The sequence below is a fragment of the Peromyscus californicus genome, unplaced genomic scaffold (genome assembly GCF_007827085.1).
Source record: "Peromyscus californicus insignis strain IS unplaced genomic scaffold, ASM782708v3 Scaffold_6__1_contigs__length_162567912, whole genome shotgun sequence".
NCBI classification, from domain to species: Eukaryota; Metazoa; Chordata; class Mammalia; order Rodentia; family Cricetidae; genus Peromyscus; species Peromyscus californicus.
In genome coordinates, this window is record NW_026294584.1 from 142604207 (window position 1) to 142676295 (window position 72089).

Sequence of the window (72089 nt, forward strand, 5' to 3'; positions counted from 1 at the left end):
TTGTTTGGCTCAGATACATTTAATAGATAATGGTCCTCAAACCTGTCAAAGATCTGTTAAATATGGCATTTACATTATTTGATAAAAAGCTTACTATAGCAAACAGAGACTCCAAGCTCCCCAGCAGCCAAGACTGATGCTGTCCTGACACCTGTCCTGCCAACACTATGAAGACTATAGAAGCCTGGGATGATGACAGTCTGGGTTATGGATAGTCTATGTTGTTTTTTTTTTTTTTTTAAATAGATTTAAAAGTCTGCACTCAGGTAAAGTTTATCCTTCTCAGATCTTTGATGACATTGATGACTGGACTAGCTATAGCTTTCTCAGCTTAGTAATTGATTGATCAATGGATTAATTAATTAAAGCTAATAAGTCTTTTTTAAAAAAAGATAAACAGGTTCTAAATATAGACTTACAGATGCTTTTCATTGGGCCAAGGAAATTTCAGTCCAGTCTATACTTGGCTCTCTGGATGGAAAGGACACTATGGATTTCAGGGCAAATTGATAATACTACAATTACTAAGACTATGGGTCTAAAAGTTCCAAATAAGTTTGTAAGTTTAAATCCTGTTCCTAGTTTATATGTATCTCAACAGGTTTCCACTTGGCTGACAGATACATCCTAGCATCATTTGCTGGTGACAACCTACTGCAAATGACTGTGAGCCCTGAACTTGCTGAAAGCTGATATGGACCAATTCAGCCGATATACATACCATCTCTTCAGCTGGTCAATAGAACGTTCCCTCTTGTCTTTGACTAACATTCTGGCTTTCCAGGGCCTTGACAACAACGTCCCAATGTCAGCAGGAAGTAATTACAGAAGAGAAAACATCGCCCTTGTTTCCCGCCCCCCCTGGAATGTTAGATCAAAGGAGAATTTCTTGTCATAGGAAACCTGAGATAAGTTCCAAGTTCCTTGAGGATAAGGAACTCTGTCAGCCATCATAAGGTTTTTGGCCCTTGTGCTTCTGCTAATTATTGTTGGCTCTTATATCACTGATGTCTTAACTAAATGATGATTCATGTCTGGGTACCACTAAACTGAGGATGCTAGAATTCCAATATCCACCTCTGAACCCATGACACACTTGCAGATGGCAAAAACTGAATAAGGGGAAGCTCACTTTGCCATTGATAATGGGAAAACTCTTATGTTCTGGTCCAATTAGTCTCCGATATGGAATTCTTTGAGCAGAGAGGCAGATACACTCGAGAACCTGTGTCTATGACTATTGCCCTATTGTTAGGTATTGGGGGCATCACTGCAGGAATTGGTACAGGAACTACTGCCCTCGTGCAGAGCAACCACCTTATGCAGTTACAAATGGCTATGACTACTGACCTAGAGGCCATAGAAAGATCCATTTCTGCTCTGGAGAAATCTTTAACCTCGCTCTCTGAGGTTGTGTTACAAAACATAAGAGGTCTGGATTTACTATTTTCAAAGGAGGGGGGATTAAGTGCAGCCTTAAAGAAAAAAATGCTGTTTTTATGCCGACCCTACTGGTATTGTCAGGGAATCGATGGAAAAATTAAGGGAAAGGCTAGCCCAAAGAAAAAGGGAGTTTGAAAATCAGCATGGGTGGTTTGAAGATTGGCTGCAAGGGTCCCCCTGGATCTCCACCTTGCTGCCTACCATTCTAGGCCCCTTAATTGTTTTTCTTCTTCTCATTACCTTTGGTCCCTGGGCCAGATTCCGAGGAGGCCGGCCAGGAGCCCCATCAAGGACTCAGATTCAGTGTCCTAAGGCCCTAGCGTCCCCATGGTCCTGCTAGAGGGTACCCAATGACGGGAATAGTACAGGGCCCACACCGGAGACAACAGCATACAGAGGTCGTCGAGACTGGCTCAACATGGCACACTGCCGAGCGTGGGAAGCCCCCTGTGTAGCCTAAGACAGGGACTCTCTCGGACCCTAGCCAACCCGATCACAATGGACTTGGTCCATTTTTGAGAAAAGGGGGGGAACTGTTGGAGACCGACTCCAGACAGCTGTGTCTTGAACTTTGTGTGACCTTCCTTGCCTTACCAAACCTTACGAAAGCAGGAAGTTCCTGGCCTAACCTTGGGCTGTACAACTTCCTGTAGTACGTGCTAATCAGTTAGCTGCAGGGGCCTGGGACCAAAGCGACCTCACCCTTCCTCAGGAATTTTTCATTCTTCTCTCTCTGCTTCCCCTGCTCCCCCCCCCCTGCCTGAAGCCCTGCTTATAAACCTCAATACCCAGTCAATAAACGAGACCTTGATGTGACTCAGACTGACTCTGTCTTCCCTTATGTGCCTGGTCTCCTTTCTCTCTCGCCCCCATTGATCTTTCAGAAGGTGCCTCCTCAGGTCTCCCCAATAACCTGGCCCGCGGGACGGGTCAGCCTAAGATTTCTCCTTCTAGGAATAGGCCAATAGTTACCAAAACAAGTCAGTCCAGATTCCAGAAACCAGGAAGTGTAAAAGTACAGAGTCACAAGGTAGTCACGAGGTAATGCCTGCCAGACTATGGAATGTCCTCTCTCTGGTTTCCAGGGTAACTGACCATAAAAATGCCCCCACCTGAGGGCAGCCAATGAAAAATGGTGGCGGGCAACCACTCCCTTAGAAGTAAGATTAAGCTATGATTTCTAGAAATCCCCTAGAAGTGAGTCAATCAGAATTGTACCCGTATTAGCACTCCTAAATGATGTAACCTTGTGATTTTTCCCTTTAAAAACTGGGCTTGCAGACAGGCAGGCACTTCCTCCAGCCTCCACTGCATTGGATGTATTGGACGAAGTCCCTGCCTAGGCTTGTATTGCTTTTGGATATCCAGAATTAAACCTTGCTTTTGCATTCCGGCATGCTCTTCTTTAGTGGTCTCTTTGGGGGTCACAATCTGGGCACAACATGGGTTTGCAATTTTATTCCATTGATTAATGTGTCCATTTTTTTTTTGAGGCAGGCTTTTTTTGTATAGCTTTGGCTGTCCTGGAACTCGCTCTATAGAACAGGCTGGCCTTGAACTCACAGAAATCCACCTGCCCCTGCCTCCAGAGGGCTGGAATTAAAGGCGTGAGCCACCACATCCAGTCATATGTCCATTTTTATGCTATCACCACGCTGTCTGAATTACTTCAGCTCTGTAGTATAACTTGAAATCTAGAATGGTGGAATCTTCATCAGCTTTGTTGTTCAGGGTTGTTTAGACTATCCTGGGCTTTTGTGCTTCCATATTAAATTTAAGATTTAAAAAAATTTCTGTGAAGAGTTGTGTTGGAATTTTGATGGGGATTGCATTTAATCTGTAGGTTGCTTTTGGTGGGACGGCCATTTTCACAATATTGATTCTACTGATCTGTGATCATGGGAGGCCTTTCTTTCTTCTGATATTTTCTTCAATTACTTTTTGCATTGTGTTGTATGACATACTTTTGGGGAGACACAACATACACATATCTCCTCATTCCAGAAAGGAGCCTGTGATAGACCAAAGTAATGAGTGCAGCAATGTCCAATGATGTCTTAGTCACTCTTCTATTGCTGTGAAGGGACAATGTGGGGGGCCCCAAAACAGCTTGACCACACAGCTGCTATGACAGGCTTAGAGGCCCAGACACAGCTTCTAGCAGGCAACATCTGGACCCAGGAAGAGCCTTAAACTGACCCCACCCAGTGGGGGCCTGCATCTAAGGGGAAATACCTGACATTCCAAACATTCCTTATACCAGACAAATGTCAGTTCAAGAGTCCTGAACCCTGGAAATCTCCTCATTCCAACCTCTACTATGAAAAAACCCCATCCCACCTGAGCTCAGGGCTCTCTGTGTCAGACAGAGAGACCAAGCTCAGAGCTTGAAAAATAAAGGCTCTTTGCTTTTACATATGGGATTCAGTCTCCATGGTAGTCTTTTGGGGGTCTCTGTGATCTGGGCATGACATCACCACAATCAAGGTAACTCTTACAAAAGTAAGCATTTAATTGGGGACTTGCTTATGGTTTCAGAAGGTTAGTCCATTATCATGGCAGGAAACATGGCAGCAGCCATGGCAGGTAGGGTGCTGTAGAAGTAATTGAGAGCTACAACATGATCTGTAGGCAGAGACATAGACTTGGCCTACCATGGCCTTTTGATACCTCAAAGTCCACACCCAGTGACACACTTCCTCCAACAAGGCCACATCTCCTAATCCTTCTAATCTTATCAAAGAGTTTCACTCCCTGGTGACTAAGCATTCAAATATATGATCTTGTGGGGGCCACTCGTATCCAAGTTACCATATTCTACTCCCTGGCCCCTGTAGGTTTGTAGCCATATAATTAATGCAAAAGTACATTCATTCCAATTTCAAAAGTCCCCATCATCTATCACAGTCTCAACACTGTTTAAAAGTCCAAAGTTCATAGTCTCTGAGATTCATGGCATTCTCTTAACTGTAACCCTCTGTAAAATCAAATAAAAAAGCAGATCACATACTTCTAACATACAATGGCACAGGGTATATATTACCATTCCAAAAGGGAGAAAAGAGAACCTAGTGAGGAAACATTGGGCCAAGGCTAGACCTAAAACCAGTAGAACAAACTCCAAATTCTGCATCTCCATGTCTGGTGTCAAAGCGCTCTTCAGATCTCCAACTCCTTTCAGCTTTGTTGACTGCAACACACTTCTCGATCTTGGGCTGGTTCCACACCGTGTAACTCCTCTTGGCAGGTATCATATAGCACTGGTATCTCCAACATCTTGGAGTCTTCAACGAAATCCAGGCTTCATCTTCACAGCTTCACAAAATGTTCTCTCTGGGGCTTCATACTGGGATAGCCCTGACACACGCCTGACCTCAGTGGCTTTCCTTAGCTGAGGAGGGAGATTCCATAATCCCTTCCTTGTATCACTGACTCTAAAGCCAAACCACTTTGGTCAAACTCAGTAGCCCAAACTACCAAGTGCAGCTGCTTGCTGGGGCTGGAACATGGTCCCCTCCTTTAATTACATTTGCACCAGGTCTTGATGGTGATGGCTGTGCTGACTAGTTTTATGTCAACTTGACAGAAGCTAGAGTTATCTGAAAGGAGGGAACATCAATTGAGCAAATGCCTCCATAAGATATTGCTACAGGGCATTTTCTTAGTTAGTGATTGATAGGGGAGGGCCCAGTCCATTTCGGGTGGTGCCATCCTTGGGCTGATGATCCTGAGTTCTATAAGAAAGCAGGCTGAACAAGCCAGGATGAGCAAGCCAGTAAGCAGCACCCCTCCATTGCTTCTGCATCAGCTCCTGCCTCTAGGTTCCTGTCCTGTTTGAGTTCCTGTCCTGACTTCCTTCAATGAGAAACAGTGATGTGGAAGTGTAAGCCAAATAAACTCTTTCCTCCCTAAGTTGCTTTGGTCATGGTGTTTCATCACAGCAGTAGTAACCCAAAGACAGTGGTTTCCTTCATTGTTCAAGTCTTTCTTTAGTTTGCTTTCACAAGTTGGAAGCTTAGCTTGGTCTTGCCTGGAGGTCACCACTCCCTTTATTTCATTTAGAATCAGGTTTTTCTTGAAAATTTTCATCTTCTTGAGCACTGGACTTAGCTTTATTGCACTTCCTGGTGCTCCTTTTCTTCTCAAATTGTACAGCTTGTCTTTCTTTTTGTCCAATTTGCTCCTTTTCATTATTATAGATCAGCATGAAAGGGATCACTAATAACCAACCACATGACACAGTCAATATCTGGTTTTCCTGAAGTCTCCTTTGCCGTATCACTAATCTAAAACTCTTCAATTTAACCTCAGGCAGATTTTTTTGGGCAGGGGCAGAAAACAGTCATATTTCACGAAAATATCACAAGAACAATCTCTAGGTCACTTATTAATATTCTTTCCCCGTGAAACCTCTTGAGCTGGGCCTGCACAGTTCAAATTACCCTCTGCACTGTCTCCCATGCTCTTGCGAGGAAGGCCCATTAAGCCCCACTTAAGGCTTCCAACCACTTTTCTAGTCCACTAGTCCCACAGTCTTCCACATTCCTCCATCAAACAGCAGGAGCAGGTCTGTCACAGCAATACCCCAGTCCCTGGTTCCAAACTATTAGTCACTAGTTTATTTCTTATAAAAGAAAGCATTTAACTTGGGGGCTTGCTTACAGTTTCAGAGGTTTAGTTCATTATCATCATGGCAGGGAGCGTGTCAGCACATATGACACTGAAGAAGTAGTTGACAGCTACATCCTAACCCACAAGCAGAGAGAGAGAGAGAGAGAGAGAGAGAGAGAGAGAGAGAGAGAGAGAGAGAGAGAGAAAGAGAGAGAGAAGAGGAGAGGAGAGAGAGAGAGAGAGGAGAGATTGATTGAGGTGGGTGGGGGCCACTCCTGTGACACACTTCCTTCAACAAAGGCCATACATCTTAATCCTTTTAATTCTATCAAAGAGTTCCACTCCCTGGTGATGGAAGCTTTTTATAATGAGCCTGTAGGGGGGTATTCTTATTTAAATCACCACAAATGAGTTTTTTATTGGGGTTACTAACAGGAATATAGGTGAGGGGTTGCTTCCAGGGAGAGGGATAATTCAAAAGTAGCTGTCTCTCTAGAAAGGCCACCCTCATGGTGACAGCTCCTAAAAACTGTATCCCTGGAGCTCTTTACACACCCGCAGGCACAGGGCTTAACATCTTTTGTAGCACAAATCTTAATCAGTCCTAATAAAAACCCAGGGCCTGATATCAGGGTAAATGCTGAAAGATCAGAGAGACAAAGGAACAAGCCACAGCCACCTCTCACCTCACCAAGTCCTCAGCCAAAAAGAGACTGAGCTCCTGTCTCCTCCCTGCTTACATTCCTTTTCTCCACTCAGCCTCATCACTTCCTGTCTCAACCTCCTTAGTGATGGGATTAAAGGCATGTGTGCCTTCCTAGAACTGGGAGCAAAGGTATGGGATCCTTAGTGCTAGGATTAAAGGTGTGAGCCACCACTGCCTGGCTCTGTTTCTCTTTTAGACTGGATCAATCTTGTGTAGTTCAGAGTGGCCTTGAACTCCTCATATTTCTGCCTCTTCCTCTCAAGTGCTGGGATTAAAGGTGTGTGCCACCACAGCCTGGCCTCTATGCCTAACTAGTGGCTAGCTTTGCCCTCTGATCTTCAGGCAAGCTCTATTTATTAGAGCATTCACAAAATACCACCACAATCTTTTCTTTCCACAGCTGGTGGAGTTTCCACGCCCCAGAAATTTTTTTATTCATTTTGCACTGCTGGGTAGGGGCCTCAAAAATCTTTTAAGTTTTTGCTTTCTTGGAGATGTGAACTTTTGTTTCCCTTCCGAGGCTCATGAGCCTTCCTTTCTATACTGGAAGGACTGTTTCAATTTGGAGAAGGAAAATACCGTGTAATACAGCCTTAAAGTTTCCATTGCACATGTCTTTCATACTCTTTAGATGTGTTCATATATATACATATAGATGTATATATGTATCTATTGAATACATTCACACACACACACACACACACACACACACACACTACACACTACACACACAATGTGTAAGTAATATTCCCTCCAAATTGTTGTGATTCTACAGGTTGTCCTCAATAACTGTGGTGAGGTGATCATATTAGACCAACCAGTCAGGTACCTCTTCTCTCTAAAACCCTGCAATGAGTTACAGCTTTTTACAGAGAGAAAGCTAGAGTCTTAGCGATGACCCTCAGTCCCCTAAGTGGTCTGGCATCTGGTGCCCATCCTTGATTTCTTCTGTTGCTCTGTTCACACTTAGTTGCTCTTCCTTGGCCACAGAGCACATCTCTACCTTGTGAGTCTGTTTCTTTTCCTGGAATCTTATAACCAGGAATAATCTTTCCTGAGATATCTAGGTCTTGAGGTCCCTTTCCTACTCCAGGCCCTTGCTTGAATGTCGTTGCTGCATGAGATTATCCCTAAAGTCGCATCTCAAATGTTTATCCCTAAATTCTAGTCTTTCCTGTCCCCAGCTCCCTGTTCTGGATCCTCTGACTTTACATCTCCCACAACATTTATCACTTTCTCATATCTCTATTATGTTTATCCATTATGTCTGTGTGCATTGTTTGATTACATTATAAACATACTGTTTATCTTTCCCATCAGAAGGTAAGACTACAGGGGTGGCTGTTCCTATGCTTTCATTGACAGTCACACATCAAGGTGACAGAGCTGGGCAGAAAGAGGAAGTGATGTAGCTGAGCAGAGAGAGGAAATGAGATGGCAGAATAGAAAGGCATATAGGCATGGGTGTACAGGAAGTAGGTCTCTTTGGAGACTGAGGGCTGGTAAGGTGAGGTTGGCATGGCTTTTCCTATTCCTCTGATCTCTCAGGTTTTAACCCCAATATCTGGCTCTGGTTTTTTTTTTTATTAATAAGACCTTTTAGCAATTCATGTTACATCAAGGGAGTGTTCATCCACTGTCAACACTCAAGACTAGGACTCTGTAACTAGGTCAGCATGACATGGTCAACAGAAGCAAAGAGCCCTCCATCAGCCTTCAGGAGGCGGATCAACAATTGGCCAACTGTCTATTGTCATCACCAGGCCCTTCTTCCATGCCTCTAATTTGAGAAACCACTCTATTGGATGTCCGATGTAACTACTGAATACACAAATACACTGAGAACTGACCTTCGTTTAGGAAAAAAAAGATGTTTCCCATAAACATATCAAAACAACAAAAAGCAAAATGCCTAAATTTTCTTGGAAATGTTATGCTATAAGAGGTATATTTTCCTTGAGTGGAATCTTTGAGTATTCAGGCAGACTGTGTTTATTTGTTTTGATATTTTTATGAGTGCTGATGGCCTGCTTACATACTAGACTTGCTGTGTTTGATAAAATAGAAGAACCGAATCTTAACTAAGTGGAATAAGCTTAATCTCTTACACAGTTGGGGGCAAGTGCTCACTGTGATGCCAGTCAACGGGCACATGGTTAAATGTGTGTAGGTTAAATGTACTGTGATCATGATACCCTGAGCAGAGGAACTAAACGAGGAAGCACAGCTAACCACCTAAATACTTTATATTTTCAAATTTTGTTGTATCCTGGTAGTCTAGGACAGTTGTTCTCAACCCGTGGGTCATGGTCCCCTGGAGGGTGTCAAGCCACCCTTTCACAGGGATGGCCCAAACCTATCAGAAAACACAGATATTAGCCGGACATGGTGGTGCACACATTTAGTCACAGCACTTGGGAGGCAGAGGCAGATGGATCTCTGAGTTTGAGACCAGCCTGGTCTACAGAGTGAGTTCCAGGACAGCCAAGGCTATACAGAGAAACCCTGTCTTGAAAAACAACAGGAAAACAAAAAGGGAATCTTTAAAAAAATAAGAAAACACAGATATTTACATTACGATTGATAACACCAGCAAACATATTATAAAGTAGCAACAAAAATAATTTTATGGTTGGGGGTCACCACAGCATGAGGAGCTGTGTTAAAGTGTCGCAGCATCGGGAAGGTTGAGGACTTCTGCTCTAGGAGATCTTGGTTCCAAATCTTTAACTGCACAACTGCAGAACTTGGTAGCTTACTCTCGTCTGTGAAGAATCTTAGTGATTCCAGAAGCCCATGTTAAAGTTGATACACAAACTTTTCGTTTCTAGCATTTTCTCCAGCTTCTTCCCACCTTCTTGTCCTCACCTGAAATCTATTACCACAGCAGGAACACTGAGTCAGACCAAGAGTAGACATACAGTATCGCTTTCCTGGTACAAGTGTCACGCTTGAAGCCGTAAACAGTTTTTAAAACGACAAAATGCCCTGCAGTTAGCCTCTCAATCCTGTACTCAATAAATCACTTAATTCGGGATTCTTCTCTGCTTCCCACCTGCCCCGATTTCTGATCATTCCCGGAGAACGCTTTATCGTGTGTGTTTCTGTGTCGAGCTGACAGAGTCCTTTTTAACTTTAACCGAATCTCCCCACCTTCACTTCTACCTAGTCCTCTCCCTCTTTGGGTTTTGGAGGAGTCTATTTCTGTATAGTTGAGGTGCCCAAACTTGAGTTTAAAGTTGAAAAAAAAAATAAAGCAGATTATTCAGTGGCACTCACAAAGCCCTGAGATTTCCATAATGAAAAGTAGGAAGAACAGAAAACAATGGCCCCAGACTTGAAATGATGTCATTTAATGGGAAAAAAGGAACTGAAGCTGTCAGGAAGTCACTGTGATTGAAGACTCTTCAGGATGTGAGGTGCTTGGTCATGGCTCTCTTTCAGGATGGTGACCAGGAGAATAGTTTATTCAAAGAAATAGTTTCCTACCTGGAAATAAGACAGTTTTAACAATGAATACACAAATGTATATGTCTCTATATGTACATACATACATACATATATATGAATCTATAAATATAACATACATGCTGATATATAAGCATGTGTACATATATATTTATGACCTGTCAAATTATTCATAAAAATGAGAGATTTTTAAGAAGCATATGCATCGCTGTGAAGGCTTCAACACAATATCCTTACTTTTCTCTATGCTCTGCTTTGTCTTATTGGGAATCCGAAATGTTATCGATGCTGTAAGAATCAAGGGCATATTCATCTGAAAAATAAGAAGAGTATCTGTCTTTATCAAGTCTCCAACTGTGTGTAACTAGACTGTGGCAGGCCATACAAATACGTTAAATTGTATCTTTCCAATACGTTTTCAAGAGAAGTAATCCCTCATGCATTTGTCAATCCTTAAATATTCTCCTAAGGTAAGTTCTGTGATGGAATCCATTAAGTCAGCAAGGACAGAGTGTGTTATCTACGCCTTGACAGATTTTTCCGAGCTGGCCTTCCAGGGGATGTGTCACGGTCTCCACAACACACTAAGTGTTTTGAAACACAATCCAATATATTTTTTCTGTTAAGGTTTTCACTTCCATTCTTAAGTCAAAACCAGAGAAGCCGCATGCAATAGTCAATCTTTGATCCAGTAATGACAACAGAGAAAGGTTTAGAAGGTTAGCATTGTTTGTATTTCAAGTGAAGGGTGAGTCTTCACAATTCATCAAAGAGACGCCAAGTGTTAGGATACTTTGGGAACTGGCACAGTCAGAATCCACTTCACGGAATTAAAAAAATGTTACACAACAGAAAACCATCACTTGTTCACTTTTTGAAGACAGACAGTGATGATTTGGGGGAATGCAGTGGCTCAGAGTGTGAGCTACAGACATGTCCGACAGCTGTGACGTGGTTGCTTACCTTTCTTATAACTTTGGACCGTGACTGGGGCTGGCTGGATGTTGGACACAATGTTGGTTTGCTCGACAGAGAAGGTGACACTGGTTGGTGCCCTGGGAACCTAAAAAGACATGAATGATAAGCAAGTCCTAGTAGGTCTGAAAAAACAAAGTCACCGAGAAACTTACTCCACAAGCTCATGACCTACCTAATTAAAACCAGAAAGCCCACCACTATCTTATAGAATAGCAAAATAGCGAGTCAGCTGACATTAAATCATGTAAACACTTGAGTCACACTGCCTAGGTGAACACATTAGAGAATTGTCGGCTTGTGTGAGTAGGAATGATGTGTGCATAAAAAGGAAGGCTCTAAAATTCACATCACGGTTTGGAGTTCCTCAACCCCCAAAATAAAAATAGAATTACTATATGACTCAGAAAGCCTATTTGTGAGGATGCATCCAAGATAAATTAGATTATTATCTTGAAAAGGCACTGCCATGCTCACTTCAACATTGGTCACAATTGCCAAGGTATAGAAATAACCTGAAATAACCCGTGTCTGTTTATCAACAGATTGGTGGATATAGAAACTGCAGTATGCATACAATAGGAAATTATTTGGCATGTTAGAAGAAGAACAGCTTTCACTATTGACAAAGGAAGTCTGCTAGGTCAGGGAGAGTCAGTTTTTTTAGGGGTGTGGTCTCTGGTAGGTTGACCATGCTACAATGTGCATGTTCCATACCCATGTGCATATGAGTAGCACTAATTAGACCCATGGGTTATTAAAAAAAAGGACATGAAGTTTGGAGGGAGTGTGTGTGTGTAAGGTTCCTGGGAGGTGGTGTGGGGAATAAAGAGTGACTATGATTAAAATATGATGTATATGTGTATGGAACTCAGTAAGAATAAATTGTAGAGTATTATACTAAAAAGGTAATTATATGAAGAGAGGGTTGTTTGCTTGTTTATAATAATTAATCTGAAATGCATATGTATATCAAAATGTCACAGTATACATTTTAAATATACACAGTTTAAACAATAAAAAAATCATGTTATCCTTCATTGGAGTTCAAGTTGTAGAAGAATTAATTATTTGTCTTTGTAAATGACTCCATTACATTCTGTAAGGAATGAAGATGCCTCTAAATATGAGAACTATCTCGTCAGGCAACCATGCTTACATGAAATAACTGGTTAATACAAAGGACATGATTAGTGAGACAGAACACTGACTATACTCAACATCTCATTAAAACAATACGCTCTTTCACACACAGCTATGATAAATAGAAGTTTTCAAACATCCTTCAGAAGACAATGAAATAAAACTCAGAGACAAAGCATGAAAGAAAAAACTATTGCTGCTGAACTTACATCTTTTAAGTAGAGAAGAACGTGGCCTTTCTTTATGTCTGTCTTCGTTACTTGGCCGTTGTGTTTAAGCTTGGAAGAGATTGACAGGAAGGGATAAGGATCAGGCATTAGAATATCTGAGAGTCCCCCTCCAGAAATGAACACTGCGCCTTCTATTTAGGGAAACGTCCCTTGGTACCTCAGTGTTTCTGTGAGTATATGAGGGAACTGGGTAAGGAAATACATGATGAACCATGGGCATAATGACTGTACATTACTGCAGAATAAGAATATAGTTTGCACGCCTTTAATCTCAGCACTCGGGAGTCAGAGCCAGGTGGATCTCTGTGAGTTTGAGACCAGCCTGGTCTACAAAGCAAGTTCCAGGAAAGGTACAAAGCTACACAGTGAAACCCTGTCTCGGGGGTGGGGGGGAGGAGAATATAGTTTCTCCTCTTCCAGTACAGACAAAAGACACATGTGAAATCTGAAGACATATGCTTGGATGAAGGATTCCATTATTTAGTTTGATTTTTTTTTCTTATGTATTCCCATTTTCTCTGTGCTAGTGAACAGGGCCACTCTTATTTACCTCTTGGATGGATGATAGGACAGGAGTAAACCCAGAGAGCATCTTCACATCCACAAGGACCATATCGGAGCTTTCATGAGTTCCCGTATACCTGGAACGAAAAAGCAAACGCATTTCTACATGGATTTAGAAACATGAGCTCTCTCAGTGAGGGTGGCAGGCGAACAGATACATCAATAAGCATGGTGTCTGGAGAGCTGGCAAAGGCTGGAAGGGAAGGAGCTGGAAAACTTCATTCTCCAATGTCAAAGAATAATCACAGCTGCATCACAGTGGACGAGATGACAAGTGTATGATCTGACATTAGCTGGTACAGATGATGAAGTCTGTGGATGTAAAGTTTCCTCAATCTCGCAAAGTCGAAATTTACAGACAAAATTTCCGTGTTTATGTTATGTAGGTTCCTGTCAGCTTTAGATTTGCCCAACACTGGAGGAGATCTTCCACACTGTTGATCTGTCAGCAAGGCAACAGCTCCCAGGTTGTAGCTGAGGAGTGTGAACCACATATGCATAGATGGATCTTGTTGAAGATCTGCTACTGAACCAGGAGTGAAGTAACTGTGGTGTAGAATATCACCTGTCAACACGTGACTCACCATAGTCACCATCATTCAAACTTGCTTTTCTTCAGTCCTACTTGAAATAATTCTTTGATGTAACTCTCTAACCTAGAAGTGGATATCAAGATATTATACTTACTCGAGGGTCACTGTGAGGTCAAACTTAGTCTGGATTACATCTGAAGAGTTGCTTTCCCCCATTTTTAAGGAAAGGGAAAATCCTGATGCCTTCTTAGGAAGTGGCACATTGTACCTGAGGGTGGCCTGGAAAGGATAACATTTTACAAAGAATCTGTAGTAAGAACCGAAGGACCTGTTGAATATCTAACTCCATTACTAATGTACTTTACATCGCTATCATCAGGGGACCAGGATAAACTAAATGTAATTTTCATGAGACACAGCATGATGATGTAATTTGATGAGGATGGGATACTTCCTACCAGCAGTATTCCCTAAGAAACTTCTGTTAGCTAGCTGTGCTTATGCAAAACTGTCTAAGAATGAATTTAATTCACAAAAATGTTTAATTTGCATATCTGTGCTTATGTGAATGTATATGTGTATGGTGAGAGAGAGGGAGGGAGAGTGGGAGGGGGAGAGAGAGAAAAAAAACTAGAAAGAGGATCATGAAATGGTTTAATTTGTATATCTGTGCTTATGTGAGTGTACATGTGTATGGAGAGAGAAAGACGGAGGGAGAGAGGAGACTAGAAAGAGGATCATGAAATGGAGAGAAGAGCTCTTGTTTGGGAGGGGATAATGGAGTACATATGACATAAAAGAGAAGAAAGACAAATAAGAACAAAACATGCATGAAAGTGCTATCATGAAACCTGTTACTCTGCATGGCAACTTTATTATTTTTTAAAGACTTATTTATTTTATTTCATGTGTACGGGTGTTTTGCCTGCATCCATGCACCACTTGTGTGCAGTGCCCAAGGAGGCCAGCAGAGGGCATCAGATCTCTTGGAACTGGAGTTGTAACCGTAGACGCTGAGAATCAAACTCAGTGTCCTCTACAAGAGTAGCCAGTACTCTTAATCACTGAATCATCCTCTAGTCCCTCTGTGTCTTAACTTTAAAATGAATAAAAATGTGAATAACTTCTATATAACATAGCTTGTATTTTCTGCTATTGATTATAAAAACGTGAGGGAAGTAGAGATAATTACAGGAAGAGTCAAAATGACAAAACACTTCACATGTAACTGAACAGGGATCTGAATTCTTACAGGCAAGCTCAGTTCTCCCTCTGAGGAGGGCTTCCATTACCTGGATAAACGCACAGCCTTCTCCTTCTACAGCCACCGTGTACTGTCCGTGCCCTTTGGATAATTTTGAGCGCTGTACCACAAGGCGGTTATCATTGTCGACAGTGAAAACCTCCTCAGATTCTTCAGTGTTCACGGTGACGGTGTTTTGTGAGTTAGAGCCAGTTAACTTCATGTATCTGGTTAGGGCGAGAAGGCACACCGTGGTGTCCTGCATGGAACAGTGGTGCAAGGTCAGTCATGGTTGACCATGGACTTCCAGCCAGTTCCTACAAACATTCCTGAAGCTGGAAATAGGACAAGAAACGATGCCCCGAACAATAGAGAATGTTTACATGTGTGAGTCGCTGCCAATTCATTTTCTTTAGCAAAACAATTTGATTTTAGTTTTCTAAAGATATATAACCATCCCCACTGCTGAAAATCATGTCACGTGTAGTCAGAAAGTGAAGGTGTGGTACAATGTGATGACTTAAAGAGGGACCAAAGTCAGAAGAGGTCTTTGGAAATTCCTCAGCCTGCCATCTCATGGGGACTCAGCCTTAAAGGGGAGAAGGGAAACTCATGCAATGAACCTGCAACTCCCCTGACGTTCAATTCTTCCTGTTAGGGAAGGAATCATCCACTGCTTCATGGCCACTCATTTTCTTGTTTCCTGTGCCCTCTTTTTTCTTTTTTCTGATGTGGGGACCACAGAAGCAAGGAGAGATCTTTATTCCTAACTGACATGTGGTTTAACCATTGCACCATCAGATATCAACTGTACCAAGACTCTGTTCTTACACAGGAAATCTCTTCTAGACTAACATTCCACTGTGCAGTGGAGAGACAGACAGCCTGAATTCCTTAAAGGGAGGGTCTCATGCATCATCTAAAATAGAATCTCCTTGAAAGAGTGTCTGAAACACAATGACGAGCCCATGACTAAATAAAACAGGATTCAGAATATCAAGTGTGGAGGCTGGAGAGATGGCTCAGTGTAGCAGGAATCTTAAAAGTTCTTATTAATAAAATCAAACCTGAGCCAGGTATTGGGGTGAACACTGGAAGGTCAGAGAGACAGAACAAGTCACAGCTACCTCACCTCGCCAGATCCTCAGCTGGTCTTGTTTCCTCAGACTGGAGGCCTCTGAGTCCTCATCCAGAGCTCAGAGGTTAAGAGCACTGTTGCTCTTGCAGAGGACCTAGGTTTGATTCCCAGAACCCACATGGTGGCTCACAACCAACTCCAGATCAAGGTAATCTAGCAGGCATGTATGTGGTGCACACACGTGCATAGGAAACATTCATACACATAAAGCAAAATAAATAAATCTTTACAGAGAATATCAAAAGTTCTTCATTCCGGAATCTATGTTTGCATGACTGTTATTGTTGTCATCTAGAGTGGCATCTTCCGCATTAAACACATTCACCTCGTATCAGGCTAATCACCTGTATGGCAGAAAAGCCTCCGTGGGAGTTCATCTGCTGGGCGAGCCACTGAACAATCTTACTAGCATAATCAAGGTCCTGAGCGACCTGAGAAACGACAGCCAACAGCACATAGCACGTCTTCTCTGTCTCACCAGAAAGTGCCGAAGGAATGAACGATGGAGAGCCTTCTGTTTCGTGTTTCTCTTCTTTCTCCCAATGTATCATATTATCTGAGAAAACGGAGAAATGGGTCTCTATAAAAAGTATTTTCACAGTCCTTAGAACAAGCTCCTATAAGTTACCCATTCAGAGGGGACAGGTTCTAGTCTTTGGATTCTTGTTGTGGCCTGAATTTTAAATTCATATACTGAAGTCTTAACCTCAGAATGTGATTGGATTTTGGGATAGGATCTTTAAAGAGATTTAAAAAGTTAGCCAGTCTGTGGTATTTTTCCATACAGATCCTGGGAATAAGTACGGTGTCTCCTTAGGGTCATAAGTGGTTTCAGAAGTAATTATTGTCTGCAGCATGCTTAATTTCCTTTACTTCATCAGTTTGAGAAAAAAAATGGTGGAAAAGAGAAAGAGAGAAATTAAATATCTGACACTCTTTGAAGACACGGTGCTGCTGACGCGCTCTGCAGGAGAAGCAGAGGCTCCTTGGCGGAGGGAGGGCTCTGATCTGAGCCCTCAGCGAGAGTCACGCTTCCTTTTCAGTAGTTTCTCCCCTGCCAAGCCACATGGAATAAGACTTACTGATTTTTGTGGCAGATTGATCCAGGCTCTGGAGTAAGGATTTCACTTGCTGCTCTTTTCCAGCCAGTGCAAACACGTGAGCCAGAATAGCTTGTGTGTCGCTGTTGCTGTTGGTGACACCATTTGAAAATGCCTCCTCCAGACAATAGAGACCATTGCGGAGGGCGGGAAACTGGTGGGGAGGAAGAGATGCTCGTAAGTGACACCTGAACATTCATGAGTTTGCTGAATACTTAAGCTAACCCCTGCTTATAATGCAGTTTACGATGTATATTATATATCCCCGAAGCACATTTTACATAACAAACCTATCATATCTATTCACATACTCTATTTTTACTTACAAAACTGTCATGTATTCACATGATCTATCTTTATTAAGCAACAGAAAAATAAATTTGGACTATTGTTAGTATGGGAGAAACAAAATTTAAGGAGTAAAGTGAGTTTTGATATTAGATCGGCAATGTTTTACCTATAATATAAACCTCTTTCATGTCTCAAGACATACAATTGTATGTGTGTGGATGTGTGTGTGTATCCGTGTTGTGTATGTGTCACGGTGGTCAGAGGATGGATTTGGGTGCCAACCTGAAGACCACCAATTACCTCATTTGAGACAACGGCTAGAGAGTCCCAAGGATCCCCGCCGTTCTCCGTCTCCTCAGAAATAGGATTACAGGCATGTGCCACCACGTTAACCTGCATTTGTACACAGATTCTAGGAACAGAGCTCAGGTCTTCCTCACGCATGTGAGGCAAGTACTTTACTGAGTGATCTCCCCAGATCACACACAGTTCTTTTAGACCTAAAATGTTTTACTTTCATGCTTTAAATAGAGGTTTGTATTTCAAGATACACTAACCACCCTGAAAACACATAGTGTCTTTTTTAGGAACAGATTTTGTAAATGGATAGTCTGTGGACTGAAACCATATTGAAAATGCTTCTGTGACTTGAAAACAGACTTCTAGACCATGGATTTACTGAGGGCAGACATTCTTTTTCATTGATAGTTGCCTTTGTTTTTGATTCTGGGTCTTGCTGTATAGGCTAGACTGGCCTCAAACATTGTGATCCTTTTGCCTTGATTTTATGAACCCTGGAGTTACCACTGAACACTGGTGTGTGCCCTCGTGCCTGCCACAGCAGAGGTTCATAATCTGAAGTCCATGGCTGCAGTTCAGGGAACATATAAATACCTGAGATCTTATGAAAAAGTATTTTTTTCATGACTGTATCCAACCTGGGTGAAACCTCAATCCTATCAGTACACCAAAAGAATTTTGAATATCATCAGTTTAAAGGATGGTAATGGATTACATATTGTCTTGGTATCTTATCCTGTCTTTGAATTTCAAGTCATTCTGAATCCAGGTTCTATCTAAATAAGGTACGTTCAGCTAAGTGAAGCCAGAGATGATGGGAATTCATACACTGGAATCGAATCCAACTTCAAGGAACGCCCCGACGACATATGCAGTGAGCACAACATCCTCTTCATCACTGCCCTGAAAATGAAGGAACAGTGAGCTGTATTAGGATAGCAGAACACAAAAGAATAGCTGTTTCTGAATTGAGACTAACTAGGAAAAAATGCTTGAACAAACATTGTTATTCACAAAAACACTAACACATAGTTTTTAAGTTAGATAAATCATAGTCATGCTGAGTGAGATTCCATTAACACTCAATGGAGTAATTAAATAAAACATAAGAATTTTAAACGTATGTGAATTGTGCGTAAGTATATGGTATTATGTGGCCTGGTGTTTGGCCTGAATTGTGAGCAGCTCACATGGCTCTTTTGGTATTAATTTGAAGAAAGCAAAGAAACATTTTGCTGATGCGGTTGGACAGAAAGGAGATGAAAGACTTCATGGAAACTCCTGCCAAAGTGGCAGTTACATTAGCATCTTACTGGGGTCTACTGCTGTGATTAACACCATGATTGCTGTAATTTGCATGTAATTGGCCTCCATAAGCCCATAGGGGATGGTTGGTGGCTTTGTTGGAGTAGGTATGGCCTTGTTGGAGGAAGTGTGTCACTGTGGGGGTGGGCTTTGAGGTCTCCTATGTTCAAGCTACGCTCAGTGTAGACAGTTCACTTCCCATTGCCTGTGGATGAAGATGTAGAACTCTCAGCTCTTTCTCCAGCACCATGTCTGCTTGTACACTGCCTGCCATGATGATAATGGACCGAACCTCTGAAACTGTAAGCTGCCACCCCAATGAAATATTTTCCTTTAATAAGAGTTGCCGTGGTCAAGGTGTCTCTTCACAGCAATAGAAACTCTAAGACAAGACAATGACCAAGAGCAGCTTGGGGAGGAAAGGGCTTATTTTAACTCACAGACTGTAGTCCCAGAGGTTAGGGCAGAAACTCTAGGCTGAAGCAGAGGCCATGGAGGAATGCTGCTCACTGGCTTATTACCCCAAACTTGCCCGGCCTACCCTGAGGTGGCATCAGTCACAAAGGTCTGGGCTCTCCCACATCAATCACTAGTTAAGAAAATGCACCACAGACTTGCCCACAGGCCATTCTGGTGGGGACATTTTCTCAGTTGAGGTTCCTTCTTCCCAAACGACTCTAACTTGTGTCAAGTTGGCATAAAACTAGCCAGTACAGGTTATTAGGACTCATATATGAGTATAGTGAAAATTAGAGAAGAATTAAAAATGCATGAATTGCACACTGATATGCATAAAAAGCCCTGGAGAAAACCAGCATTAAACAAACCATGACTATGATGTTTTTGTTGTTGCAGTTTGGTTGGTTTTTGTTTTTGCTGTGCTGTTATTTTTTATACAGGGTCTTGCTATGTAGCCTTGGCTGGCCAGGAGCTCCCTAGCAGATAAGGCTGGCCTCAATCTCACAGAGATCCACCTGCCTCTGCCTCTTCAGTGCTGGTATTTAAGGTGTGGGCCACCATGCTTCACTTTTATTTTTTTGAGACAGACTCTCAGGTAGTTTACTTGTTAGTTGAGGATAACCTTGAACTTCTGCTCCTCCTGCCTCTCCCAATTCTCAAATACTGTGATTACAGGGATGTGCCACCAAATCTGGTGTGTGCCTGGTAGGATCTGTGTGGGACGAGGGGTTGAATCCAGGGCTTCATGCACACTGCAAGCATTTGTGAACAAAGTCCTCAGAAGGAAGTCACACCTGCCACAGAACTTTCTAGAGGGATCATTAACTGATTAAACCATCAGTGGTCGTGGAGAGGTTGGAATGTAGCAGTTCCAGAACCCTGTTCAGCTTTCTTTAACCTCCTAAATAGCTATTCCTTGAGCACCTCTGTGTCTGACCTAACATCCTGTGACTAACAGATAAAAACTGTTTGGAATATATTGACTTAACAGATCCATAGCTTCCACCAACCAACAGCTAAGAGTGTCATCAGACAGCATCTGAGTCCTGGGGTCACCGCGTTTTCCCTGCTTTGCTGTGACCGCCTCGTCAGTGTTCCCACTGATGTATTTGAAAAGTTCTCTGAGTTATGGCTTCCTTCGTTCTGTTACTTAAAAGCTAAATCAAATTGTTACAGAGTTGGAAGATGGAAGTTTGAGTAACCTCAATCTGTGTTCCTGGACCATGGTTACTCATGCTTGGCTTCAGAATAAATTCTCTCTCATTCTCTTTGAGGTGAGAGCTGTGTTTTTTTGTGTTGACACACTCTACCAACTGAGCTAGCTGCATTCCTACCCTGAGACTGGGATTTAAACCTTAGGATTAAGGCACAGAAAGGAATTCCTCACACACTCAAGACTCCCTCCTGTCTGACTCCAAATTCCCAGAAGCTTTCTCAGCTGATTCCTGTTTTTTTTCCCTCCTCTTCCCAGTTTAATGATTGCAGAAGCCTGACTCTGTGGAAAGACTAAAGGCTGAAGAAGGCAAACAAAAGGCTCACGTAGGGTTAAACATTCGCGAAGCAGGACTGATGCTCATGGAGAGGATGCAGGGGACCTGTGACTAGAGCAGACTCAAAAGGCACGACATTCACAAGGATGAAGCGGTCCAGACGAGGGAGGCAACGGAGGCAGATGCCACAGAGAAACGGAAAGAACGACTCAGTCCCTTACCTTCCCAGCACTGTCGACAGGCTCGTCCTCATCGTCCCTTCTAAAGCATCCGTTTGCTCTCTGTTTGCTTGAAAGCCAGATTAAGGTCTGTTTGGGGACCGACTCTTCAATGAAAATATATTCCTTCATTCTCTCAAATGTCTTGAAAGTAAGGGCACTAAGCCTGTAATGGGGATCATCAAAGCAGAAGTTAGGGGGAAAGTTGATGTCGGCTGCTCAGCGGGTTCATCGGTGATGTTCCCTTTTGGTAATGCATTCATACAACTTGTCCAATGTCGACAGTTACTAGTCTTGATTGGCAGTAGCCCTTTCATTGGGGTCAGTAAAATACGATGGAGAGCAAATCTGTAGAAATTAGAGCAGGTGGATTTTTGCCACCCAAAGTTCTGGCTGTATAGTCCATTTGATACACATACCCAGAAACAGGACTGGTATGATCTATAACCCGATGCTATGGGGCCTTCTAGCTTCCTTTCCTGGCATCTAAATGAGACTGAGAGGCACAGAGTAAGATGTGACACTTGCCATGGAGCTGATGAGCTGTGACATCACAGAGAGCCATCACTAAATGATCACACAGCCAAGCAAGTTGCATGAGACTATGGGGATATTGTTGCAAACAATACATTTTTGGGTTTGTTTTAGTCTCTGTAAATCCACTTTGAAACTCACTTGGCTGGAGATGCCCCACTGAGCACTAGCTGCTCTCACCTTCTTGCAAGACATGCTTAGAAAAAACCCTATACTATTGAAAACGAAGTTTTTATCTCTCACCATGTGCTTCCTTTCTGATTGCTCTGGCAGAACATGCTGTATGAACCATCATAGTTTTTGAAAGACAAGTGCTTCTGGTAACCTAAAACACAACACAGGAGGCAGCTGATTTTTAGCCTGAGAGAGAAGAAAACGAACGGCATAGACTGGGTGAATGTAAGCCCTGGGATGTGCTATTGTGATCACTTCAACTTCGGTTCCTGAAACTTCAGGTTGTCTACCTCTGTGTAGACAGAGAATGCCTTATTTAAAAGCTGTGCTCACCGATCAGTACCTTTCCCTTAAGGTTATTTTACTTCACTCAGTTTTACCTTCCTAAGGAGAAAACCCAAATTGCATTTCCTCCTGGACCTGTCCTCAATATCACATTTTTATGTTGCTTGTATACTGTCTTTGAACATTCAGATCCAATCACCTCCCTGCATTGGAGCACAGCCGAGCAAGCAGGTCTAGGAGCTGACAAATGAATCATTTTCAGCTGCTATTCACAACCAAAACAAGTAAGATATTATGGTAACTATGACGAATTTACAAATGAGTTCATTGATGCTAACTTCATCACCACCACGGTCCAGGGAGCATCTTGGAGGAGGAGACAGAACGCAAGAGCCAGAGGGTGGGGAGGAGTGCTGTGGAGTGCTGTCTTTAGAGCATGATGCAGCTGTTACAACTGTGAGCTCACATCGGCTGTGGTTACCTGTGCAAGATCTACATAAGATCAAGCCAGTTAAATCCCTGGCATAGATGGGGTAGATGATCCCCAGACTCAGTTCTATACTAAGGAGCTACTGGAAGTGAGTAGCTGCTGCAGGTGGAAGACTCATTCTTTATTGAGGGTGTGGCCACCGGTAGGTGTCTCCTGTTCCAGGGGAGGGCCCTATGCCCATGCACATATGGGCTGTGCTAACTGGACTTGGTGGGTTATATTTAAAAAAAAAAAAAAAAGACATGAAGATGAGAGACAGCATGTTGGGGAGGGTGAGGTGGGAGTTGAAGGGGAGATGTAGGGGTGGATATGACCATATTTTGTTGTATGCATGTATGAATAAAGAACATTTAAAATAAAGATGAGTTCCCAATTTGAAACAACAGTTCTATATCATAAGGTTAAATGATAGACACAGATATTATTATTTATTTTCACAACAGCGTTTCTCTGTGTTACAGTTCTGGCTGTCCTGGAACTCATTCTGTAGACCAGGCTGACTCACAGCGATCCACCTGCCTCTGCCTCCAAGTGCTGGGATTAAAGGCGTGCACCACCACTGCCCAGCGGACACAGATTTTAAAGTTAAAAAGGAGCATACAGCTAGGACCCAGAGTACCTAAAAGGTTCACTTTTGTCTCACCGGGGGACCACAGAGTAAGGCTGACCATGTTTGACATCAGTTGCAATTGATTTCATCTCTGTTGGCAGAAACTCCTTATCCACTCACCATTAGTTAAGAGCAGTAGAGCCTTGGATTTGACTTCTTCTGTCAGCTGTTGGGTAGCGTTCAGGTAGTCGAGTATGTAAGTGTCAGACGCTAGTTGAGCAATGTTCTGCTCGCCACACCCATAGGGCGTATGGAGAAGGCTGTCTAGATTCTGCATTGCGACTCCGAGAATGTCTCCTAAAGACAGAAAAGGAGAGTCATTCACTCACGCTCATGCTGAGCTGCTGCCCCAGCATTATAACTTGTGGTTGTTAATGCATGGTGGGGTAGAAAACATTTAAAGTTGGCTCTAAAAAGTATAAACAGGAGGCTGGAGAGGTGGCTCAGTGGTTAAGAGCCCATGCTGCTCTGGAAGCAGACCGGGATTCAATTTCCAGCACCCAGATCAGGTGGCTCACATCTGTCTCTAACTTCCCTTCCTGGGAATCAATGCCTTTAGCCTCTTTGGGCACTGCACTTATGTGCACATACTGCCCCCTATACACATAATTTAAAATAAAGTAAATAAAACCGTAAACAAGTTCAAGTTTCTTAGAGGGAATCTAAGGCAGTGTGGAATTAGAGGGGCTTTGAGTATGAAATGTTCCTGAAAATTTCATCCCACAGTAAAGTGGATGCTTGGGAAGTGTGCTCCTTACTGGCTTGCTTCTACTCTGTGGTTTTAGATATTGACCCAATGAAATACAAACTATAACCCATCCCTCTACCTCAGGCTTGAAAGTTGATGATAGACAAATGACTTTATTTTAGGAAACATATCTTTTTTTTTTAACCAAGAAAATTCCCAGTATCACAACATATCATAATCTCCAAGAGGCTAATTTAGCATTCATATTTACAGGTCATAACAGGGTCTCCCATTTCCTGAGCATCTACCATTACCCACCAGTGTAAGTGCCTCATAGAGATTCAGGTCTGGAAACTCCCACGCCTTCAGATCCCACATGGAAACAGGCAGAAAAGGTGGTCTGAACACATTTCCTGCCCCGATAGCTTAAGAAAATATCTCCATTTGGTTATTTTAGGACCTTTTGTAGACAACCTCAATGAAGATTTTCAAATCACCATGACACAGAATTTGATAAACTCACCTACAACCGTGACAAAGGATCTGGCTGACCCTTCCACTACATCACTTGGCAATTCCAGAAGTATTTGCTTTGAGGCTTTGGTACCTGAAAGAAAATACCCATACAGATAATGCAAAGACTTCCCTCTACAAGTCACAGCAGCAGAGTTTTGGAATAGCTGTATTAAGGAGAAAAGGCCATTGGTTAGTTTTGCTATTGGACAAAATGAAATTGTGAATTGGGGAGAGTGAGATGGTTCAGAGGGTAATGGCATGTGCCACCAAACCTGGTGGTCTGAGTTCAATGCCTGGGACTCACCGAGTAGGAGGAGAGAAGGAACTCCTGCAGGCTGTCCTCTGACTTCCACCCCCCCCCCCCCAATGACATGCAGTGCACACACGCACACAAATAAATGCAATAAAGTTTTTAAAAATAAACTGAGGATTTGAGCTAGTTTAGAATAACAATCCATTCAGAAAATGATGTATACTTTGTCTTCGACAGTGATCTTCATTTTCTATCAGTCCAGTACTTAAACTGTGTATGAAAAAAATGGAAGATATGACTCATAGCTCATAGAAGGAATTCTCAAAGACTGAGTAAACATTAAAATCAGATTACCAATAACCAGCTAAAACAATACTCAGGATGACCACAAATCAGGTAACAGACTATTTTGTTTTTTTTTTTTAATTTCTTTTTATATTTTTTTTATTAAGAGATTTTTCTACTCATTTTACAGATTCCCCTGTCCTCCCTCCTCCCACCTCCCAGCCTTTCCCCCAACTCACCCCCCATTCCCACCTCCTCCAAGGCAGGGTCTCCCCTGGGGAGTCAGCAGAGCCTGGTACATTCAGTTGAGGCAGGTCCAAGCCCCTCCTCCCTGCACCAAGGCTGAGCAAAGTGTCTCAGCATAGGCACTAGGTTCCAAAAAGCCAGCTCATGCACCAAGGACAGGTCCTGGTCCCACTGCCTGGGGACCCCTATACAGTTCGAGCTAAACAACTGTCTCACTTATCCAGAGGGCCTAGTCCAGTACCATGGGGGCTCCTCAGAGACTATTTTGTACCAAGAATATAAAAGCAACCACTATGCTAGTGTTAATTTGAAAAATCTCGAGTTTTCCATTGATCAAGATTGTGAGGCAGTCTTATGAACAAAGAAATCAAAATATACAAGATGGAGAAAATAGGCAAAGGTAGACTAATCTTATTAGACAAATAAATAAATGTAATTCATTAATACACATTTGCTTGCTAAAAATTATATATCAATGAAGATAAAACATGAAATAAAGTAAAACCACCAAGAGGAACTCAAAATGCATCCACATGGCAAGTGGGCTCGTGGCTCGTGGCTCGTGGCTCGTGGCTCGTGGCTCGTGGCTCGTGCATAGGTCAAGGAAGTAAATCTGCCCTACTTACAGATTTCTCTAGGACCAACTGACCACGTGGAGGGCCTTCTTACCTTTTGTGCAGATAAGGAAACTCTGGCTTGTTTCTTTTTCAATACCTTCAGGCTGTTAGAGCGTAAACAAAACCAAGAACAGAATAGTAAGTTGGATCATTTCTCCATGAAGGAAAAGAGACCAAACCTCAGTTACCAGAGGCATGGCTGGCTCAGGGTTTCTCTTGGAACCATTCCTTGTCCCTGTCCTTATGATGTGGAAGTCTCTGTACAGTACCAACATCCCTTCACGCCCTCGGCTCCCATAGGCTGTGCAAAGATAATCCTGTGTCATTGCGTGACACTTTCAACTGCCCTATTGATATTTATTTTTTATTGACGATAACAGGAACTGCTCATGAGCATAGAGCAAATGGATTTGACTCTCGAACTTTGGGATCAGTTGAAAGAAGGGGTGGGGAGGAGATCTATAGGCTGCTTCACACCAAGAAGGGAGTCCAGAAAGCGTACAGCATGTTTCAAGGGGGCTCATCATCTTTGGGGAGGCTCTGGTTGGTTGGTTGGGTTGAGAGCTGTTGAGAATAGAACCCAGGGCCTTGCACAGCTAGGTGAGTATTTTCTCATTGAGGCCTATGGGAAGGCCTGAGGTATTGATGGATATATAATACTGTAATTTGTTCAAAGCAGAAGGTTTGTGTCAAAAATAACTTTGGTCAGTTAAGCATTTGCAAGAAGAATGTCCTAGTTTATCGTTAGACACTGTTTCCCATCAGGAGGAACTTGGGATTTCATATGTACATACCTCTACCAGTAAGCCTTTGACCACGGTGTCTTTCCAGTTGACATCTTGCTGCTTACTGGCATCGTTTGGGCAGCCACTGCTTTGTTTGGACGTAGCCACTACGGTAATATTCACTTTGCCTGGAAAACATTGCCAAGCATGAGATAAAGAATACTGGACACTTTCTCCAATGGGAGATGCTTCAGGCCTGTCAGTCTTGTCTTGAATGGGATACACCAAACTCTACCATCACACCGAAGTTTAGATCAAACTACCTGCTTCTTCTCCTGCCTGGAGATAAGGCAATAAGTATGTCTTGTTCTACTTATTTCAAGATTCCCTATAGTAAGTCACTCATTTACTCCCTTAGAACTTACAAAAGTTCTTTTTTTTTTTTATTAATTAATCAAACTTCAGGTTTCAATTGGGGTTGCACTGTTTTAGAGTCCGAACCAACGTTTTCCTTGGTATTTTCTTTAGGAGGAATAGAGTCCAGTACTTAAAAGTCTGGGTTAGGCTACTCCTCCCATCCCCCAGTCATCAAGCTTGTTTGGCCAAAGGTTTGCTGGCCTTGGCCCCACCAAAGAAGTAGTGATTCACATAACGGCCACCCTGAATGGTCTGCGCCACCACGTTGGTGAGATGGCATGCCAACAGCAGGTAATTTCGAGGCTGGACTCGGTAGGCAAAGCGCATGAAAGCCATGGAGTAGAAGATGAGCGCCGTCGTCATGCGGCCGCTGATGATGTCGGGAGGCGCCCTCATATCCTTGAAGGCGGCCAGTGGAAGGCCCCAGTTGGCCACCGGACCCCAGAAGTGGGTGCTGGTTATGTAATCCCGGAACTCCTTGGTTTTTACATATTCATGAGTTTTCCGCACTAGCCCTGCAAACCCTGCCATGGCCGCCCCAGAGGGAGGAGTGCCAACGGCCAAGCGGCCAGCCAACAATAGAGCACCGAATGCCGACCTCACAGCTGACCCTGACGCAGCAACAGCCAGCGGCCAACTTACAAAGTTGTAAGAAAGGTAACATTCTATGAACCTGTGCCAACACCTTGATATTGTTTATAAAGATGACATTGGACAATATAACATCAGATACCTGGGCATTCTCTCCTTCCTTTCTTTTTTACTTTACTTTCTCTCTCTCTCTCTCTCTCTCTCTCTCTCTCTCTCTCTCTCTCTCTCTCTCTCTCTCTCTCTCTCTCTCTCTCTCTCCCTCCTCTCCCTCCCTCTCCCTCCCCTCTCTTCCCCTCCCCTCCCCTCCCTTCCTCTCTCTTTCTTTTTTGAGATAGGTTCTCACAGTGTAGTCCTGGCTGACCTGGAGCTCACTACATTGACCAAGCCTAGAATTCACAGAGATCTGCCCACCTCTTCCTTCCTAGGGCTGGGACTAAAGGCCTGCACCACCATTCATGGCAATAACCAGGGCTTCTAATGTTTCCCAGGATCAAAGAAAAATACCACCACACCTGGTAATAACTGGGGTTTCTTTTTTTTTTTTTTTTTTTTGGTTTTTCGAGACAGGGTTTCTTTGTGTAGCTTTGCGCCTTTCCTGGAACTCACTTGGTAGCCCAGGCTGGCCTCGAACTCACAGAGATCCGCCTGGCTCTGCCTCCCGAGTGCTGGGATTAAAGGCGTGCGCCACCACCGCCCGGCTCTTAACTGGGGTTTCTAATGCTTTCTAAGATCAAAGAAAAACAGTAAAATATGATACAGCACAAGGACCACCAGATATAAACTGAATGCTGGCAAGAAATCCATTGATTTTAATTTCTGTGGTATCAGTATGTAATCAAAACTGATCTCCAGTTTCCTTGTTTATAGAAATTGGATTGGGAAAGCTACTCACAAGGCTTAATATCGCCCATGTGCTATAAACATAGCCAACATATTGTTTTTGTTTCTTTGTTGTGAGTTCTGCTCATTTCTTTCTTTGCTTTGCACAGCTGTTGAACACCACAAAGACATAGCAGCGAGTGCACTATTCTGTCCCACTTTCCAGAGCAAAATATTTGAAGATCTTACATAGCATAAGAGTTAAAGTTTAAGTCTAATAGAAAAATGGTCTGAGGTGAATCAACATCACAGCTGAATCTAAAAACATCTTATATTCTCCACTGACATAATAATACAAGAAAATGAATAAAAGAATTTTAATGACATAATTTTTAAAAGTCTTCTCAAACTAAGAATCATCTACATTTTGCATTTCTGGTTCACTAAACTATGAATTTTCTTCTTCTCCTATGTCACTAGCAAGAGACTTCTAAAGCTACTTTCCTAAACTGCCAGGCACTAGAGCAAAGTTCTCAATATTTGATCCGATGGTTGGATTTTAGTAGTTGGTGACCTATTTAGTACATTTAGTTAAAAAAAAAAAAACCAATGGCTCTCATAATTGATGATGGTGGCTGAGGAGAAATTTTTGTAAAAGTGGCATTTTATGTGATTGTTAGGAAAAGCAGCAAATGCCAGAATCAGGGTAGCCTTAAAGAGATGTGGTCTTTATTTGGGAATATGATATGTGGATTTGATAAATCACACAAATCAGCATTTGTGCCATATTTTAATCTTATTATACTTTTTATGTGAATGAATGGAGTTTTGTTCCACAGAGTAGTAGCAACGCGGAGCTGTAGGGCTGGAGAGAGGGCTCGGTGTCTAAGGGCACTTGCTGCTCTTGTGGAGGACCTGGGTTTGTTCCCAGTACTCACATAAGGCAACTCACAACCATCAGGTTCTAATGGAACACCCTGTTCCTGATTCCCTAGGCACCCACATGTACATGGCGCACATACATACATGCAGGCACATATATACACACAGAAAATAAAAAATACTTTTAAACAAAGAAATTATAAGAAATTTGAATATAGAGAAATGAATAAAGGAAATTAAAAATATGATGCTGAAGAAAATCATGTTTCTTTAGAAAATCTAAGAAAAACAGAGGTTGATAAAATGTGGGTCAATCCATGAAGGACTGCTGCTTACCCAGTGTTTTTGGTATAATGGTCCAGACATACGTTTTCTGTTCTCCAGCCTGGAGAACATCACTGCCATTGGTACTCAGGGTGTTGCTATTTGCTTCATAATCCTCAGATGATTCTAGCCGAACAGAAATCTGAGAACAGAATAATGGCCACAAGGGTAGCACTTTAAGTTTTCACTCTCCTTTGCCTGAAATTCTACAGTTTATCGCACAATGGTTTCTTCAACATCTTCAAAGAACCTGACATTTTTCATTGTAAGGTTTTCTTTATTTTAACTTAGCAAAATGAAAAGATGCCCAAGGACTCATTCACAAGTTCACAAAATAGTAGAATGTGGATCATCACAAAATGTCATTCTCACTAAAATTTCAAGTCATTGTTGTGATGTAAAACAATTATTTCTGGGGCTGCAGAGTTCACCCAGCAGGTGAGAGCACTTGTTGCTTTTGCAAACAACATGGGTTCAGTTCTCAGCATGCATGTGGCAGCTCACAACAGCCAATAACATCAATTTGAGGGGATCTGATGTCCTTTTCTGACCTCTGTGGGCACCAGAAATGCACATGGTGCATGTGCATACATGTAGGCACAACAATCATACTCAGAACATAAAATTAGAAATTTAAATAATTATTTCTAAAGATTATAGGAAGAAATGACTTCCTTATAGTATGAATTTTCATTTGTTAATAGACTGTGGTGATATTTAATGAAAAAAATTAGTGAATAATTTAGCTTGCTGGATCTTTGTCTCCAGATTAAAGGAGCTGACTTACCTCTACACACGTGGTCAGGTAGCTGAAGACAGTGACTACCACGTCACTCTGTTCATTTCGAACGACAGAAAAGGGTGAGGCGATTTCAACGAAGAAGGGCCGGGAGATCTGTAGATATGCTTTGGGTGAAATGCCAAACCCAGCGTCACCGTTCACACAGAAGGCGCTGGCCTCCCATTGGGTTATAGTATCGGGGACAAGGAATGAGACGTTTGCTGAACCTGAGGAACTGAAAAGATAGGCTGTGGATTGTGGGAGCCCGTTCTCGGGTTCCTCGTGCCTTTACCCAGAAGGTCCGCATAGAGGGTGATTAGGACCACGGGCCTGAGTGCAGGTGTCTGAGATGGTCTGCACTTGGCTGTGCTGGGGGAGGAGGTCTTTTGCTCCACCCCTTGGCGTCTCTATAAAAACCCTGGGGCAGAGACAGTCGGGGCCCGTTGGAATAGGTTCCAGGTCCTCTCGAGGCTATCCTTTATTTTCTATCTGTTTATCTCCGCGATATTCTCCGCAATGAATCCTTCTATCTAATATTTCCTGCTGCTCGCACTCAAGAAAACTCTGGGGAACTGTGGGGGTGGTTGGGTAAACGCCCCACAGAATGGCGCCATGAACAGGGACTAAAGAAGAAAAAAAAGACTAAAGAAAATAAGGGGGGACTAAAAAAGGGACTAAAGACAAATGAACAGGGACTAAAGACAAAGTAATGGGGACTAAAGATAAAGGAAAATAATAGTTTTATTACAGAGTTTTTGGCGAAAGTGCTGAGTCAGCCCTGCCAGTGGATAAGGCATGCCGGTGTTATGAAAAATATATATTTTTTATATATATTGAGAGGCAGGGGTTTTATCCTTGAGAGAAAAGGAAAGCGGACTGGAAGGATGTCCGATGCTGCAGCGAAATTCTCTTCTGTCAAAATTTTCTATCTTGTATCGCTTTCTCAATTTCTATCTGAAAAATAAGGCATAGGGTAGTAATATAGTTTAGGAAAAACTTAGAAGTGTAAGATTGTGTAGGAAAAAGATAAGTAAGGCAACTAGACAGAAAAACTCTTCAATTTTCTAACTTTGGGGGCTCTGAATGCAAACTGGGAAAAAATCTTTCTTTGGGCTTTACGGGTAGTGAAAAAGCTCTTCTTTGAGCTTATGGGAAAGAATAAGTTTCCTATGGAAGCTTTTGACCTGGGGACAGCTGAAATGCTAAGTCCAAGCGGCAGGAGAAAGTGATTTCTCCCTGATGCAAAAATGGGGGTGTAAAAAGCCAAAGTTTAAAGTTGGGAAGTTTTGGGAAAAGTTGGTCTTTCTCTCTTGGGGAAAACTTTCTCTTAAACTTTAAAGCTTTTCTTGGAAAATTTGGGGGAAAAAAATCTCTAAAAAGCCTTAATCTTTCTCAAACTAAAAGCTCTCAAACTTAAAAACTAAAGCCTTTAACTTTCTCAGGACAAAAATTAGAATCACCTGAAGATATTAGTATGGGGACCAACTGTGATTAGCTCTAAGGGAAAACAACCCTCTTAAGACAGCAAAACCTCTAAGTTCTGTCTTTCAAGCTTTAAAAATCCTCCCTGCAATGCAGGAGGCAGGGACAAGTTCCTAAAAACCTTCTTCTAAGCTCTGTCTCTTCAAGCCAGTAAAAGACAGTGGGTCAGAGTACCCTGAGGGAAATGCTTGGGAGAGTGTGGGTAAAGAGCTTTGGAGAGCCCAAAAGGGCAGGAAACTTTACCTGAGAAAAGCAAAAAAGCCAAGCTTTTCAGTTACAGCCAAGCTGAGGCACCAAGGGTTTTGTTTGAGCGTTTCAGAATGAAAAGGTGCTCCTAATCATCCTAATGCAAAGATCCCCTGAAGCAATGCAAACTGTTAGCACTGTATCCTTGCTTCTGACCAAAAACCCAGAGGCGACTGGCCAGCATCTCTGAGTTGGAGTGCATTTCGGGGATACTAGGGTTCCTGCAGTTGCAAACTTTCTGGAGCACAGAGCTGAGGCAGGAAGGTGCAGGACCCAGGGGAATATTGCCAATGAACAAACAAAACTAAAGCCGGTGGGAACAGCAAAGTTGTCCACTTTCCTACAAGTCCCGGGTTGATAGGTCCACAGCTGCAAAAAGAAATCTGAGAAAAAAACTTTCCTATCAGAGTAAGGACCTTTCTGGGAAAACAGTAAAGCTGAACTGTGTCTGAAGCAGTTGTGCTGCTGAGTCAGAACGCTGTCTGGGGAAAGAGCCCAAGCCAGGGCAGAACAGAACTATCCAGGAGTAAAGCTTTCTTTTCTGTCAGAGAAAGCGCCTCTTTGAGAAAAGCTTTGTTTCAACTGACTCCCGTGAGATGGCGGGGAGTGTAGCCCTAAGGGGTGCCTCTGGCATAAGCTCTGTCCTTTAGCACCCAGACAAGCAAATGCAACCCATTGGGGGGACTGGGCCAGGTGAAGGCCTGATGAGGCAAAACACCTGTCCTAATGGGAGTTTAGAAGTGGCAAAAACCTCCCTTGGTTAGATTTTCACAGTCTGTATGCAAACCACACAGACCCGAAAACAAACGGACAAAAAGCCCCTACCTTCAGTAGCAGGGAAAGCCGCCACTGTAGTGTCGGAAACTGTTTCTGGGGTAGAGGGGATAAACTGAGACCAAACTGGGAACTGTCTGGGAGAAAGACTCTGAAGAAACAGAAGGGACATAATCCTCCCCAGAAATATATGACCTGAAAAAGCTGCTAGAATTTAAGGCAGATTTGGGGAGAGAAAAAAGCCCCTACCTCCAAAGGCAGCTAGCAGAGGAACAGAGCTGCAGACAGATACCTGAAGCTCTGCATCTGGGAAAGGGAGGAACAAGTAAAATGAGAATAAAATCAGTGGGAGAAAATCTCTCTGAAAGAGCTATGGAAAAGCTGTTGTATATGATCTTGTTTTTCACTGACTGGCTAAGACAAACACAAGCCCTGAGGATAGTTGCTATCAGAAATGCCAGCTTCAATGCCGGCTAACAAGGCAGGTGCAGTTCTGATTTGGGGGCCAGTGTCAAATGAAGGAGAGACACCAGTTGAAGCCAGCTGAGAGACCAGAAATCTCCCAATGTGCCATAGTTGAAAATGTAAAATGCTTGTTCAAATCTCCCATTGCAAAAGCAAAAAACTTTGTTCAAACCTCCCGGGCAAAAATTTGTAAGCAAGTCTGGTAAAAGAGAACCAGTTGACTCTCAGACCCAAAAAGAACTATGGGAAACGACTGATATAAGGGAAATGATATAAGGGACTGATATTATTATGGACTGATATAAGGGAAATGCATTCTGGGAAAGGTAGTTTTTCTGCTAAAGATGGCGACATAGCCCTGAAACACCTTTTGTCAGCTCGAAAATACGTTCCTGGTAAACTTAAAATACAGCTTTTAAAAGAATAAGGAGGAAAAAACATCTAAGAGTTTGTGTCACTTCCAATGAAAAATTGAAAGGATACGGAACTAGGTGCTTCTCAGTTTGGGGCTCCGTTGGTAAAATGCCTTATTTACCCTAATAGCTGTGCAAAGTTTTTTACAGTAGTTGGAAGACAAAAAGCTACCTTTAAGAGCAAGCAAGCCACTTTAAAATCCTTAAAGCAAGAAATCAGTTTATACACTGAACGTTGTCTTAGATATGAAGAAACTTATGTTGAAATTAAAAAAATTCTTTACCTCTAGAACAAACTGCCTGCAATGAGTGATTCCTTTGCAAATCTAATTAAGGGGATAAGAAACAGGCATTCAAAAAGAAATGACTGCTTTATAGATGGGAAACAAAGTTCCGAAAATCTAGCTGTCTTACAAAAGAGTTGCTTCACCTGAAAGTTCCTCATAAGAAATCAATACTAAATATTACAGCTGCTAATAACATCAGGAGTTAAAGCTAACGAAGTGAAAATACTAAATACAGTTCGGAGCTGTGCCGCTTTTGGCTTTACTAGCTCCTTTAGATTTGGCGAAGAACTTTACAGAAGCTAAATACGGTAACTTCACCCTCAGTGTGAAGTGAAGTTTTTCGGTAGAACAAACCAAAAGTACTACTGTAATAGAAACGTTTGTCTGAATTGAAGTACATAGGGGAGCTACTATGAATTTGGGTGAATGGACAGCCTCTAGTTGAAAACCGTCTACCGCTGACAGTGCATCTCTGCCGGTTCCGGGACGGCTGAGAGAACTGGCAACTCTAGAGTGTGGCTTCGTCCTGAAGATGTTACAGTCCCCTAGCAACAACTATCACAATTCTATAACAACACTCACTAAATCCCAATGTTGTATAACAAAGCTAACTATAAACTTTAAACTTTAGAAATGATGTACGTACTTCCTGTCTAGTTAAGAGAATCTTTCTAATAGAGATAGTGATAATAATTAAGAGTAAGAAGTAGAAAAAGATGAAAATAAGATATGTGAGTTTGTAAAAATTCTCTTGTTAGATCTCTGTTAAGAAATCTTTAGGTGTTTGCTAAGTTAAATATATGCTAATGGTAGCCCTATGTAAGTTTGTAAAATAAATCTATAGAGTTCCTTTAAGAATATAAGCTTGCAAAAAATATCTAAGGTAGTCTTAAGACATGTAGTAATAAGCTTGTAAGAAGTAAAGATGCTAGTTGTAAATGTAAGTTTAAATAAGAAATAAGATGGAATGAATATAAGTATATAAGTAATAAGAAATATATTTGCTAAAGTAGTTCTATAGTTTCCTTAAGGAGTATAAATAAGTAGATGTTAATGTTATGAGTTTGTAAAAACATGTAAATGTTGAATGTGAGTCTAAATGCTTTGCAAGGCAAAATGTTATATGTGAGTTTGTAAAAAAGTGTAAATGCTAAGTGAGTCTATGCTTAATGTATATGATGAAAAAACCTGAGATACAGAGTTAGTGTCCTAGCAGACTGCAAAGTAGGCAGTCTGAATGGTTTCAAAAGTTCCAGAAGCCGCTAAGAAGCTAAGAATGGCGGACGCCAGAACCAGCACAAGGCATCCGCAGCTGAGATCCGTGGAAAATCGACGCAACACAGAAAAACCTGAGCTAACATCAAAAACGGTGCAGTTTAGAATACTACTGTACCTAAAAAAGGTCTCTGGCTTGAGAATAAGTTCAGAGACGCTTGTTTGAACAAAAATTGTTAACTGCAAAAAGTTTTGGTTGAAAAACGTCTCTTCATATTTGGAAGTGAAAGTCTGATACCAGAATTTATTTGTTTGAACTTTTTGAACTTAAAATGAGATAAAACTACAGAAAGATTTTGGTTCTGGATTTCTTCATATTTGGAAGGCTAGTACCAGAATTTATCATTTGAATTCTAGGACTTAATGAACTGAACAATAGATTTCATTGCAATGGGACAATTTTGAGTTTACTTACAGTAATGACCCAGAAACTGTTTTCTGGGACTGGTTTTGTTACAAATGGAACTGTTTAAATGGAAAAGTTTGGGTCTTCTAACTAGGTTTGAGATTTTGTTGAAAAAATTATAAAGAGAAGGAGGAGTTATGAGATTGAATTATGTTTGCAGAAACCTATTGATATTAATGCACCCTGGTTTTGTGGAGTTAAGAAAATATTTAAGTTTGATGTGAATACATTGAAGTTTTTCCTATGTTTTGTTAGCAAGAAAATTCAAATGATTGAGTTAAAGTTGTAAGATGGAGAAAATTGTTAACTATATATAGCACCATATATGCTAATTCAAATGGTTCTGTTAAGAGTTTGCTTTGTGTTGTAAGATTGGGAGAATTGTGACCATGTATAGCAATATTTGTGTTAACCTGTTAATGGTAATGATGAAGCTAAGGGATTCTTTAAGTTTGTAGTCGCCTTAAGAGTTTTTGGTTTAGAAAGGGCTTGATGCAGCTAAGACTGCTGTAGTCACCTTGGACCTAATTCAAAAGAGAAATGCCATCTTTATCATCCTCTACTCCCATACTGGGAGGTGTAACAGCTATAGAGATTGCTGTAAGCCACTAATAGTTATTTTTTTTATATATTAAGAAAGGGGGACCTGTGGGAGCCCGTTCTCGGGTTCCTCCAGGTCCGCATAGAGGGTGATTAGGACCACGGGCCTGAGTGCAGGTGTCTGAGATGGTCTGCACTTGGCTGTGCTGGGGGAGGAGGTCTTTTGCTCCACCCCTTGGCGTCTCTATAAAAACCCTGGGGCAGAGACAGTCGGGGCCCGTTGGAATAGGTTCCAGGTCCTCTCGAGGCTATCCTTTATTTTCTGTTTATCTCCGCGATATTCTCCGCAATGAATCCTTCTATCTAATATTTCCTGCTGCTCGCACTCAAGAAAACTCTGGGGAACTGTGGGGGTGGTTGGGTAAACGCCCCACAGTGGATGACATACGTCCTCTAAGTGAGAACCCGAGTTTATGCAGGACACACACAAACACGGTGACTGAAGGTTTGGAAAATGACTTCAGGTGTTTAGGTAAGGCACTGTTACATAGCCCTAGTCCAAGTGTCTGTAGAACAGAACCTTAGAAATGTCATGTTTCTATAAATATCTTTTTCAAAAATTTGAGGTAGCATATATCTACCTGCATGAAATTTATAGGAGTGAAGTTTTGGTGGAAAAGTAAAGTTTTATAGAACAAATAAGCAAACAAACCATCAAACATATGATCAGGATGTACATATGAATGACTTTTTTAAAAAAAAAAAACTTCACTACTTTATTGCCCAGGAATAAAAGTTGACAAATCAAGAGAAGAAAAAGAGATAGAGGCATACAGGGGAAAAATTTGTTTAATAAAAACACTAAGAAGTAACAGAAAAATAAAACTCACTCTACACTGACGAGGTCCCATATCCAGGTCTCGGGGAAGTGTGTCCTGACTGTCTCTTTGATGGCCAGTTCTGCATGGTTGATGCTGTCTACGGTATCACGAGCTAAAACGAGAGATGCAAAGAAATGTCCTATGTAGAAAGAGCAAAACTATGTTTTGGACTTCAGTGCCACATGCCTAATTAAGCTGTGTGTGTGTGTGTGTGTGTGTGTGTGTGTGTGTGTGTGTGTGTAGTATGACCACCTGTGAAGGTGCCAGTGGACAGGTTGATTTCCTCACTTGCTTTTCTCTCTTGACTTCTGAGGCAGGGTCTCACTGAACCTGCACATAGAGTGTCAGCTAGACTGGCTGGCCAATAATCCCCGAAGACTACCCATCTCTGCTCCTGAGCACTAGGGTGACAGATGTGCACTGGAGCACTAGGGTGACTGACAGATGTGCACTGGAATGGTTGGCATTTGTGTGGGTGCTAGGGATTGAACTCAGGTCCTCAGGACTGCACAGCAGGCACTTTAGCCGCTGAGCCATCTCCCAGGCCCTGGAGTTGAGCTCTTAACTAGATCAGGCCTAGTATGTCATAACATGAGGTGATACAGAAATTTGCTCCTAGGGCTTAATACTGATAAAATCAAATATCAGCTATTTTGATGGTCAAATTTCTGTATTTGTTTAAAAGCTACACCAAACAACAAATCACCTATAGCCAAATCTGGATGAATTAAATCTCTGCCCTGACTCTTGGCTGACATGCCAGTACCTGCCAACTCTGCCCACTGACATTATTTCTGTGGAAATTTTCAGTGGTATTCATAGTGCTAATTCTCCAGAACATTTTCCTTTACAAGAGTGGCCTGTAGGCTGAGTATGATGCACTTAGTCAGTGTTTTTACGTCAAAATAGCCACTATAGAGCTGGGCATGGTGGTATATGCTTGCGAACCCCAGTATTTGAGAGGTGGAGTCAGGATAGTCAGAGGTTCAAGGTCATCCCTGACTACATAACAAGTTTGAGGCCAGCCTGGGCTATGTGAGACCCTTTCTCAATAAAAACAAGTAAGTGTTGTTGAGTTGTCTTACACCATGTCTAGTTGCTGCCTGCGTTATCCTGTATAGTTGTCTTCATGTCTATTTTGAGGCCAGCCTGGGCTACAGAGAAAGACCCTATCTTAAGAAACAAACAAACAAAAATTTAAGAAGGTAATGAGCTGGGTGGCAATGGTGCACGCCTTTAATCCCAGCACTCAGGAGGCAGAGGCAGGCAGATCTCTGTGAGTTCGAGGCCAGTCTCATCTACAGAGCGAGTTCTAGGATAGCCAGGGCTACACAGAGAAACCCTGTCTTGAAAAAAAAGGGCAGAAACCGTTTTCTTCTTCTTATGTCAGAAGCTAATTATTCTTTATGGCCAAAACTATTTCCAGTCTGTCTTGTTGAATAGTGGTCATTCTAGTTCCTGCTCCAAACTCTCATAAATCATCTATAAGATCTGTGTTTGACATGGTTTTATCTTATATAGACCCAATCCAAAGAATTCTACTGAATGTTACTCCAACAGGAAATTCTAGATTACCCACAGGCAGAAGCAGCCAGAGCGCCTCCGCCATACATCATCACCGGTTCTCTTGGGTCATCAAATGTCCCCAGCAAGTGCAGGTTTTCCTGGGGTGAACACACTTCCGGTTTCCGGTAATGGAAATTAGTAAAGATTTTCAGACCTATGTCCTTTCAGAGAAAGAAACGAAAAGTTATACATTCCTTTCCTGGGAAAACCATGAAAGGCCTACAGTCACAGCAAACAGACAATAAATATAATATTTTCTGTGTTAGCCATGATCAAATGCCATAGAAATAAGTCTCCTTAATTTGACTTACAGAAAAATTCATAATTTGGAAGAAAACCAATAATCACTATTATTTTTATTATTATTAATGTGCTAATATTTTCATTTTTCTCCACTTACGCTTAAGGGAATACAAGAAATCACCACCACTACTGTCTTAATTAACAGCAAACATGCATGCACACATGCACATGCATGTCTATATACAGTGCACACGCAGTAAACAGCAGAGTTGGGACTTGAACTAAAGCCTGTCTGACTCAGTGTCCTCTTCTTAAACCTTAGGATTCTGATCCTAAAGATCCTGGATGACCCCTGAGCACATGTGGCTGACAGCCTCTGTTTATGTGGAATACAGACTGTGAGTTATCGTCTTGTTTTAACTATTGATGCATGAGAGGTATTGCGATACATTAAATACCATCTCATTGCTTCTCATCTTGGGTTCCATGATTTTTTGCCACATAATTTCTTTCCAGCAAACAGAAAAAAAGCCAACGGGACTAGCATGTCTTTTTTATGAGTACTCTGTCAGCACAATATAGAAAGAATCTGCACAGTGAGAGAGACATGGGCGGGGGCTGACCACTAAAGCTACCATAGGGATGTTCTGCAGACTCATCTGTGTGATCTTACCCTGAGAAGATTAGCAGTGTCTCCATCCCAAACATTGCTTGCAGGTGTATAATACAGTCCATTGTGGAACAAATCCTTCTGAGGGATGCATGGATCTACTTTATCATCATCCAGGTTGAGACCGTGGTAGAAGTAACCATATTGATAGATATTTGGGAGCAGGTTGTATACCTAGGAGAGGAAGATATGGTCCTTGGTGATTTTAAGCATCCCTTGCATAATCATAAGATTGGAAAAATTTGGGTCATAATCGTTTATTTCTGAGTCAACTTTCCAAAAATTCAAATGAGGAGACTAATTTTGTTTTATGTAGTCAATGTTATTTGCAAGCTTTTCTGGCTGATGGTGCAGGATTTGGGATAGCAAATAAGAATGAGGTCTTGGAGAACTCTTGGTTGTTCCTAAGTCTAGCACACAGATAACTACCCGAAGTTGTAATAGTAGAGCTCTCAGACCTGGAGGGTGATGTCAGCTGCTTAAATCCACGTATTAACATATTAAAACTGTCCAGCTGAAATACAGCATCAAGGAATGAAAGGAATGAACAAGCAGTCAAAGTACTTTATATACCAGTATGAAAATATTCTTATGAAGCCCGGTGCTATGTGCAACAAATAAGCACCAATAAAAAAGTGAACAAGGAGTGAGATCAATGACTTATACTTTCGCCATTATGAGGGATGGTGACTATCCCTGTAATCTTCTAGTTGTTGGTAGAATTATGCATGCCATGTTCTGAAAGACTGAAAAAAATTGAGGGTATGTAAAACTGGAGGAAAGTTTAAGAAACTACATGCACAAAGGGAGAATGACACAAAGAAATGAGAAGAAACACATACCAAATTAACTCTGGTTAAAAAATACTCAGGGTTGGGGATTTAGCTCAGTGGTAGAGCACTTGCCTAGCAAGCACAAGGCCCTGGGTTCGGTCCTCAGCTCTGAAAACAACAACAACAACAAATACTCGAACAGCTTGTGTCACAATATGAACCATCTTCCCTGGACACAATAGCTCCCAGTAAATGGGAAGGACCTGGAGTGAAGGGGCAGCTTCCATTCACTGAAATGCATGACTGACGGGTGGCGGCTATCAGGTGGGTATAACTGATGGAGAACAGTGGTGTGAGCAGAGGAGAGCCCTGGCCCTCAGAGCTGGTGCTGAAGGGAAGGAAGGATGGAACAGGATAAAACAGAGGACACACTGTAGCTAAGGAAACTTCTCAGCCCAAATGATTAACAAATAGAGACAAGCATTCCTCAGATATTTCAGAACAAAGGAAATATTTCCAAATTGACACGCAAGTTATTTTAAAAGATCATGAATCTGAAATTCAACAAAAAAAGGGTAAAAGTGGGCAAAAGCAAGGAAGAAATAATTGAGAATGAACTTAGAAATGACAAAAACATCAGACATGAACTCTAAAGACCCCAAGAAAAAAACGACTGACAGAAATCATCCATTGTTTATTTGCTTCTGTTTTCTGAGTGGCTGTGAACGCCTGTGTCTGTCTCCCGAGTAAAGAGGATACAGATGCGCACCACCGCACCCAGCCCACCAAGCTGAGAGAAGAGAGATAGAAAAAAGAGAGAATCAAAGCAGGTCACAGGCCAACACAAGAGCATGAGAGCACATAAAAAAGAGCCAACACATGAGTGAAAAATTTCAAGACAGAGAAGAATTTAAAAAAGCTTAATTTTAAAGTCATAACTCAGGCTAAGCTTTGGATTTTCCTCACACAATAAATCCTCAGTGATATTTTACTAAAATTTATAAAGGCGGGGGGGGGGGGAAGCCCTCCAAGGCCCCCAGGCATAAAGATCAAATAATCTACCACAGAAAATAAGTTAGTCTGATGGCACAATTCCTTAAAACAATGTTCACAGTGAGGTATAGCGGGGCAGGGTTCTCAGGAACCCTAAAGAAAAGTACATAGCCCCTTAACCTGTCTTTCACATAGTAAGGCATTGTTCTTTATTTTTAAAAGTTTCTGTTTGTTTTGTTTTTTGAGACAGGCCTCAAGTAGCTGAGGTTGGCCCTCATCTCCTGATCCTCCTCTGCTTCTACCTCCCAGGTGCTGAGGTCACAGGTGTCCACCACCATGCCCATCTTCTTTCTATGTCAAGGCTTTAGAAGAATGATTCTGAGGATGACAGTGTCATGGAATTCATGTGCCCTTCTGAGGGAGCTAGCAGAGAATACAATGTAGGTAACCAAAAGATGACTTGGAAATTGGGATAGCTCAGGGAACAAGAGAGAAACAAAGTTCTAAGCATGATATGTTCTCCAAGGAAGGAAAGATGCAACTTTAAGATGTGAGAAAAGGAAAGAAGGAAGCTGTCAAGACTATTGATGGTTGAGCTGGTCACTGGTGGGAGTCAGTGGCTGTTACTTGGAATGACTGGCTGGGTTTCAAGGTTAAACAAGAAAAAAGTGAAGCCATACTATTCTTGAGAAAGGTGTTACAATAAAATTTCAAAGCTGGGTGTGATGGTGCACGCCTCTAATCCCAGCACTCAGAGGCAGAGGCAGGTGGATCTCTGTGAGTTTGAGGCCAGCCTGGTCTATATAGCCAGTTTTAGGATAGTCAGGGCTACATAGTGAGACTCTCTCATATATACATATACATATATACATACATATATTCATATAAAATAGGTATAAAATAAGCTGATAATAGGAATGACATTTTTTTTTTTTGGTTTTTTTGAGACAGGGTTTCTCTGTGTAGCTTTGTTCCTTTCCTGGAACTTGCTTCGTAGACCAGGCTGGCCTCCAACTCACAGAGATCCGCCTGCCTCTGCCTCCCGAGTGCTGGGATTAAAGGTGTATGCCACCACCGCCCGGCGGGAATGACATCTTCTTAACACACATAAACATTTCAAAACCCATATCTGAGCAGAGCAATACACTGGAGGCTTATAAAATAGAAATATTACTGAACATGAAGCAGTATAACCTTAAATAACAGAGTAATCCAAGATAAATTGTCTCTCACATGTAATTACAAAGTCCCAGTATGTGAATTTTTGGCATAAAAGGGTAACTGTAAACAGAAGAAAAAGAAATTTCTGAAAAACAAAAATGGAGCAATCACTACACATTGGGGTCTACAGGGGAGTTGAAGGTGGGGAGCAGGGCTAGGAACAAAGTTTAGTGATGAAGTCCTTGCTCTGCATGCACCCATTCTGGCTCCAACCCCACCACCACAGTGAACAACAGACAGACAATGATAGCAGAGAAAAAGGCTTAGACATCTAAGCTGCTTTACTACATTAATGTAAGCGATAGATTTTTAAAATCCTGGTAAAAACAACAACAACAAAATATAAGTAAGAATAATGTGGCAGAGCATCAAAATCCAAACCAAACAAACCTCCTACAAAATTCACTCTACATGTAGCTGAAAACTCAGCAAATAATGGGCCAGCCAGTAATAAGGAAAAAAGTACAAAAATATAATTAAACATAAAGGAACATAACTGTTGATACAGAGAACATATTTCTTAAGTCATAAAGACTTGCTTCGTTTTCAACAAAACCAACTTTTATAAAACAAGCATGGAAAGTTGTGAAGAGACTGTCCTACATAAGTCACTAAGAGCTCAAGTTCCACTAAGAAGAAACTGTGGTTTCTTCTTAGGTAAGACTGAGGAAAGGATGCTGCTGTTCCCACGATGGAATACTGTGCTGGAATTGTGCAAGGAGGCATGGAAAGGAGGGAAGGGAAGGAGGGAGGGAGGGAGGGAGGGAGGGAGGGAGGGAGGAAGAAAAGAAGGAAAGAAAGAAGGAAAAGGGAGGGAGTGAGAGAAAAAGAAAACTTTCTACTTGATGGCCATGCAATACACAGAAACAGAGAACCAATGAAAATATAATTCAATTAATAAAGGAATTTAGCAATTTAGCAAAATGTAAATTATTATTCAGAACAGCTGCTGGGCACATAAGTAACAATAGAATATGTAGTAGGAGAAAACCTTTTTACAACAGCAACAGAGTTGTTATGACACCCTTATGAATAAACAAAGAATTTACATAAGGAAACTATTTAAAATTTAGTTCATAAGTGACAGAAAAAAACATACTTGGAAAAATAAAAAGCCAAATTCTGAGTTAGACTATTCCCCCATCAGGGGGCAATGCTGAAGTTAACTTGTAAATCCCAGGCAATCACAGGAAAATACTAGTCAGCGTTCCCTCCTTGAGCCAGAGAAGTTAGAAGTAAGTTGCTATTAAAAATCAACTAGATAGCAAGGGGCGGCCTGGAGTTGAGATGCTTGGAGTTCCCTGGCCAAAGGAGTTGATTCCTACTGAAAAATTAATCTTTATCATTAAAGCTGTGGGACTGCATAGGAAAGGAAAAACCAGTGGAATGAAATGTAAAACTGAGAAATAAACATAATAAATAGAAATGCAGGCCAGGGCCATGTCTCATGTCACTTGAGCAGAGATAACATGTCAACTGGATATATTTTACCTAAAAAAAGATGAATTAGACAAATATTTCATATTCAAGGAACCAGGGCTCCCAGAAAAACAAAAAACAGTTTTTAAGGCTGGTACAAAGAAGATAAAGATAGACCCAGGTCATCCCGGGCCAGGAAGTTAGTTATAGCTGAGAATATCATTTGACATTGTCAGATTATAATATAATTATAATCTAATATAAGTACATTATAATATACTTATATTATAATCTGACATTGTCAAAGGGCACAGAGACCAACTGAAAAACTCTCTCACTACGATTTTAAAATATCGCATTGTTTTAGAACTCTTAACCTGTTATAATCATCTATAGTGTTCTGCATTACTGTGAATGCTAGACAGGAAACTCGCGTAGTTAATGACCTATGCTAGTAACTGAGGAAGGAGCATAGAAGCAAAGACTGATGCTTTCAGGATGTCCCATCACAAGTAAAGGTATCCTATGAAGGGCAAGGCATGCATCCACACAGCTCGGGGACACTGAGGAACGAGGGTGCTTACAATTTCAGGTGACAATTCTTGTTCAGGTTTCAGTAGAAGGACACCTTTGTCCACTGCTCGCAGGGCACAGAAGGAGTCAGGGGCTGCTTGAAGACGTAGACGGGTGGTGGAGCCGGGCAGGTCCTGCTCCTTTGAGAATTTTATGCTAACCTGGGGTAGAGAAAGGGAAGCGGTGAGGACAGAGATCGTGACACATGAAGAAAACGCGAATAAATCTTGTCGTTTTCCCAAACAAATCCTGACATTTTCCCGTCCATTCTCAGTTCCCTGTAGGAATATCTCCTTCCACCATGCCCCAGCTTCTCACGATCGGGCATCTTCGAGATAACTATTCACGACGCCCATCCTTTAGTAATTTAACCATGAGGCTACTGTGTAAGGATTGTGAGGTGGTCGGACAGAGACAGGGTTGTCAAAATGGCTCAGTAGGTAAGAAAGAGTGCTTGCTACCAAGCACGTCAGTCACCGGAAGCCACACAGCGGAAGGAGAGAACGGAGTCCTGCAAACTGTCCCCTGATCTCCACACGCTCACTTCGTGGGCACACATGCATGTGTGCATGCACACACACCCACACACACACACACACTCAATAAGCAAATTAATGTAAAGACCATTGTTACAAAGGAGGTGGCAGGAAGCAAAATGCTCACCCTGCTGATATAAGAAGCATCACCTTGTTTTTAAAGCACTTGTCAATCTGGAGTCTGACACTGTCCGCAACGATTTCCCCACCGGGGTGGAGGGTGTAGACGAAGAGGACAGCCTCTGGTGCCAGATCAGCACTGATGCTGATTGGGAAAGAGAAGTTTCCACTCCAGGCTGTGGAAACAGGCAATTCACAGACGACATGGTGTTGGCTCTAACTCACATCTCTGAGTTTGCTTAGATGAAAGAGAATGGTTTGTGGACAGAAAAAGTAAACTGGGCCTTCTTCAAATGCAGATAAGACGCGGGGACTTATACACAGACGAAGACGATATTACAATAGGAATGTCTTAGACATCACTCTATAATATACATGATTAACTGATAGAAATGGTACCAGCTAATTCTAGTCCACTTGGCACAAACTAGAGTCACCTGGGAAGAGGAAGCCAATTAAGGATTGCCTTCATCTGATTGGCCTGTGGGCATATCTGTAGGGGCATTTTCTTGACTAATGATTGATGTGGGAGGGCCCAGTCCACTCCGGTTTGTGCCAGTTCTGAATAGGTAGAGTTGGGAGGTATAAGAAAGCAGGCTGGGCAAGTCAGTAAGCAGTGTTCTTCCATGGTCTCTGCTCCAATTCCTGCCTCCAGGTTCCTGCCTTGAGTTCCTGGCCCCAATTCCCTCCATGATGGAATTATTATATAAGATGAATAACCCTTTCCTTTCCAAGTTTCTTTTGGTCAGTGTTTTATCACAGCAACAGCAAGCAAACTAGAGCAATGATAGAAAGGTAGCAATCTCCTTGTTCAAACTATTCTGTATGTTATCTCAAGCCATGCTATCTACTACCCTCCAACTGCAAGTGGAAATAAGTGCCCTTCCTAACTTCTAGAAAAAAAGCATGAAGATAAGATGCATATTTCAAAGCAAGTGCATCGTATCTACCTTGGCTTCTGACTTCTTTCTGTCCACTGAGGAAGATCCTTCCTCTTGCCATCACCTGTACCAGACAAAGAAAACCCTCTGTGAGTATTGCTGCTAATATCGTATCGTGTCATCGTGGACTGACCCTGTGTGAGTATGCCACTAACATCATATCACGTCATCATGGACTGACCCTGGGGGAGTATTGCAGCTAACATCATATCATGTCATTGTAGACTGACCCTGTGTGAATATTGTAGCTAACATCATTCATGTCACTGTGGACTGATCTAGTGACTGTTCTGTCCTGTAACAAGGCAGCTTCCACTAACAAATATTAAAAGGGAACTTCGCACATCTTGGGCTGGAACAGAGACAATACCAGAAACTTTGTGAAGCCATCTAATGCATATGCAAGCTGGTGATTTGGCCTGCCCATTGTCTATCCATTTGCCACTGTTCCATGCTGTGAAGGAATGCCCATAAGGCTGACCAGGTGACTTGATACACATGAAACTCTTTAACAGTGCCTCAAGCCTGCTACTCTAGTTGGTGAGTCTAATTGATTCCACTCTTGTTTCCAGTTAGGAATATACAGCTGAGAACGCCAGGGCTTAGAGAGTCTGAACAATGTGTCCAAGGTGAACACACATGCTTGACAGCTAGGAGAGAGTGGGGGGATGGAAGCAGGGATGTCTTAATTTCCAAGCATGGTTTCTCTCTCCGGGAAGCCTTGACAAGAGGAAATGAGAACAACCTCCTTTACTGTTCATCATTTTGAACTTTCCACGTTACTCACCCTCACACATGCTCATAAATAATTGATGTGAAGTATAACGGACTGGTTGAAGAAACAAGTGTTGCAATATGAGTCCCAGATTGCCTGGGACTATTTTGCAAGCCTGTTCCTGTGTTCGTGGAGCCAGGAGTATTCAACAGCAAAGTGGGTAGATAGAGCTCACTCAGATTAACAAGGCCTGAGATTTCACCTCCTCAACCAGATTGTGCTGAATAGACAGATCCACCAGCTGAGACTTACCAAATAGAAGAAGTTTACACCTGAGTCATCCTTGTAGGCCTCAGGGTTTAGGGAGTAAAGTACTGAAACCATCTTCTCTTGATTACACGGGAGCTGCTTTGACTCAGCAACAATCTTCAGGAAGCTGTTGGTTTGGGAGTAAAAGCGGGAGGCCGAGAAGTAGCCGTCCAAATACTCAGGGTCCAACCAGCTGGGATGATGGCAGGTTCTAGGTCGGACATATGCGGCCTGACATGACAGGAACAAAGGAAAGGCTTCAGAATGACAGACGGACACTTCCAAAGACGGCTATACTTCAGCAAGCAAGGCTTCTCGTCTCTTCAGAGCAGGGAGGAACCTGGCTCATAGCTGTTACTGGGGAGGCTGGTTGATGGATCAGCATGCAAGAGCATTTGCTACCAAGCCTGGCCATCCAAGCTTGATTTGTGGGGCCATTGTGGTGGAAGGAGAGAACTGACTCATGCAAAGTAAGATAATAATGCCATTCTCTCTTTCTTGTATATAAAAAATGACCATGGTTATGTGACTGTCTAATTGGACCAACAGTGAACTGTTAGGTTTTGTAATTTGTATGCGTGTGTGCTGGAGGGTTGGGGGATGATGGACTATGTAGCCCAGTGTGGCCTGCAACTCGAGATTCTCCTGTCTCAGCATCTTGGGTGCTAGAATTACAGGCATCACTACCACATTCTGGCTTTTTACTTTTAATTACAGGCATCACTACTATGTTCTGGCTTTTTACTTTTAATTAGTCAGAGAATTGGGCATAAGTTCTGTATCCTCCACCTGTACATAAGCCATGATAAACTGTTTAACTGCAAACTTCTGTGCAAGTTTCAGGAAGGAGGTCTCATAGCATCTCCCATCTATGCACAGAATTATGTCAGGGAAAAGACCAGCTCTTCTTACATGCTGCTTCTAATTCCACAGCAGAAATGTTGGTCATGATAGAGTCACTGTAAGAGAACATTAGTATCTCACTGTCTGAACTCTGCTCTTACCGAGTTCCCTTCAGTAACGGACAAACAAGTTACAGAAAATACCCTACCCTCTAAGAGCCTTCTCAGGCTCTGAGTCCCCAGCATTGGGCCTCTGTGGGATTCCTCACAGTCTCTGCCCACCCTTGGATGTCTTACTTTTAGGTTGATCTGTGCATCGAATATCTCTGAAGTGTTAATGGAAAATCGAGCTTCCCCGTTCCCATCTGTGGTATAATTTCCTAGAAATTTGTCATTGAGCTCCAGTTGCAAAAGCTTGCTCACCATCGGTGTATTATCAGGACCAGAAAATCTAAGCTGTACAAAAGCAGAAAAGTTAATACTCTTATGACACAAAACTTCTCATTTCTACAGGAAAATTTCAATTCATGATAGTGATCACTCAACAGAAATTACATTGACTAGAAATATCCATCAACTAATGGTGTAGATGTGTTTACATACGAAACGGGAGAAGCTGCCATTTTATACACAGCTTTCTTTTAGCCTAGAACTTTCCAAACATACCAGATGTAGTAATGTTAAAAGTGGATTGTGAGCCTAGAAAAGAGTGTCTAGAAATTTTCAAGGGATAATCTGTGGACAAAGAAAACCAAACAAGGTCCTCTTAAAAGTCTAGTCAAACCTACGGTTCCAAAATAAGTGATCCCTCTCCTGTAGAAAAAGTCCATGTTCTCAAAGCTCACGCTGCCAAGCACTGACGTAATAAAAACAGGGTGTGTTTTACTGATCTGCACACCTGTAAGAAATGATGAAACATAGTGTCAAGAAGGAATTAATCTTTTGCACAAACCCCGTCAGGGCGGGGCATGTATCTTAGTGGTAGAATGCTTTCTGCCTAAGCAGATGGGAGGCTGAGGATTCAGTGGTTCCATTCCCCACAAAGCCACCTTTAAAGACGCTTCTTTTTACCATTTTGAGCAGTAATTAATTCATAATTAATAAATGATGTTACTAACTCCATATTTTTTTCTCAGTGGGCCACCATGTATTCCCAAGTTGTCCATAAAATACTATCATTACCTGTTCCAAGTTCTGTAACCATTACATTAACATTAAATGTCATGAAAAATCCAGAGCGGTATAGTTGGAAGACTTTTGTATTGACAATTTGAGAAATACAGCCATCTTTCAGCTGAAAAAACAAACAGAGTTATAATGAAAAAAGTTAGGGATCCAAGAGTCTCATGGAATTTCAGCACGGGTACATCCCATCCCTGCACACCCAGGTCTCCCTCAGTAAGTTACTGAACCAATAAAAAAAGAGTTAAAGCAGGAAGATTGAGTGGGAGAAGATGTACATCAAGAGGAGGGAGATATCCATGCTTTACACACTCAAGGACATTCTTCTCAAAGTAACGTAGGCATGAAACAATTAAAGGGGGAGAATAAAGCTAACCATATCCGAAGAATTAAGAAGCCCCCAATCCCAGAAGAAACACTAACACCAGATCGACCAACACCCTTTAAATGAAGGATATCAACACTTGTTAAGGTCTATTATTTGAAATAGGGGAAACGTACTTTTCCACTACTAACAACAATAATTAGAAAACTGTAAATTTAGTTATTTTTTAAAATAAGAAATATGTACTAACTTCAGAGTTTAGACATGAGAAGGGTACACCAACTCATTTGACCCTCAAAACTATCACTTGGTCTAGGCAGTATTATTGTATCCATCATGTAGACATATGCATGCACATGGATAAAAAATATATTTTAAAAAAGAATTAAAAAGATGAAAATTAAGGTCAATGACTTACAGACATGCACAAAAATATATTAATGATGATAAAACCTGGGAGAATAGGTGAGGTTTTCATAAACAGGATTTAGAATGGAGGAGAACAGAGGTCTATGCACACAGAACACCCTGGATTGCAGCTGTTTCCAAATGAACTGCCTGAGAAAGGATCCTCCAAGGAAAGATTGTGGAGACCATCCAGATAGTACAGAATGTAAGGAAACCAACGAGCTCCTTTGTGGGTCTGAAAACTTACAGGTAAAAGCACCTAGAAGCCAAGGCATTATTTTGAACATTGCATTATCTCCATGTTCTTCACCTCACTTAGCTCTAACCTCCGCTAGCCACACAGGAAAATGCTGTGAATCTTTTTGTAAGAGGAATAAAATCACTCTGAGAAGCGAAGTGAGAACGTCCCTGTGGAGCAAGCCCATGGACTGTACCTGTGCAGTGAACTGCTCACATATTTCCTTATTATCACTCTCACAGTAACCAGAGGAGGAAAATTCTCTGCACACCCGGATCTGGGCTTTTCCCTGCACAGACTGGCCATAGGTGTACCTAGTGAGAAAATGTGCATCCATGATGACAAATGGGCAGTATCATAGTGACATGTATGGACTTCATCAGAAATCACACATGAAGCCTTGAAACTGAGTGCTTCCATCTAATCAGCCATGAGGCTATTTTCTCCACAGAATTTAGGCAAAATTGGGCATTTGATTTATGAAGAGGACACGACTGATTTTTGAAACAAACAAACATACAAACAAACAAAACCAAATTCACAGTTACATTCAGTTTTAGATGATTTAAAATATCAGTGAAGAAAAACTTAATGAGTAAAAATTTAAAATATATTTAATCTGTCAGAAGTATTGGAAAATGAGCTTTCTGGAACACTCTGCACTGAAACTCAGAAATGTTATAATCCTTCTCTGAGAGAGACAGACCTGATTCCAAGATTCCTTGGGGGAGATTATGAAGAACCCCCTCATGTGTTCACCAGGTAGCCCTTTCCAGACTGCAACTTCAATATATTCAAAAATATCCAAAGGTTAGTATTTCTATGTCACCTGTTAAAGCAGTCAACAACTCTCACCGGGTGTGTGTTCATAGGATGGCACAGTTACCAATCGACAGAATAACTGTGAAGCTAAACTGCCTAGGTGTAACTATCCGGTCATCAGAAGGTTCACAAAGCTGATGTTATCCCAATACTCATGGCTTATCTTTCGCTATAAAAATGAGTTGATGACAATCCCCATCTCATGACATTGTGGGAATAATTTTTATAGCTGACACCTAATAAATATTAGCTTTTTACATTATTGTTATAAATTTTAAAAAAAGATATCACAAAAAGGATAAAGAGTGTCAGAAATAATTTCCCAAAGAGAGGATAAATGTTCCCAAGAGCAGATAAGATGTTTTTATGTTAGGGAACTCAAATATATTCAAACTAAATTATAAACTTCTTTATTTCTATGAAATTTTGATAGCTAATTTTCTTTCCTTACTCCCTCCCTTCCTTTTTAAAAATGAGAACACTCAATGACGGTAAAGATTCAGTGAAGCCAGTACGTTCTTTCATACCAGTAGCTGGAGTTAGGTAAGCAACATGACATTTAAAAGACTAAAAGAACAGTATACATTTTGACTTGGTAATTACCTTTAGTGAAATCCTTCTTAAGTAAACTATTTTCAGTTCTAAATCAGGCTATTATGCAATTTTTCAGAAGACACCTACTACCAATGTTTTAATTACTAGAAAGCACAATGTAACAGATTACATGTTATACAGTAGAACAATAATTAAGTAAAATTGCCATTTGCATACGAAGATATGCTTACAAGGCAAGGAACTGGAATAGACAGAAAGACTAGCAAAACGTGGAGACATGTGTTTTTTAAATATTAGATAAATTTGAAAGAAAAGAATAAATATAACAGGGGGAAATTTTCACAAAGTATTAGAGGAAAGTCAGCTATACTATGATAGAAATTGGTAAAATATACTGTAGTTTGTTTTTAGGCTTTTCTTTATATTTATCAAACATTTAAAATTTTCTACAATAAGTTTACTCTAAGTGTATAACTAGCATTTCACGATTAAACTTACATTAGTTTACCCTGTGGGGATAAATCTGAGCGAACACTTACTTTGCACATGCAGCCACTTGAAATTGATCGTCCGCAATAGTTATTGTCCCTGGCGCACTGACCTCAACTTCAAATTTGGGCAGTACTGAAAACAAAGAAACACACTTCAGCTGACAGTCTCTGGACAGCAAAGCTCCTGCATCTAGAGCAAACTGTTTCCATGCATGCTGCTTTCCTCCACGAGCCCTGAGGCGTACCGGGGTCTGTGATGGTACCTCATTAAAGATCAATTATTCTGTGGGTTTTGTTTGTTTGTTTGCTTGCTTGTTTTTGGTGGTGGCTTGTTTATTTTTGTTTATTTTGGCTAGCCTCAAAACTTCACTCTTTTTTATGTTTTAGCTCTTCGATCTTTTCTAGAGAGTATCTGAATCTCAGAAAATGAGATATTCCTTAAGCGAGGATTAGAGTCAAGACCTGGGCAAAAGGACTGAGGATGTGACAGAAAAGCAAGCAGCAGAGACCCAATGTCTTTTTCGCCTGGATCCAAAAAGTTTTGTTCTGTTGCTTTGAACTCGTCTGTAGGAGAACCAGAAGCAGTACTTGGTTACCATCTTGATTAACGGTGAATTGATGCACCACTGTCATTCCTGATTGCTTTCTTATGACGATTGTGTAATCCCCAAACATTGGCTCTGGACTCAGATGGAAAGAGAGCTGGGTGATGTTTCTGAGAGTGGTCACGTTTTTCCATTGAAAAATCACATTGTTTTCGGGATCCTTGAAAACAGTGAATAAAGGACAATCAGAGGTTGTGTGTGAAAATTATGCTTTCCTTATTGTGAATGTCCTTCATAGCTATTGGAAGTAAGGAATGAACTACTATAATGCTTAATTAATGACCTCAAATCCATGTAACTACTCCAACATATCCAAATTCAATTGATGTTTCTCTTAAAACTAAAATTCATATGAAAAAAATTTATAACTGACACCTATGATTTTTATGTTTCCAAAGCAGAGTAGTGTAATCAAGGAATTAAAAATTCAACACACTTAGTCCAGAACAGTGCTTCCCAAAGCAGAGTGGACTCATAATCAATGAGTACATAAGGGGACACTAATCCTAACAAACATTTCAGATGACTCTCACAGGGGCTAGAGAGATGGCTCAGTGGTTAAGAGCACTAGTTGTTCTTCTAGAAGACCTAGGTTCTATTATCAGCACCTTCGTGGTGGCTCATAACCATCTGTAATTCCAGTTCTAGGGAATCGGACGCCACCTTTTGGTGTCTACAGGTATTTCATGCATGTAGTGCAACTACATACATGCCAGCAAAATACCCATGTAGTTAAATCAATATATTATTAATTATTAATTTTATTAACCACCAATTTTAATTAATTTGATTACAATATTATTTTTTAATTAATTGAAAATTATTTTTGTCAGAAATTTCTACCTGGTCTGGACAGTTGGTCATGGATTATCTAATAACAACCATGTGGAATTTCTATGATTTTAAAAAGCAGGGACAGTCATCAGAATGCAATCTTCTTCATTTGCTGTGAGCACCTTGCCACACACACGTTTACTTCTAAAAATATTTTACATTTTCCAACTCTGATTAAGGATGTTCAAAAGATTTCTTTAAAGAGATCGTGTTTAACAGATTATGTAAGGAAACAAAACTGTCACAGACTATTTCAAAGGTTTTGATGAATTGTTTTCCTCCACTTTAGAGTTTGGAATATTCAATATCCTAGACCTCTTTTTCCTTCAGGGCTGCCCACCAGACCCCACACTGGCTTATATGTGAGTGGATGTCACAGAGAAGAATAAATTACTTTTAAACCACCAGACTTCATGTGCATTGTGGCTAAAACACCACAGTCCACCACACTCGGTAACACGGGTGCTGCTCTGAGGGCCCACACGGACATGTTGTGACTCATGAATGGTGAACATTTACTCATCTAAGTCAACCTTAGTCGAGTTTTGTGTTTCTTTCAACAGAACACAGCAGTAGCCGGATCAGGAGCGAAAGCGAACTATTGAGTAATGCAGAGAACAGGAGACTGGCTAACCTGGGATTCATGTCATTTTAAGGATGTTACCAATATGAAAAGCTTAAGGCATCTAAATATTAGACAGGTCAGTTGGAAGTTTGTCAGTATCTGTGTTTGCCCACATTACTGTGAATTATGATCCTAGATTCCATATTAACCTCCAGAATTAACTAATAATGGCAGTACATACTGTAGCTAGAGTTTTCCTGCCTGGCCCACAGTCAGGACAAATCTCTCTCACCTGCCAGTCCCACAGCTGCTCAGACCCGACCAAGTAAACACAGAGACTTATATTGCTTACAAACTGTATGGCCGTGTTTACTTGGTCGGGTCTGAGCAGCTGTGGGACTGGCGGGTGACAAAGATTTGTCCTGACTGTGGGCCAGGCAGGAAAACTCTAGCTACAACATACTGTATGCAGAGGAAAAAAAATACAGGGATTGATTGCTATTTACAAGCAAGCTGTAAGCACAGCCAATTAAATAATAAGTGCAAGACATCTAATAAAAAAATCAACAAAATACGTTTATTTATCAATGATGATACGATTTAGAACCATAACATACAGTGGGGAAAAATAAACACATTTTTGTTTTCAAATTCCCGGCACATTACTCTTCAGGATTCATGGACAAGAAATCAGTATTCCTAGATAGCTTCAGGGTCTTTAAAATTATATTTTAAACCTACTTCTACCCATTTGTTTCAGTCATCTTAACTTTTAGTTATATAAAACTAAAAACTGAAATCATGCCATTCCTAATCTGGATGTTTTAAACTGGACATGGAAAGTAGATGTCTTACCTGAAGGGTGATTGAAGGGTACTGAAAGAAAAAACACAGATTAACACTTTAGTGAGATATTCTTTTGCCAAATAGTATTGCTCCCAAGGTTTATTTTTTTTAATTATTTTGTTTTTAGTGAGTGTATAAAACAATGGACTTGGTTATGATGTTTTCACACACGTATATCATTGTATCGAGCTTGGATTCACTTCATTATACCCTCTCCTGTCTGCCCACCTCCCCCTTCGCTTGTGTGTGTGTGTGTGTGTGTGTAAATAGATAGCTAAGTCTAGTCTAAGTCCCATATGAGAGAAATCATGGTATTTTCTCTTCCTCTCTCCCCTACTCTCTCTGTCTCTTCTCCCTTTAGAACCGTTTCTCTACCTTCATGATATCCTGTTTCATGTGTGTGTGTGTGTGTGTGTGTGTGTGTGTGTGTGTGTTTTGATATAACTCTGCATATGAAAGAAAACATGGTATTTATCTTTTGAGTCTGGCTAATTTGACCTAACACTATGAACTCGAGTTCCATTCATTTTTCTGCAAATGACTAATTCCATTCTTTTTGGCTGAATAAAACTCCATCATGTACATACACCACATCAGCTTTATCCACCCGTCTGCTGATGGACATCTAGGCTGGTTCCGTACCTTGGCTATTGTGAGTAGTACAGGAATAAGCATGGACGTGCAGGCATCTGAATTACGCTGACTTACATTCCCGAATGGTGCTTTGTATAGCAATGGATTTGATTAATAGATTTGAATTTCATTGTACCATCAGAAATCATGGACTCACCACGTCGTCAACAGGTTTGAGCCAGGTGTTCAGTGTCACAATGCGAAAGTGAACTAGAAGGACAGAAGGCAAGGCCATAAAGTGTTCTTCTTGTGATTCCCACCTTATAGTCATGATTGCTTTTAAATATGTACTTAATTAATTGCTTTTCCATCACAGAGCACTTCATCCCCTTCCCTCTAGCTCTCATTTGACACTTTGAGGTCAGGAGTCCATGGGGGAAAATCTCTTTTTGTATTTATTGTCCCTTTGTTAATGATTCCTGTTGTCTCCAATGCTGACACCAGCTACTGTTAGAAACTTTTACCCTATTGGCCATAAGACGTAAGACTGGGATATCTTGGAACAGACTTAGTGACAGAATAATCCACAGAAGCACAACTATGAAACATTTATGGGAGGGGATAAGTATAATTTTCTTTGAAGACGATGTTAGCAAAATTAAGCAAAATTATTTTAACAGAACTACAAATGAAAGATGTTGGCTCTTGTGAATGTACCACTCATTCTAGTATTTTAATAAGAGCAGTAAAGAGGATATCAGGAAGTGAAAATCTCTTTAAGGATTATCTTTGCCATATTATATGTGAAAATGTCATAATAAAATTCACTGTTCTGTGTGCCGACTTAAAATTAATTATAAAAGAAAAGTGAAAGAAGTCTACATAAGCTGGCCATTCAGAGCACAGTAGAGACTCCTTGGAGGAATTCCCCTGCCCCAGACACGGTCATGTCAGTGAGAGCCCAGTAGAGACTCCTTGGAGGAAACCACTTCTGACACTGTCACATCTGTAGGTTCTACAACTGCCAGAAATAAATGTCTGTTGTTTAAGCACAAATAAAGTCTATTTTCAGCTATTTTTTTAAAAAAAAAAATCAGGACAGAATACACAGGTGGTTTCATCTCTAAACCCTTAATTTTACAAATGAAGAAATTAAATCTCAAAGATCAGAATTTACTTGTCAAAAGTCAATCATTGATTAACAGAGCCAAGATTTGAAGCAAACTGCTTTGAATTATAGCTTGGTGTTCTGAATGCCACATTCTGCTTGGAACAATTGTAAAGAAAGCAGAAAGGCTCTGACTTTCACATGTTATATCAATGAATATAAAAATAGAACAATAGAACTCATAAATGTTGCTGGTGAGAGCTTTGTTGTGATTGGCACTGTTCGTACAATGATTCTCATTTCTTCCCTGAAAGTCCCAAGAAACTTTCATTATCTCTACTCCAAGGATGAAATAATTGTCTTGAAAAAGAAAATGAACGAGCTTGTCAAATAGGCATGTTATGGACCAGTGGTTTAGATGAAACAATTGCACATTGCAGTCTGTGCTGGTAACCACTGTACCATGAAGCCTCATCAGTAGGGTCTGTATACAATTTATGAACACTAGCTCCTGATCCAGAGATGATGGGAGTGCAGCAGTCAACAGTATTAAAGACGAGCTTTACTAAATTTTATATGTTAATTTGGAGAATGTGTTTTTAAAGGGAATTACCGGTGTCTCCAGGTTTGTAGATGGGTGTGTCTGTCTGCACAAAAGTTGCATTCTCCTCAGCAGCGATTGCTACAGCTCTCCTTTCCGAGATTTTAAGAGTGTTTCCCTCAGCAAGTAATGTCACAAAGGCCAACTGCTCCGAGGATGTCTGAGACACCTGTTTATGTAGAAGAGCAGAGATGGGAAGATTGTGAGTCTTAATTTAGATGGTCAGACAGTCCAAGCCTTGTAAACTCCTTACTTCCTAACAAAGACCTCACTGATCACCTGTTGAAAATTATTAACTCAGTATAAAGGTACTTTAAAATAAATCCAGGTTCTTGCCTTCTTGCTGTCTATTTTCTTTTCATGTTGTCCTGAACCAAAGCCCTTCACCCCTAACCTTCATTTTCCTTTTAGAGTCCATGAAACACATTCATTCTCTAAAATAGCAATCACCTTATCATTTCCTATAATAGAAAATTGTCAACAACAGCAGCAATATATGCTGCACATTAAAATTTTTCCTTTTTTGTTTCTCTTGAAATTTTCACATTTCCCCCCTAGATTTTGCAAATCACTCCAAATTTGTTATTTGAAAGTTATTGAAAAGCAACTTTAAGAGAGTAAGTCCACATTCCCACTTTCACTCCTGCTGCATTAAATTTGGTGCCTCACTTTGAAATTTGTGCAAGCGTAGAAGTTCCCCGCTTCCACGGACTGGTCAAAAATAGTAGTAGTGGATCCATCATATTCCAGGGTGACGCTCAAGGACACAGACTCGTTGAGGTTCAAAAGATGAAGGCAGGCTTTTTCTGGGGAAAAGCGCTGTACCACAGAAGAGACCCACAGGATGTATCGCCTGTACAGAGAGAACAGTCAGCACTCTGTCAAGTCGACCGCCCACAAACATCAACTTGAGCTATTGAAGGATTTCCCAAACTCTACAGTTTTCACAGGCAGGATTATGATTAAACAGATGCTCACAATGGTGTCTTAAGGGCATCCATTCTTAACACTTGGTTTTTGCTCAACACTTGAAGGGCAAACCCGCACTCACTAAAGTTGAAATAGAATAATGAACCAACCACATTTTAACATGGAATCTATTTAATGAGACGGCATTGCCAGTACTTTGATACAGAGAGTTTAGAATTCCCTTACGGTTCTGAAGCCACAGCATCAGCGAGATGAAGCAGAAGGGCACTGAGCAAAATGGTAGGCACCATTTTGTCCCAGCGCCTGACCGGTAACTCTAAACGAAGCATTCTCTCCTCCTCTCACCAGAAGTCAGCTACCTAGGTGCTCCGCTTTCCTTCCTTCCTCTTGTGCTAACTCTGTCGTTGCTTTTATAGTCTCATAGAATAGAAGATCAATTACCTTTTGGAGACTGATCACTTTACATTGCCTCTCCTGTTACCTCAGGGTAACTTCCTGCTAAAGTGCGCTGGATGCTGGCCTGTGTGGAGTCTGCTGTGCAAGTTGAACAGGAAGAAGAGAAAAACAAAGAGAGCAGTTGTGTGACACGCAGGAGTTCATACTGTTTTTTTTTTTTGTTTGTTTGTTTTGTTTTTTTCGAGACAGGGTTTCTCTGTGTAGCTTTGTGCCTTTTTCCTGGAACTCACTTCGTAGCCCAGGCTGGCCTCGAACTCACAGAGATCCGCCTGGCTCTGCCTCCCGAGTGCTGGGATTAAAGGCGTGCGCCACCACCGCCCGGCGAGTTCATACTGTTTTAATCCTCCACGCGGGGCTGACAGCAGTTGCAATGCAGCACTCCTGAGGGAGGAACACTTGGAAGAAAATATCTCTGCAAAACACCATCTCAGTACGGATTGTCAAAGGGAAAATGTGTTCAGGGATCACACATCTTAATACAGACTCACTTTATGGATAACTGAATGTGCTAAGTTATTCTTTTATAATCTCATAACGTAAAAGAAAATCATTTATAAATAGGGTTCAATTTTTTGTATTTGAAGGCATAATGAATCAAATACTAAGAAAGAAAGAAACACAGAAAGAAGGAACGAAAGAGTGGAGAAAAGAAGAGGAGGTGGAAAGAAATAAGAAAGGGGATAAGGAAGGAAGGAAGGAAAGAAGAGGGAGGTAGGGAGGTGTTTCATTCAGGAATAGATTCTTGAGTTAATGGCCTTTATACTACATCAAGTTATCAGGGGGTGAATGCAAACTTCTTACTTTCAGTTAACATAAAATAAAGTATCTATGATACCTAAAATAAACATAGGAAAGGGCACTATGCCACATGCTTGTATTCTCAGTGGGTTCTGTTGAGCCTAAGGATGTACAAGAAAAAGAACAAAGTCAGATACACCCTGTCACATTGAGTCTCAGCAACCTGTGCCGAATGACCGCACTCCGGACAGCACAGGCCCGCAGATGCTGTCTTCCATTTTCTTGCTCCCTTTTCTCACCAAAGAGGGCCATACAATCTAAGGGCTCTTGTCTCTTGAAAGGAGTTATAGAAATGAGAGCCCCTCTTCCGAAAAGGCAGCACTGAAGCTTTCAGGGCTGGCTGCTTTGCTTTGAATGTGAGCAGTCTCCCAAGGGTCCATTATAACTAATGCTTGGCCCACAAGGTGGTGCTGTTGGGAGATGGCGGACCTTTGCCGGGTAAGGCCCAGTGGGAGGTCCTTATGTTTTGGAGATACCCCTTAGAAGGGATTGTGAAATACCAATATCTCTCTTTGATTTCCTGTTTGGAAATCTAAGATCTTCCACACACAAGCACCTCAGCCTTGGTGTGGTGGATATCCAATGAGTGCTGTCATCATCAGTGTCAAACAAATGAACTTTGACACTCTTAAGAACTAACTAAACCCTTTCTCTTTATAAAATTCACTGCCTTAGGTATTTTTTGGTAGTGATGCAAAGCTGACTAATCATTGGCTATAAAAAAAAATCCTGTGATTCACCTCAACGGATAGTAGACCTAAGGAGCTCATTCTAGGATTCTTGCTTTGTTCTTAGGAGCCAGTTATATCACACAAAGAGACAAAGAAGAACCACACACAGGCTTTGCTGTGTTATCTCCTCTGTTAGCATGAGGTCACATACATTTGGTCCAGTCCCATTTCTGTGTTCATCGCTCATCATATGTAAGCATTAAAAGGGGCAGTTCAGGGCCTTTGGGTCTCAATCTCTGAGCTTGCTCATGTCATATATAATGTCATTGTTCAGTACGTCTGTTATGTATGCTTCTTCTCAGCCTGTCTTTTGTTTTAGAAGTGTTGACTGTGACTGTTATGTATGCTTCTTCTCAGCCTGTCTTTTGTTTTAGAAGTGTTGACTGTGACTCTATGGTCAGTGAGGACAGTAGTACAAATTTCTGTCCCTATAATCACCTGACAGATTCAATACCATTCAATACCATGAGGGTCATTGGTGTTCCACGGCTGTACTTACTCAGGGTGCTTTTTATTGAATGCACACTAATCTACTAATCTACTAGTGTTATGGTAGGTGGTAGATATGAATAGGTGGTAGATATAAATGGCTGAAGCAATCATCTTACCAGAAAGACAAAAATTTAATAGCTAAGCACACAGGTAACTATTGTAACCAGTATAAGTGATGTAGCAGAAAAATAACTCCAGGGTATGAGAGAATGCGTGTTGTGAGGGTTTTAGGGCTGTATCAAGTTATTGTGACAACCCCATGAACAATACCAAGAATAACTCGCTGTCTATTCAGAGGAATATGCAAACATAGATGTCAATGACAATTGATACAAACAATAATTTGTTTTGGAACTATAATCAGTGTTCTGTGGAATCACATTAATGGTATGAATGAGAACATTACTAAAGAGTTTAATAAGGAGGTGTTTTGGGGTTGGAAATGTTGGAATGGTTAGAAATTTTGCAGGTAGAAAAGAAAATCAAGACCAATCCAGGATATACAGTAAGACCATGTTAAAAAAAAAAAAAAAGGTCATGAGTATAATAATTCCTATATTCCACAGAAAACAGGAAGGTAGACTTAGAATGGTGGGGGGAAAAAACCTCAAACCACAGAAACTGCTCAAAGACAATCCTGGCTGGCAAGGTCAAGGGCCTCAACATGGGCAATTGCTCTTCGGTTTTCATCCTACTTCTTAGAATTGAAGCTGTTCTGATAGGGATTGAAGAGGGGAGGAAGTCAAGCAGGCACTGAGGTGAATGCTGCTGCACTTAGTGCAGCAAGACAAGGACCAAAATAGACAAGGAGGATTCAGGGTCCTTAGAAAGTAGGAGGTGAATTTACCATCAGTAGGCCACGTGCATAATAAGACGCGTGAGTGGGAACAGAGATGTAGACAGAAATTCAGGAATTGTTATAACATGTGGGTGATATTAGCATCATGGGCATTGATATAATTGCATAATGCATCCATTTAGAAAAGGAATAAAGAATGGGGAAGTCTGCGTCATCAGTTGGCTGGTCAGAGCTGCAGGCCTAGGGGAGCACGTGTGTGTTTCCCTGGCCACTGTGAATGTGAGCAAGGCACCACAAAGTGGTCCTGGGATTACCTGCTTTAAAACTTTTGTTGGTGTTCCCAGCAGCATAATTAATCACAGTCCATTTTAAGAGTGAAAATAGATGTTTATCCTGGCATTCCTGAGAACATTGAATTTCAGGTTCCCCTTTATGAAATGGTAAAGTCAACACAACTGCAGTATTACCCAAGACCAGTAACCTATAGGCAGTTACTTATGCTTCAAACTAAACAAAACTATTCAGTTCCTCATGTGGCAATCCTTTGAAAGGGAACTAGTCCTTTCCTTCTTGAACAATAAGCTGTTTTACAAGTTGAGGTGCCCCTTTGTTCCCAGATGCTTAACTCTCGCATCACTTCATCATTGTTGACAAGAAATTTCCGGGCATGATGTGCAACTGTGGACAAGTGATTGAAGAGAGGGAACTGGGGGAGAAACAGGTGCTTCCAAGGCAGGTCAAGTCAGTACATCCACCTGGCTGCTTGTGCAGAGCCAAGTGCTTCCCAAGTTCATAAACAAAGCTCAAGTTTTTAACCCTTCCATTTGCCAAGCATTCCCCTAATCCAAAGTATCACTCCACCCAGGCAGACCGACAAGTGTGAAATGGAACCTTATTAAAGATGCCCAATAATACATCAGTGAAGACATGTTGAATCTCTAACTTCAGTTTTACACTAGAGAAAATACCAAGAGCTTGGAGCAGTGGATACACAACATAAGGAATCATTTATAACATGCAGTTCATCTTCTAAACCCCCATCCTTCCACAGGAAGCTGCAAATTTGATCGACAGAAGCACAGACTCAGCAAAACACTCACCTTCAGCTAACACCGCCCTCTCAACACAGACTTATTTGTTGGCTCAAAGACACATCAAGATATGAATTTCAGAAGTTGAGATTGGGTAGAAATAAGGAAAATAATATAATGAAACTCAAAGGCCACAAAAAAGCTGAACTCAGAGCCTGTGTGTTAATTTGAAGGAAAAGGTGTGAAGCTTTCTCTCTATATATAAGATGAAAGTGAGATCCCTGAGTAAGACTCTTTCCATATCAACTCCCAGATTATAAAACTGAGTTTTAATACTTTGAAGGACAGGAAAGCTACTGAGAAGTTGTGTCCTATTTCCTGTTTATCTTTTGTATTTCTTGCTACATGAAAAAAAAACTAAAATAAATTGAAATATTCTTAGCTAGGTGGGTCTGGGCAATCTCAAATAGGCCTGATCACCCTTCAAGCCGGGGTACTAAGTTCACTGCGATTTCTGTGGTGATACGTTTAACTGTGACTTGTGTTGAACACACTGATCTTTCCACCACTCTGTATCGTATCACTGTGGCACAGTGATAATATGTTTAAGGGGGATACACTCTCTTGCTCAGTCTGAGTTTGCCTCTGGCTGGTTCTAATTTCCACCAATTCTGACATATTCCTGCAACAGTAAATGTCAGGTATGTTCAGCCAAACTGCTTTGACTGTTGTTGTATAAGATACGATATCATTTACAATCAGTTTCAATGGCTCTACAATTCTTTTGTTGCTGACCATAAAGTTCTGATAACACAAAGTCACTAATTCCTCTTATCTTTGGCTTCTTGTCAATGCCTATCATGTAAATATTACTTTGAAAGCCCATCAGATAATTAACCGGGCAAGGATAAAACCTAGCAGGATAATTCCTGTACAGTAATCTGTCATTCATTGTCAAAGGTAGTGAGTATGCAATCATTAATTAACAAGACAGGTATTAGTCCCACTCTGAGGCTCTTCAGCCTAACATGAGGCGTTTGAAAAGCCAGGTGCGGAGCAGGGTGGATGGACGTTGGTACCAGCGGGGACGGCTGGCGGAGAAAAAGGTAGCGAAGGTGAGTGAACCTGTGCGGACTTTCATTAGCAAGTCTCTCCAGTGCAGGGAACCCACATAGCTAAAATGGCTAGCGTGCGGAATGAGCAGGATGCTGTGAGCAAACCGAGATACCAAATGGTGGGGTCACTTGGTTCTCACTTTATACTAATAGCGACTTGACTCCATTGAAGTGTTTTTAGGTGTGAGAGTAACAGCCACGCCCTCTCTGTTGTTATTTGTTTGCTTGGTTAGTTACATATTTGAAAGAAAGAATGCGAGGGTTAAACCTAAGATCTGCAGTCGGGGAGCTGGAGCCCCAGGGAACTGGTACAGAGTCCCATTCCAAGCTCAATGGCCTGAGGGGCATGGCAGCTGATGAGGTTATCTCCAGTCCCGATTCCAGCACCTCAGATCCGAAGACCGCGATGCTTTCATCCAAGGGCAAGGCAGACACAACCTGACCTCTCAGCTCAAAAGTCAGGCAGAACCTGGCCTTTTTGCTCTGTGAGGTCTCAGTTGATTGGATGTGGCCCCCACACAGGGAGGGAGGGGCAGGCTTTGTTCAGCCACCAGTTGAAATCTTTTTCTTACTTAGAGTGAGGCAGAAGCGCACACTCCCTGTAGGAAAAAGCTGTCTTCTTTCCCGTGTCCTACTGAGAAGTGCTTTACCCGCTCAGCCATCTTCCTGGCTTTTCTTCAAAAGATTTTTTTTCTTAACTTGGGGGAATTGGAAGTTAGGCCTCTTTTGTTGATTTCCCAGTTTTTATGTTATATTATTGTATTGTGTAATTATCTTAGAGGTAATTTCACAGCTATCTCTCCAAAAAATGAATGCCCTTAAATGTTGAAAGAAATATGCAGATAATTCTGATTCAATAGGAAATAGCACTGTTTGACCTAGAACATCATAGTTCCACCCTACCCTCCCCTAAAGGTCCCCATTCGGTCATTTGTAAGTTGACCTGATCATAATGGCCAAGGCATCAGCTATTTGATAGTTAAATGCATTTTAGCATAAAATAAGCAAATATTGAAAATACTTGGAAGTCAAAATTAAAGCATTTCTAGCAGTGAGGATTTTAGGTACACAAAACTATAGGGTTATTTTGTGTTAGAAGAACAACATTGAATTAATTACACTAATTTTCTTTTAAGGTGAGACCTATGAAGTGATTTCTGTAGAAAATTTCTATAGAAAACCTAAAAGGAAAATTTAGTTCATCTTCTCAGTAAATGAATACCTCGTGGTTTTCATAGTCTTCATAGTATTCAAAATTTACTTTTTTAAAAAAAATTAGAGTTATCAGCCTCTAATAGTTTCCAATATAATTTAAACAAAGCTCATAGAACATGCCTGTCCTTTAAGTGCCCAGTGTGTTCCAACGCACTACACAACGTGGACAAGAGCATTCAGACACATGAATGAGTGGCTGGTGTCAACCTGCCGTATCTATACTATCTAAGAGACCTGAACAAAGCATGGATATGCTGTCCTTGGCTTGGCCAGTGGAACCATATCTTCACTGTGCCAAGTCTTCGGTTTGCACATTCACCCTCTCCTTCCAATCTCTTCACTGCACAAACATTCACTTATTCCTTGGATTGACACCTTGGAAAAGCTGTTGTTTGCTCATGGAGGACAGACCTTGCTCTGAGGCCTCTAACAATCTCTCTTGGTCAAAAGTGGTTTCATTAGATAGCTCAAAAGAGCTTCAAAAGCACAGTGACTACAGTGACTATTCAACACATGGACAATAATGGGGCCTTTGACTGGGTAGAGGGGATCTTTGTCCTCATAACATAGCCAGGTTGTAAATGTGACCATCAGAAGCCCAGAGAGCATTCTTCTAGGGGTTCACGGAGCCAAGGCTTCTGCCCATCTTCTTGTGAAGAAAGAATATTTTCTTTCAGGTTGATGCCAAGGTATAGCTTGTTCAGGAGAGCAGAGGCATAGTTTCTGGGCCTTTGGGTCAATTTATTTCATCTATTTTCATTTAATGATAAGAATACTTTAAGTTTTCTCTTCTTGGTGCTTTAAATGCTCTGCTAGCGTTGATTTTGATTTCCACATTTTCTGTAACTGAAACATTGGTGAAGGCCAGGCATGGTTATATACACCTGTAATCCAGCTAAGGCCTGGGGATGTAGCCAAGTGGTAGAGTGCTTGTCTAGTATGTGCGAGGCCTTAATCCCCAGTGGAAGGCAAAGCCATAAGGCACAGGTTTGTGACCAGTCTATGTTACATAGTGTCTGGACTACTGACTTGACATGTTTACAAGTGCATTTTCCATTAAAATGCAATGTGACTCTCATGATCAACAATGCCTTTATTTATTGACTCAACCAATTTAATTATTTGCAGTCCGATAAATCTTCAAACTTCCCCAAGACTTCCCTCCATCTGCAAGTCCCCCTCCCCCTTGACTGTGTTCCTGCATCCCTCCATCTGCAAGTCCCCTCCCCTCCAACTATGCCCCTGTATTTCTCCATCTGCAAGTCCCCTCCCCTCCAACTATGCCCCTGTATTTCTCCATCTGCAAGTCACCTCCCCTCCAACTATGCCCCTGTATTTCTCCATCTGCAAGTCCCCTCCCCTCCAACTATGCCCCTGTATTTCTCCATCTGCAAGTCCCCCTCCCCCTTGACTGTGCTCCTGCCTGACTCTCCTCCCCTGCCTCAGTACCCTGCCTGCTTCCAGGAGGACTCCCCAGGTCCCCACTGTATAGCTGGATTCCGATGTCTTCCCTCTTGACCTCACTAACAGGTCCTTCAGCGGAGGGCACTTTTTGTCCTCACTACCTGGCACTCCTACCTACTGCTTGGGTGATATCATTCATCACAGACCCCAGGAAGTCTTCCTATGCCTCCCACCCTGGCCCATGGGTAGGTCTTTGTCTTCCAGAAAGCTATGCTTCGGTGGGCATCTCATTTCCATAGATCTTAAAGCCATGATCAGATTTTTATCCTTCATGCAAATTAGTCTGAGTTATCCTTCATGAGTTAGTTTGCCTGGTCCGTGAATTCTCGCACAGAAGACATGGACTCTGGGGGCACAGAGACAATGGACAGGGGGATTGCATTTTGCTTTGGTTCTACTTGTTTCAAGCCCCGCATATTCTCTCCATATCTTACTGCCATGTTGCATAGAAGCATTTGAAGGTATTTTGAATTTTCCTGGCATGCAATGATCTACCTGTATCTTAAACAGCAGTGGTTTCTCCCATATACTTTCCATTTCTGTTTTGGGGAATTACATTTCCAGATTATAACTTCACAGGAGGCGACTCTGACTCAGATACTGCCTGAATGTTCCCTTTTCCTGGCTTCATTAGTTCACCATATTGACTGAGTGCCCTCTGCACCAGCACGGACAAGGTCATCTGGAAAAATTCAAATAAGAAGCTGGAGTTTTATAACTGTCTCAAAAGGTGGAGATTACTCATTGCAAATTAAGATTAGTTAGTATTTATTCACTAGAAAAAATGATAGGATGTTATAGTATAAAATTTGTAAAGAACTATTTGCTGCTCATTTTAGGGGTAAAACTGAGTGTCATGGGGCAAGTTGAAGCCTCTTGAAAAAGTGATGTTTTTGTCTGTCAAATGAGAAAAGCAACAGTATCCACAACATGGGTTTTAAATAAAGATCAAATGAATCATTCAAGACAAAATATTTAGAATGAGGCTTGGCCTGCTGCAAGAACTCAATAAATCCCAGGATTGGTGAATAGGTAGAGAATTTGTGCCTAAGCCAACCTTGGACGTGGTGATCTTTTGGCTGTTGTAGAATGTGGCCACTGCACACTATTCTGTCTCTATGGTTCCATTCAGACTTATACAGCCTAGTCTGTGGCTAGCTTAACTGAAATTTCTAGTCAAAGAAAAGGTCAGTTTGCTTAGAAAAGCGAGCGGTTGCTTGCTGGCTGCCAGGCAGTGGTGCGCATTGTTCCAGGAAGAAGGAGGACCATAAATATTTTGCTGTGCCCTGGACTCTGCCTAATTGATCTGTCACTGTGCAAATGATTACAACAATGTTTGGTTAATTCACTCCACCCCAAGCACAGAGACATTCTTCCACACTTCCCTCGTCTTCCAGGACTCAAAAGTTTGGGAGGGGTGGGGTGCAGAGACTGAAAAAACTGAACAAAAACCCTATAACAACCCCCTCCCCCAAAATAAAAATCTAAGTGTCACTCAGATCTTTCAAAGGCCAAGCATTTTCTTTTAGTATAAATAAGGAAGTTCTTATTTGGGATTAGAAAATATTAGAGCGGCCACGTAGTGCTAATGTCTTTGTTAAGCCTTTTATGATCTGAGCTGTGTCCAGCTTCCCTTTGTACACTGACCTGTGATACCTTTAAGTATTAGAAGTACAGGGAGACTCTACGGATGTCATCGTCCCATGTCAAAGGGAAATGTTCTAAAAAATGGGGGGTTTTAATTCTTCAGGTAAAATGATTATTATGCAAGATAGCCCTGACTAAAAATGATGTAAAATAAAAGCATGTAATTTTGGTTTTGAAGAAATTGTGCAACCACACAAACTAATGCCTCAGATAACAAGACATTTGTGGAGTCCAGATACACGTGGCTCTTTTTGCTGCCCCAGAGTTCTATCCCATTACACCAGTAAGATTAGGAACAAGTCCTCTGTACATCTAATAAATAAATCTAATCAAGTTTCTCATATTTGAACCTACTTTTTCTTGAACTCCTTTTTTTATTATGATGTGAAGTTTTAAGTGCAGAATTCAATATCATTCATTTAGCAGTGTTGCATAGCAGATTTCTAGAATTTATCATCTCATATAATCACATTTTTATACCTATCGACAGCAACTCCCCATCCCTCCCCCCTCCATTCCACTCTCTTTTCTATGAGATTCACTAGTTTGTATGCCTCTCAGAAGGGAATCAGAGACACTTGTCCTTAAGATTAAATTGAATCTGGGGCTGGAGAGATGGCTCAGTGGTTAAGAGCACTGGTTGCTCTTACAGAGGACCAGAGTTCAAATCCCAACACCCCTATGACAGCTCACAACTGTCTGTAACTCTAGTTCCAGGAGCTCTGACACCCTCTTCTGTCAAGTATGAGGTATACAAACATACATGCAGGCAAATATATACACATAAAATAAAATAAGCCAGGCAGGCTAGTGGTGTGCTCCTTTAATCCCAGCACTGAGGAGGCTGAGGCATGGGGAACTCTGTAAGTTTAAGCCAGTCTGGTCTACATAGTGAGTTCCAGGACAGCCAGGGCTACATAGAGAGGCTCTATCTCAAATAACAAAACAAACCCCAAAACAACAACAAAACAATAATAGTAAGAGTAATATAATAAGAACAATAAGTTTTTATTAAAAAGATTTGGACTCCTATTTTCATGCCTCTGACTCACAGGATGTTGGGCTATTTGCTTTAGTACTTAAATGGCACGACCAATGTCAGTTCTGAATTGACCAGGACTGGCCAGGATGTGCTGACCCTGTGTGAGCCTATGGAGTTTATGGAAGTCCCGCTTCAGAACAAGCAGGAGGAGGCCTCGTGAAGGTCATGAAGAGCGGGTGGTCTGCCTCACAAGGGCTCCGTTCACCCAGGTTTAGACTAACGCGCAATTTCCATCTCTTTGTCTTTTCAATCCCTGTTTCACAATCACAGAACCCAACAACTTCTGAAACAAGAGCAAACATTTAAAAATGTGTTCCCCATTTCAGACTCAGTGGACTTCCTCAAATACTTCTTCAAATACTTTGTTATCAAGAGATTTTTGCCCATACCAAGATCTGTGCACAAAATGATCTAACCCCTCATTTCCTAGGAAGCCTGTACCTTTGAGCCAAGGCATAAGACGGTACTGTTGAGCACAACGCCAACCTGGAGAAGCCCTTCCCTCAGCACCTCTGTTTTCATTCTCTTTGACACACTTAGGATTTTTCATCCATATTGCTTCTGACATTGCTAATTCCTTATTTGTTTCCTCTTCTTAATAGCAGAAAGCACAACTTTTCTTTTTCTACTTTCTGTTTCTAAGCATAGGACAAGTGTTCAGTATGTATTTATACAAAAATGGTTATTTATATTAATATTATGGAGAAACTGACCAGATGTGAATTATTCAATTACTAGTTATTTTTCAAATAACTGCTTTAGCTTTTTCAGTAAGAATAGCTTTAAATTAATTTTATTTTTATGCATATTGATGTTTTGCCTGCATGCATGTCTGTGCACCACATGCTAGCCCACGGAGGCCAGAAGAGGACGTCAGATTCCCTGGGATTGGAGTTACAGATTGCATTAGTCAAGGTTTTCTAGAGTAACAGATTTTATAGAATGACTCTTCCTCTAACTATAAAAGGGGATTTACTAGAATGACTTACAGGATGCAGTCCAGCTAAACCAACAACTGCTCACTGTGAGTGGAAAGTCCAAGATTCCAGTAATTACTCAGTCCACAAACCTGATGCCTCAGCTTCAGTATATGCTGGAGTCCTGAAGAAGTTGGTTCTAATGCCAGTGAAGGAATGATTGTGCTGGCAAGGAAAGGGTAGGCAAGCAGGCAAAGAACAAAAGCTTCCCTTTTTATGTCCTTATCTAGACTTCCAGCAAAAGGTATGGCCCAGATTAAACGTGTGTCTTCCTACATCAAGATCTTCCCAACTCAAAGTGGATTCATCCATTTCAAACCAAGCAAAAAAGAAAAAAAAACAAAAAACAAAAAACCTCTCACAGGTGTGTCCTCCAATTCTGCATTGTAATTCATTCCAGATGTAGTCAAGTTGACAACCAAGAACAGCCATCATACAGATGATTGTGAGCTGATATATGGATGCTGGCAATTGAACCCAGGTCCTCTGGAAGAAAGGTCAGGAGTCTGAAATTAATGCTTTGTTATTGATTGTGGTGCTGAATGAATAGGGTGGCATGTTAATGAGCCAATTATTAAGAATCTTACTTTATTCACATTATGCATAAAATAAAAACATCCTTTAAAATATTATAGCAAAGTCAACTAGGCAATTGAATGGATTGGTCTGAAGTGTTGAGAAGAGATGAAACCTACAGATGAGGATTTTCCAGGCTTGGTGGCACACACCTGAAATCCCAGTACTCAGTACTGAAGAGGTGGGGGAGGAAGGACCAGAAGTTCAAGTCATTCCAGCTACACAGGGAGTTTGAGGTAACAATGTTCTACTCAAGCCTCTGTACCAATAATAAATTAATGGACAAAAACAAAACCTACTGCCTTAGGCTGTAGACAGCAGTCTAGAAAACACTCCTGCAGCACACTCAAATTTTTCTTTTAAAAACTTGAATTTGAGATATTTGGGCATTATTGCCACTTAGTTACTGAGCACTAGCCAGCCAGAGCCAGTCAGAGTCTTGTGAGACAACCAACAGCCACCACTGTATTTATCTTAAAAACACATAAAATTAGAGCTTACGGACTTTAGGAAGAGGCAGACTCCCTGGAAATTCTCAAGTGTTTTTGATGCATGATCAAATATAACTTTAGCCGAAAGTTCATACATAGTTTTACCCTGAGTTTTAGTGTATAGTTTTGAAGTATCTGTAGCACATCTCATCATGTTAGGTCAGTATTTCCTTTGAGAGAAAAGAGAGAAGAGAGGAGAGAGAGACAGAGAGACAAAGAGAGACAGAGAGACACAGACAGACAGACAGAGACAGAGAGAGAAGAGAGGATATTGACTTTTGGCAGAACCACAATGACTTGTTCTTTTCAGATTAAGTTCAATTTAAAAATAGAGTATGAGATGGGTTCCAAAGGCAGTGGTGGCACACACCTTTAGACAGGCAGATCTCTGGGTTCAAGGCCAGCCTGGTCTACAGAGCAAGTTCCACGACAGTCAGGGATACACAGAGAAAGCCAGCCTCCAGAAAAACCAAATAAAATAGAATGAAAGAAGAATGTGTCATGTTGCCAATATACATTAGTTTTCAAATATTCTTTATGTTGTAGTTACATAATCATCTTGTGTTATGTTTTCATTCACCTTCTATACCTGGAGTATGGCTCTCTAACCATACTCTTGTGTTGCAAGCCACAAAAATATATGAAGTAGGATTTCAGCTGATTATGACAAGCTAATACCTGGAAGAAGCCAAGGGCCTTCCAGAGGTCAAGCTGAGGTCACGGAGTCTTGGTGATATTGGCTTTTGATTATCAGACGTTTCCTACTGTGAATTTCTCATGTGTTATTGTAGCTTTTCTATCATTTATTGGACACCATTTCCCCTCTACTAAAGGAATATTTAGACAACCTTGTGCGCTGACAGCTATGCACAGCCAGAAGCCAGTTCAAGCCTCCCTGTGATTATCGTCATTGGCAGCATCTGGCCAGGTCCATCCCCAGCGGGAGGAAAATACCTTATCAGAGATACCTCTCTACTCTCTAAGAACAGACTTAAATGTCCAGACTACCTGTTTGAGAAGCCCTGGCA

The 72089-nt window shown here is 41.4% G+C and overlaps 2 protein-coding genes across 2 annotated transcripts; both read right to left on the bottom strand.

Moving 5' to 3' along the window:
- Nucleotides 1-10488: 10488 nt before the first annotated feature.
- On the bottom strand, nucleotides 10489-58517 carry LOC128099421 (ovostatin homolog). Its single transcript, XM_052721330.1, has 35 exons — nucleotides 58453-58517; nucleotides 57967-58150; nucleotides 57310-57466; nucleotides 55806-55858; nucleotides 55025-55045; nucleotides 52762-52930; nucleotides 52214-52298; nucleotides 50494-50611; nucleotides 49327-49438; nucleotides 48933-49042; nucleotides 48442-48600; nucleotides 47306-47533; nucleotides 46288-46342; nucleotides 45368-45513; nucleotides 44693-44842; nucleotides 39706-39876; nucleotides 38803-38950; nucleotides 37233-37335; nucleotides 30461-30689; nucleotides 29686-29815; nucleotides 26710-26828; nucleotides 25968-26019; nucleotides 24522-24605; nucleotides 23431-23607; nucleotides 21995-22076; nucleotides 21221-21383; nucleotides 18574-18648; nucleotides 17137-17308; nucleotides 16399-16610; nucleotides 14966-15175; nucleotides 13828-13952; nucleotides 13127-13217; nucleotides 12556-12624; nucleotides 11192-11291; nucleotides 10489-10541 (listed from the first exon to the last, which is right to left on the bottom strand). Exons 1-35 carry the CDS (start codon nucleotides 58515-58517, stop codon nucleotides 10489-10491), a joined length of 4377 nt encoding a protein of 1458 aa, XP_052577290.1.
- LOC128098636 (mitochondrial pyruvate carrier-like protein) lies at nucleotides 27229-27588 on the bottom strand. Its single transcript, XM_052719932.1, has one exon. It carries the CDS (start codon nucleotides 27586-27588, stop codon nucleotides 27229-27231), a length of 360 nt encoding a protein of 119 aa, XP_052575892.1.
- Nucleotides 58518-72089: the final 13572 nt, after the last annotated feature.

Excerpts from the sequence above, each read along its gene's own strand:
- LOC128099421 (XM_052721330.1), bottom strand. The coding sequence starts at position 58,517 with ATGGTGCCTACCATTTTGCTCAGTGCCCTTCTGCTTCATCTCGCTGAT. Across the intron at positions 55,046-55,805 it reads TCAAACCTGTTGACGACGTG|TACCCTTCAATCACCCTTCA; the intron begins GTGAGTCCATGA and ends TTTTTCTTTCAG. Across the intron at positions 48,601-48,932 it reads GGATCACTTATTTTGGAACC|CTTAGATTTTCTGGTCCTGA; the intron begins GTAGGTTTGACT and ends GCTTTTGTACAG.
- LOC128098636 (XM_052719932.1), bottom strand. The coding sequence starts at position 27,588 with ATGGCAGGGTTTGCAGGGCTAGTGCGGAAAACTCATGAATATGTAAAA.